Source organism: Silurus aristotelis (genome assembly GCF_946808225.1).
Source record: "Silurus aristotelis genome assembly, chromosome: 2".
Classification (NCBI taxonomy): Eukaryota; Metazoa; Chordata; class Actinopteri; order Siluriformes; family Siluridae; genus Silurus; species Silurus aristotelis.
The window spans coordinates 18,412,688-18,478,428 of record NC_139575.1 but is presented as its reverse complement, the minus strand read 5'-3'; the positions used below and the strand labels follow the sequence as shown (position 1 = coordinate 18,478,428).

Here is a 65,741-nt window from a genome sequence, read left to right as displayed (position 1 = left end):
TCCTTGAACACACACACACACACACACACACACACGCACACACACACACACACACACACAGAGAGAGAGAGAGAGAGAGAGAGAGAGAGAGAGAGAGAGAGAGAGAGAGAGAGAGAGAGAGAGAGAAGGTGCTCATGAAGGATTCCATTCTGATGACTTACAAACAAGTTTTTTAATTTTGATCCAGCATTTGTGCATGTCTGCCACATCAGTTTTATCTTAGCACACAGATACATTCAAGGCAGCTTTATATGTTTGGTTTAACGTTGTCCTTGTTGTATTGGCCAGCACCAATACATATTTATTATTAGGTACTATAATGCTAAATATTTTGGTACAGTAATTTTTTATTATGTAGATTAGAACCATCAGACCATGTCTGCGAAATGTCTAATTTATCAGAAGTGCTTCCCTGCCACACATGAACTATAAGTCCATAATCCAATACACACTAAAAAAACGTATATATTTTGCACAATGATTGGCAAAACCATATTTAAACCATAAAATAAAAAAGTTACAGACTGAGTTACGCTGCCACCATTTAAATACGATATTGGTGCGTCCTCTTGTGGTGAAAGCAGATATCAACACAACGAATATTATTTTTCTTCTTTCGGCTGCTCCCATTAGAGGTCGCCACAGCGGATCATCCATCTTCATACTGCTCTGTCCTCTACATCTTCCTCTTTCAAACCAACTACCTGCATGTCTTCCCTCACCACATCCATAAACCTTCTTCTTGGCCTATATCTTTTCCTCCTTCCTGGCGGTTCCATCCTCAGCATTCTCCTACCTACTCTGCACATGTCCAAACCATCTCAATCTTGCAGGTCACCTCAATTATTATATCATGTCACGGTTAATGAAGCTGGTCGGGACTCGGTGTGTGCACCCACTGCCCGGAGAAGTTTCCTCACTCATACACTCAGAAAGGAGAGGTGAATCTAAAAAAAAAATTATGGATGACAAAAAAGGTCTAAACCCTTAGGAGCCCAATTCAGGTTTGAAAAAGTGGAAAGAAGTAGGGGGGAAACATACAAAAGATAAAGGTGTGTATGCAGCTCTATCACTCATCTCGTTATGAGGATAGTATAAGCTAATGCATTTAATGAAATAGTCTAATAACTATAGCACTTAGGGTACGCTGTGTTGCCTGCTGTACTTTTATGCATAGAGCAACAATATTTCTTTCAGCCTGCATAACATTATAATTTATATTATGCAGTTTATAGTGTATAGTGTAGTTGGATGTGTTTAGTTTGTAACAATTACTGCCACCTAGTCTATTTGGATTGTAGTTAAACAGCACTTATTGCTTTCGGTTTCTTTAACTGAGGTGATGTCATAAATTGTGCACAATGATGTGTATATAATTGTGCAGTAAACACTTTAAGGGTGATATTTATATATGTATTCAGATTTGTAGACTGATCTGAGAATATTTCGTACTCATCCAGTGACAGAAGCTGAAGCAGAGGAGAGCTTTTCAAAGCTGAAACTAATCAATGGGGGAGATGTTGAGTTTTGGTGAGGTTCACCCAGGGTACCAGCTAGAACCGCCATTGCTGCTTAGTGGTTTCTACTTAGCACAAACATACAGTTCAGGGTGAGTTAAACCGCAAGAAGAACATTTTAAAAGGAATAAATGATGGAAAAACTCCTGAATTTAACTTGCCCAAAATCTGTGGCCTTACTTTTTTTTGACCGCACAATTTTTTAAGTTGTTGAAAAGGAGGTTTTGGGCTCATGATAATTTATTAGATATCAATCAGTGTTTAATTGATTAATAACATGCTTTTTATAGATTGTGTGCTAAGAGTAACATTAGAGTTTTTTTGACATAAACTGCATTAATTATGAGTTGATTATTTGATTATTATTAAGAATTAATTAAAATTAATATAATTATTAAAAATTAAAAATTATAATAGGAACATTATAGACATAATTATTCTTAGTATTAATACTTAAGTACATCTGAAGGCTAATACCCTTGTAGTGTAAAGGAAGCACTTTTACTTTTACTAGAGTAATATTTTACCTACTGTATCTCTACTTTTACTCAAGTACATGCTTTGGGAACTTTGTCCACCACTGGTCTTTACACAGTCAAACTGTTTCACACACAAATCACTTGCATGGCAAGAAAATAATAAATAAAATGTCGTATAAATTACACATACAATAAAATCAATAAAATAAAATGTAAATATTGATTACAGGATCAGATAAAAAATTTATTTCAATTAAAAAAAATAAAAAATTATACCAGTCTGATACAATTCTTGGTATACTTGCGGTTGTTTACACTGACAGTGATCAATTACCAGAGGGGGAATGAGTGACACACACGCACACACTCACACTCACACACACACACAGACACGCACACAATCACACACAATCACACAAACAACTTTCATTTCAACTCCTGAAAAGATGACTTGTACATGGAATAATGTTTGGAAATTTACAACAGGAGCACATGGCAACAGAAGGCATTTTATGAAATATGTTTTAAAATTAAAGTGTGAATAGACTCATTTCAGAAATACTTGCACATTTTTTTCTGAGTACTGGTGTACAGCTGAGTACAGCTCCCAGAGATTAATGTCAGGCACGTTAATAAGGCATTAAAGAATACATTAATCACAAAGCCCCAGCAAGTTGATGAGTCTTCAAACTATGCACTACTCTTATATATACCTTTCATAATTATAGCAATACTTTTTTACGAACATGGGGTTTGACAAGTTACTGACTCACTGAGTCATTGTTTACATACACAGTGGATCATTTGTCTCCATAACATTCTGTCCTGTAGATCCATCTCTTTCAAACCGACCACCTGCATGTCTTCCCTCACCACATACATAAACTCCACATACTTCTCCTTGGCCTTCCTCTTTTCCTTCTTCATGGCACTGCATTTCTTCACTTCTCTAACACACTCTTCATTAATTTGCACAGTTGATTTAAACAACAGGTATTTAAACTCGGATGAGTCTTTCTCCTACTGACTTTCATTCTCCTTCTCTTGCTTGTCCCAACCTGCTCCCTACTGCCACAAATTACAATATCATCCGCAAACATCATCCACAGAGACTCCCATCTGACCATGTCCGTCAAACTGTCCATCACCACTGCAGAGCTGATCCTTCATATTACACAGAACATTGATTACCAATTGAGTGATAAATTATTTCAGACCCCCTGTAATCTTGTTTAAATAAGAGCCTTGAGAACTCTGAGAATTTTGTTGTGATGTCCATTAATAGAAAGTATCTGCACTCTGTATCAGATAAAAAGTATGCAGATTTCTGTTTTATTAACAGCAAGAAACTGAAGTTAATTAAAAGTTGCTTATGAAGTGAGAAGCTGATGCCCTGTTCTGTGTGTCTCTGTAAACTAACACATACATACAGTTTTATTCACTTATCACAACACAATCTGTCTCTAACTAGCATCCTTTTAAAAAGATGAGATAAGACACTTCTTTTTTTCCTTTAGGCCAAAAGACTTGTACAGCAGTGTGTGTGTGACTTCAACAGAGCAAATCGTAAACTGCTCTAATCACAAAGACAGAGTTGATTATTTGATTATAGTCTTTCACTGTAGTGTTGCAGGCTCAGCAAACGTATACGCCTATATGGCTGTTGCTGCCAGATGAGCTAGTTTAAGTGTTTAAAAGTAGTTAAGTGTTACACAACAATCAGTTTGACTAGTGTTAAAAACAAAAAGCACTGTATTAAATGCCTTTGCTAGGAATTGATGCAATATATACAGTACAGACCAAAAGTTTGGACACACCTTCTCATTCAAAGAGTTTTCTTTATTTTCATGACTATGAAAATTGTAGAGTCACACTGAAGGCATCAAGGGCTATTTGACCAAGAAGGTGAGTGATTAGGGTGCTAATCATTGTTTACATCACACATACTGATGAATGTAAATGATGCCAGGAACGTGAGAGACACACTATTTCAAAATGCACCATAGCACTAAATACAAGCAGTCCATTCTCATCAAAACAATGATTGTTTTTCTGGCAGTCAAAGCAAAACACATTGCTGCAGTGTTAAAAGTTTAGGTATAGACCATTCCAACGCCGTCAAGTTCAACTTTTACGGTTAGCTAACACGCACATATAAAACATTAGTGGGAGACGGCTTATACACGTTGATATTGTGACAAATTATTTATTCTTGCGATTAAAAATAGGATCATGTTGTTCATGCTGTTCATGTTGTCAGACCAGGAACTAACTTGCTGTCGAAAAAGAAAATGAAATCAAGGATATCTACTTTCATCTAGGGCTAAAAAAGAGTCCTCGTGTAACTCGAGTAATTCATTCAAAAGTCATTGGAATTGATTTTTTTACTTTTTAGTTATGTTTTTTATTTATTTATATATTTGTATTTGCATTTTGATGTAATATGGCAATTAAATGGGTTTAGTTTTCACAGATATTCTTGTATGCAATTTTAGCTGCAGCTCTACTTCAATCTAAAACCAACACCACATGAATTAGAATGAAATATAACTTAAATAACAAAGACACGGTAGACAGCATTGAATTGGATGCACCTTCTTGATTATTCAGATGGAGCATTCAAACCCTCACACACTGTTCCACCTCATCAGGGATCACAACATGGCTACACACTTCACTTAACCTAACCACAAACATTTCAAAACATATTAAATAATGAAGTATGTGTAGTGTTATGATGGAACACAACAATTAATTTAGTAACGTGTGTGGTGTTAGACACTAGCTTCACTGTTCTTCACTACTGACTCAAATGACTCCAGGGACTCGGAAATGTTTACTGAGTGATTTAAAAGGATTTGAATCTGTAACAGATTCGGATTTCTCATCTCTAAACAGTGCATCTTATCTCTCTCTCTCTCTATCCACTCTCACAACTCTCGTACAGACTGTTATTTCCCACGATTTATGGTATTGAATCCAGATCATATTTAGTACTGTTTTAAAATAAAATAAGATATACCTTTATTCGTCCCACAGTGGGGAAATTTCTGTGTTACAGCAGCAAAGAAAAGAAATGCGCAAATATCCAAAAAAAAAAAAATACAAATAATACAAGTATATACATTACAGTGTATAAATACAAAAGAAAATGAAAAACAGACCACCAATAAGTAGTTGCGCTATCAAACATATGGCACATAGCTAATTTTGCACAGTTTTAAAATAGTGTTATTGTACATTTATTGCATAAAATACTACACCTTTAGTTCTACACATTTAGTATGTGTTAGTCATTTTGTTGAGCTCTGTGCTTTAAAAATGCCACCACCGGAAATGCTTTAGGACAAGACATGTGCAGTATCATCACAACGCTTTTGTAATTGTTTGCAACTTTAAAATGGTCTATTGCCTCACTGATTAATTTTACCAAGTTTTACTACATTTATCAAATCCAGTCTAATACAGTCTAGTACAGGTCTAATACAGTCTGATACAATCTATTGCAGTCTAATATATTCAAATACACTCTAAAACAGGTCTAATGCAGTCTGATATAGTCTAATACAGTCAACTACAGGTCTAATACAGTCTAATAAAGTCTAATACAGGTATAATGCAGTCTAATACAGTCTTATACAGGTCCAATACAGTCTAATAAAGTCTAATACAGGTATAATGCAGTCTAATACAGTCTTATACAGGTCCAATACAGTCTAATAAAGTCTAATACAGGTATAATGCAGTCTAATACAGTCTTATACAGGTCCAATACAGTCTAATAAAGTCTAATACAGGTCCAATATGGTCTAATATGGTCTAATGCAGGTATAATGCAGTCTAATATAGTCTAATCCTGTCTTATACAGGTCTAATACAGTCTAATATAGTCTAATATAGTCTAATACAGGTCCAATATGGTCTATTACAGGTCTAATACAGTCTATTATGGTCTAATACAGTATACTACAGTCTAATACAGGTATAATATGGTCTAATACAGTTATAATACAGTCTACATTAGTCTAATACAGTTATAATTTAGATTAGATTAGAATAGATTCAACTTTATTGTCATTGTGCAGGGTACATGTACAGAGCCAATGAAATGCAGTTAGCATCTAACCAGAAGTGCATTGATAGCTTATTTACAAGTGGCAGTGTAATAAATAAGGGTATGAGATTATACAGAAGGTGTAGTAATATGTACATATAACTGAATAAGGATAATAAATATGGATGGACATACAGAAGTGTTATGGGCTTTTGGGTGGTGCAAGGATGCATGATTTTAAAGTGGTGCAAAATAGTGCAAAACACAGAAGAAAAAAGTGACAGTGCAGTGGTGATTGTTAACACCATATCAGCTGTTCAGTGCAGAAACAACCACGGGAAAGAAGCTATAATCTAATAATAAAAGTCTAATTTAGTCTAATACAGGTATAATATGGTCTAATACAGTTCTAATACAGGTCTAAAACAGTCGACTGCAGATCTAATACAGGTCTAATAAATTCTAAAACTAATACTTTTATTTTTCCATCTCATTTCTTTACAAGCACCATTTGCCATTTTCTTTCCATTAACTAGTGCAATTTAAAAATTCTGATTTTGCAATTTAAATGTGGATACTAATTAAAAATTCTAATTTAATATTGATGACTTCTAGTTATCATTTGCTTATATGTAAAAATCCACAATATTTTTTTTTATTGATTAAAAACAGGCCAGAGGTTTACACAGTAAACAATCCTTCAAAAATACATTATTAGAATTGAAGGGGAAAAAAAACCATGGAGAAAATTGCAGAATAAGATGGGATTTAAAAGCTTCAGGGTTGCTGGGATCACAATGAAACCAAAAGATTTCAAGCCTTAACAGAAATTGAATTAATAATTTGTTGCATTTTTTATTAGAAAAATACAAAATGAAATGCATGTTACATTTTAGGTTTATAATAAAAAGCTTGCAAAAAATCAGATTGGTCAAGCAAAATACATCTGACATTTCTTTCTCATAAGTTTCATATTTAATAGAAGCATCAAGAATAATACCACAGGACAGTGGTCCCTAAACAATCTGATCAGACGTCCAAAATCTTAACCATTGACTGACCCCTACCCCAACCTACAAATAAGAGAAATTGCCAAAAGTTCTAATGAGGAGATAGTGAGAGTATAAAGTTCCAAACAAAATAGATATATAAGGCTTTGCACACTTACATTTACATTTGTGTAAGAAAAATATATCTTGAAAAATAAATAGGTTTTCAAAAAATATTGTTTCTTTTGGTTTATGTCAAAGTCGTAGCAACCAAACAGAACCTCTTTATATGACAAAGAGAAACATGAACAAAGTTCTGAAAATCCTCCAGAACAAAGCTGTTTGTGCACATTCCTAGATAAGATGAAGAATAGATTCATCCTTAGCTCCACTAATTAACCAGATTTTATTATTTGTTTAATGCCAAAAGGACAAGAGGTATTACATACTCATGTCAAATTCAAACTAAATTGAAGAGAAAAATAAATAAATAAATAAATAAATAAATAAATAAATACATTTTTTTTTTTTTTTTACTAAATTACATACATTTCAATCATTCCAGAGCATTACATGTTTTCAGTGCTTTTTTGTTTTTTGTTTCTTCCAAGAGATGTACATACAATTTAAAGTCATTAATAAAATGGGAAAAGTTTGGTCTACATTGAGCCCACTTTTTCTTATGAATATGGAATTTTCCTAATAAAATAAACAAATGTATAAAATCTTGTTGTACACAATTCAAATGTTCATGTTCTGTATAAAACAGCACATCAAATATACATATTTCTATCCCACATTATATGTTTCTATTAACATAGAATTCCATATCTTTCCGAAATAATCTTGAGTAAATACAATGAAAAAAATATGCAGAATGGTTTATTTTTCTAATTACCCAGTTAAAAACGGTTGCGTATTGGAAATGACGTCACAGCTAAGAGTTACATGTAGAGTTACATCATCAACGTGCGCCTCGCAGATGGTGCAGCATTTTCGTTTTTATGGCGCGTCAAAAGTCCTGAGTTGGTGTTGCGTTTTTGGTGCTTTCTCTCTTATTTGCATGGTACATGATCGCTTACCAGGAGTCGTGTTATTAAAAGGTTTGCATGCTACCAGTTATTATATCTTCTGTAATTTATTAGATTGACTAGGCTTCGGTTGAGCGGTTAAATTCTTACATAGTTACAATGTGCCTGGTAGCTAGCGGTCTTCCTAGCTAGCGTCTGCGATATAAACTTTTTTCCAGGCAGAATTAGTACCAAGACTACATGTAGTATATTTAGGTTTGCCGGGCCCCAATGGGTGATGGTAGCGTATGTTTGAGTGTTTTATACAGTTCGGGGTGGTGAAGCGAAGTGCTAGTTGCTAACTCCGTGTTAGCGGCGTCGGCGTCATTTTTGTCCTACAAACCCCCCTCCTTGGCTACCATTGGTTGGGATCGCGTTCTAATATTCGCTCGCGTCCAATCAGCGAGGTTCTTTTTAGTCCTGAATTGTGGAAGAGGCGTTTATTTCTGAATACGAGTGGGAGAAACGTCAAATGTCAGGTTCTGGTATTGCTTCAAAACGCAAAACTTTAAATTTGTTCTCTCCACAGTTCTCCATCTCAGTCTTTTACAATGAGCTTGTTCGGTTCAAGTGCTGGATTTGGACCTGGAGGTACAAGTGTGTTTGGCAACACCACAACAGACAGCCATAATCCAATGAAGGTATACACACTCAAACCCCACAATGCTGTGCATCTCAGCTTAGGTTTTGCAGGCCTTTTCCAGTCCTATCATTGTATTCTAAACTCCTGTACATTCTGTCGATGCAGGATGTTGAAGTCACGTCCCCACCCGATGACAGCATAAGCTGCTTGGCCTTTAGCCCTCCAACGTTGCCTGGAAACTTTTTGATTGGTGGCTCTTGGGCCAATGATGTAAGTCTAAAATGTATAGTACTCATTTTATGATTCATGATTGCTGCATGTGTACATTTGTTTACAATGCTCTTTGTTGTTAGGTGAGATGCTGGGAGGTGCAGGATAATGGTCAGACGGTCCCTAAAGCTCAGCAGATGCACACAGGCCCTGTGCTGGATGTCTGCTGGAGTGATGTAAGACATAATAATTGAGTTGAAGAGAACGTTAGTTTAAGTAATAATTGTGCTGCCCAGTGCATAATCTACAATTAGTGCTGTCATTATTTATTGTATGTGAAGCCTTGGTAAAAGATTATCGAAAATGTCTGAAGAATTTCTCTGATATATAAAATTAGCTTATAGATGTGTGTTACTGTCAGAATATGTTGTCTCAAGTATTTGCATTGAAAACATGAGACACAGGGTTGAACTACGGTTCATAACGCACAAAGGTTAGATTTGATGATTACACAACCTTTTTTTTTACATGTCTGCAGACCAGTGCCTTTCTGGTCATGACAAAAAGGTGTTTATGCATTGAAGCACTTAATATTTCTCTCTAAGTAGCTGTACACTGTATGCAAAAAAAATAGAATGTTTTTGTGCTCAAACCTATAAGTGACAAATAGAAGCCTCATACTGTAAGTGAATGGCATTTTTATTTAATTTCTTTGTCATGCACATGCTTCAGCCATTGAGTGAGCAAATACTCTGTATTATTCAGTAAATGTACTCATAGCTAACAATCCCAAGTGCAATCCTGTTTGCTAATGTCTGTCTCATAGAAACTCATTAAATTACTTGGCTATTTCCAACCATTAAAATGTAGTTAAATAATCATTGACTAAAACAAGTGTCTATAACTATATTGGGTTCTAATTATGTTCCAATAAGTGATTTCCAAAATGAGCTCAGTTCTAAAACAACTTGACTGATTTTCTGACTTTTAATGCAAATATATTTCCAAATATTGTTTCATATGGTCATAAAATTTTAAATATTGTTGAAAAAATCACTGTCAATTCAGTGCAGAAGCAATATATGTGGCTTTTACACTGCATATTTAGTGCAAGATATGAATAATTGTTTACTATCCAGGAAATATAAGATTTTAGGGATCACTACATTTATATGTATATATACTGTATCCCATAAGAAGTCAAAAATTCACCTGGTATTAAAAAGTATTTTGGCAAGGCATTTAATAATATTGCAAGAACAGATAACTACTGGAATCCTTTTTGTGCTGCGGTATGAAAATACTTCCTTATATGATGTTTTCCACTTTCTAAGGCTAATGTGTGACCTGTATTTCCAATTTTAACAGGATGGAAGTAAAGTCTTTACAGCCTCCTGTGACAAAACTGCCAAGATGTGGGATCTAAACAGCAACCAGGCAATGCAGATAGCACAAGTAAGCTTTTTTTCATCTCCCAACAGTGCAAGGCTTCTCAGCTTTTGGTGTTCAAGGTCTATTGCTCTACATTTTCAGGTTTTCCTGTTCCCAGCTCACCGGATCCTACTTAATGGATGATTTGCTCATGATTAATGCACTCTTGAAATGTTTTCACGCTTGGGTGTTTTTCTGATTCCCACCACCACCACCCCCACAAACACACACACACACACACACACACACACACACACACACACACACACACACACACACACACACACCAAACTTTCTACCCAGGAATGGAGCTCAGAATCCTTAAGAAGGCCCATGAGTGCAGGTGGAAAGAATGTAGTTGTAGTTGTAGAATTAGCAAAGGAAATACCTTTGTGATTAGTTTGTTCCAAATATATGCTAAAAGAATGTGAAGTTGTGAGATTATGAACAGTGCACCGAAATAAGGATTTTTAATAGGTGTACATACATGGATCTATATTCAAATATTTGGTTTGGGTTTTATGAAAGCACATCACAGTTATAATTCATTGATCATATAAACAAAACACTATTTGAACTCAATAAAATATGAAAGTTGGAAATCTTCACTGATATACGTTGTGTAGAAAAATTGCTGAGCACTAAGTAATGTGACAGTTGTCATTGAAAACCAAAATCATCTCTAAAATCACCCTGAAAATGGCAATAAAAAATTACAAGCTCATCCAACTTGCATGAATTTCATCATGGCAACTCATAGTGTTTGTCAGTGGTGTTGATGGCCCCATATCTGACATCTGCGCACGTTCCTGATTAGATTGTGGATGTCCTGGGGGAACTCCTCCCAGACCTGAATTGGGGTATCAGTGAGCTGCTGGACAGTCTGTGGCACTACTTGAAAGGGTTTGGCTAATACTTAGCATTCTCAGTTGGAGTCAGGTCTGAGGAACATGAGGTCCCTTCAGTGTCATCAACATCCAGAAACAGCCTTTACAATCTGTCCACATAAACCCAGGGTCCCCTGCACCAGCATTAAGCCTGACAAATGCTCTGAGGATTTTTTTCTGGTACCTAAGCGGAGTAAAGTTCCGTTGGCTATTCCTAGGATGTTCCTCCCCAGACCAGTCATTCTACATGTTGCAGGCAGCAAAACGTTCCCACTGAAGCAAATAATTTGTTTGTGTCGCATGTAGTCAATGTAAACTTGGTCCCATCCATGAAGAGAAATTGCCAATTCTGGTGTTCTTTGGCAAATGGCATTTGAGCTGCATGGTGCCTCTCTTCAAACAAATGAGCGGATTCCAGTCCTACCATCTCCTGGGATCTTTTATATACTTTTGAAACTGTGTTGGTAGATACACCCAACCTCCTATTTGGTGTTTCTTTGTTCCATCCTGTGGAAGCTGGACTACCTGTGCTCAGCCTTCAACAAAACTAGAAAAAAATCAGTCAGGAAAGATAAGGAGAGCGATTGTCTGTAGCAACCATCTGCAAAACCATTTCCTTTTTGAAGGTTTCTTGCTGTTGCCTCATGAGTACACTTGCCACTTTAATTTGCACCAAAACATGTGAACCTGATATACAATTAATTATGAGGTGTGCACGTAATGTTTGTACATGTATAATACTAATTCATATTTATTTTTTTATTTTTTTTTAGCATGAAGGTCCAATCAGGACAATCCACTGGATAAAAGCCCCAAACTACAGCTGTATCATGACTGGTAGTTGGGACAAAACACTGAAAGTATGTAATGTTGCAAACACTTCTAGTGTATTTCTGTTTTTCCCTATTTAAGCCTCTTACTTATTAGGAGAGCATTTTTTGTAAGGTGACTATAATATTTTGTTGACCATGGCCTGTTTGGTTTGGCTGGTTACTGTCTGCTCTGTGGTTTTAACACTGTTTTCTCTATGACTGACAGTTTTGGGACACTCGCAATCCAAACCCCATGATGTCCTTGCAGATGCCAGAGAGGTGTTACTGTGCTGACGTGGTAAGGCAGTGTTTGGGAAATTGTTCCTAATTTTTATGCTAAAGTTGACAAATAAACTGTATATACAACACAACGGTTGAATAGTTTTCAGTAAATATGCAAGAAGTTTTCAATCCTTTTTTTCCCCTTTACTTAATGTATAGATTAATTAATCAATTAATACATTATTATTCAAATACAATAATTTTAGCTATAGCTAAAAAAAAAAAACTATGAATATGGTTTTAAAACTCCTCATTCTTTTGTCTATGTGGTGGAATTTTTTTTTGTTATTATTATTCATATATTTTTTTTTTTATTCTTCCTTCAGTAGATATTTTTGAAACCCGGTTTGTCTAATAGCTTCAAAAGTATTGTGCTTTTCAGTTCCACTCAACAGCTGTTGACTCTTTCTAAAATGATTTTGGTAAACTGGCTTTGTGTCTCAGGTGTATCCCATGGCTGCGGTGGCCACTGCAGAACGAGGGCTAATAGTGTACCAGCTGGAGAATCAGCCATCTGAATTCCGGCGTATAGATTCACCCCTCAAACATCAGGTTGGTCTTAAGTTTTCTTTAATTTGTAGAAGTTCTGTAGAAGAAAATAAAATTATTATCTAGATAGTTTCATTTAAACATGTAAATATAGGTTTGGATGTGCTGATAGATTTAATTATTCTTTGAATTGGCTGTCTGCTATTTCTATAATATATTTTTAGACTTTATACAATAAAGGGTTAAATTGCCACTTCATTACTTCAATGCTCTGATCAACAACTATTGGAATTTCTCCCTTCCACTACAGCTTGGCCAAGCAGGTGTGAAATTAGTTTAAACTCCAACTTGAAATTTGTGGTCTTTGTTTTGTACAGCATCGTTGTGTGGCCATTTTTAAGGACAAACAAAATAAACCCACTGGATTTGCACTGGGCAGTATTGAGGGACGAGTGGCCATTCACTATATTAACCCACCCAATCCGTGAGTTTATAAAACAATCTGATCTTTACTTCACCCACCCGCTGCATCATGACAAATACAAACTGTAACATATTTTAATTTTTTCCATAGTGCCAAGGACAATTTTACCTTTAAGTGCCATAGATCTAATGGAACAAACACCGCCACACCACAGGATATTTATGCTGTATGTATAATCTGTTATTCTTATTTATCAAGTTATTATGGGGAAAATACAGCTTAATGGTGGTTTGAAGTTAGTCATCACAATTAACTGCTGATGTGTGCATGTAAAGAAAAGCTCCTCATGTTACAAAAGTGAGTTTTTTTTTTTGTTTTTTTTCTCCTCCTGTCCCAGGTCAATGCCATTGCTTTCCATCCAGTGCATGGCACATTGGCCACAGTGGGCTCTGATGGCCGCTTCAGTTTCTGGGACAAGGATGCTCGCACAAAGCTAAAAACCTCTGAGCAGCTTGATCAGCCAATCACAGCTTGCTGCTTCAACCACAATGGCAACATCTTTGCCTACAGTTCCAGCTATGATTGGTCTAAGGTACACTTATGTCAAAATGGTTTCCTATTTAAGCTCTTGTGGAAGCCTTTATTTCATGGTCAACAGTGAGTAAGGTTCCTTAATGTCTGATATCCTTCTTATAGGGACACGAGTACTACAACCCCCAGAAGAAAAACTACATTTTTCTGCGGAATGCCGCTGAGGAACTCAAGCCTCGGAACAAGAAATGGTGAGAGTGGGATTTCCGTTACCATGGAGACGGTGTCTGTCGTCAGGCTTCGTTGTGGTCTCCTCTCTGTGCTGTTTTAACAATTGTCTCCTTCAGGAAGATCCCAAGATGCTTTGCATGCAGGAAAAAATTTGAGATTTGATATTGTTTAGGGTTAGGAAATAGGAAATATTTCTCAGTCTGGATGTCTGTAAAATACTACAGAATTATTTATTTTTGTACATTGGAGGAATTGACTGCTGCAGTGCTTAGCTCTAAGAGATGCATGTACTGACTGAAACTACACCAGCAGTTCTTGGCACTTCATTTTCCTGAAACAGCTGTATTGAGAATGAAAGGTGATTTTAGTATGATGTCTGGTTTAAATGAAGAGTAGCAAACCTCTGTAATCTATATTAAGATTACCAAAGACGGGGGGAAAAAAAGAATATTTTTGTTGGAAATAAAAGCATGTACAATAAATGAGATAAAAAAAAAAAAAAGAATGCTGTTATGCCTTACGACTGACCTCTTGCCCTCCTGTCTTTAGATCCTGTAAAGCGGTTACACCTCAGAAGAGCTACGTTAGCATGTAAATATGGGAGAAAACAAGAGACCATCTTATGGCTAACATCTGGACAAATGACCTGGCTTTACATGCATTGTATGGACCAATCAGAATGGGCCAGCCACTCCTACACAATGGTGATGACAGCAAATTGCTTTTGCACTGCACGAGTGAAGCAATCCTGTGCTAGTGTTACTGGTGTATGTGATTTTGGTTTTTGCTGCATCTTTTCTTTCTTTTTTTTATACTGCTTTCCAAAGCAAAATGCCCTTTCCATCACTTATTTGCTGTCACAACATGGTGTAGATTATATACTTTGTTCTGTGAAATCAATAAATGTCTCAAGGAATCCACATTTTTACATTTTTGTTCTCATGGCATGGATGAAGTAAAGAGGAGGGTGGGTTTGTGTGGCTTTAGATCAAAAAAATAAAATAAAAAAAAGAATTAGTTAACCAGTATGTCTGATATGGTTTATTATACAGGGATTATATGGGGACAGGATTTTAACGGTTAAGGTTTTCGTTGTTTACTTTCATCATATCTAGGAACTTACAGAATGTAATTGCTGCCTCTAATTACATATAACATGTTACATTACCGCTGCAACTTAAATAAGCCATCGTGATAGCCCTAAAACATAGACATAAAATGCTGTATTGGTTCTCCCCAGCCACATCAACTTTGCATTTAAGATTAACATCCACTAGGAGGCAATGCTTTACCTCTCTGCTGTGTGTTAAAGCATGGCAGAATGAAAGCACACAGATTAAAGTGAGTGAGTGCATCAGGTGAGTACGTGGGAAAAAAAACAGCAGAGAAACTTTAGGAACTTATCAATAGGATATGAATAGCAGGTTTTGGGCGCTACAAAGGGTCAGAGTGAGAAGACTTGCATGACTTGAGTGTAAAGGTGTGAGAACTAGCACCTTACTGCAGCCATTAGAAAATCACCTTACTGTCAGCTGGGCTTTTTGGCACTTAACAGTCAGACTTCAATAGGACGTGGAAGGGAAACTACCGAGACCAGACAGTCTTCTGGTCTTCGGTGTGTGATTCTTTCAGAATTAGATATTCAGTAGTTTTTAAAGTGGAGTTTAGGGACCCCCGCCTCCCAGGATATACTTCTTCACATACAAGAAGCATGTTTTAGGGTTTTTTTTTTAACAATAGTAGTGTTCCACCACTATTATACATTATTAATTATATAGTTTTTACACCACTTAGCTTGATTTAATGTATTTACTGGATCTAATCCAAGCAGAACTAAAGCAAACTAGTAGACCTACATGTAGTCTGAACCTAATGCGTTCTGTCAGTTCAAAGTTGCTCTATTGCTCCAATAAAAAGTTAGAATATTACTGTACAAATTCAAACGATTCCTGTATTATTTGAGTTCTTGGATGAAGCTCGGAACCTAAATTGGGAGTTTACAATTAGATGGGTGCCAGACTGCCAATAGTTTGCAGACTTCCTGTATTAAATGACTCCTAACTCCATTTTATTAGTGAGGTAGACGACGACTGTTCCTCCTAATGCCATGAACCTATTTGTACAACATAGTAAAATAGTGGCTACAGCTGGCACAGTACGCAAGGGAAGAAGTGAATGGTTGTCAATGGTGATACAAGCCCTGGCCTGTTCTCCCTCTTGTCTGGAGGCTTGGCTGATTGATGCTGTTCTAAAAGGCCTTTGTGACCATGCATTTGGGTTAAAGGAGCTGAAAATCATAATCCAAGCTCATTGTCATGGATATATTAGGCTCAATGGGGCTACATCTTTATGATCTCACAATCTCTAAATGCTCGTTGTCTGCATTTATCTCGAATTCATAAAGCAAATGTTTCAGGGTTAAATGAGCTTAAATATGCACTGGGCGGAGAGTCTCTGGTGAATCATTTGTTGTCAGAGTAGATAGTATGATCTTGTTCCTGTTTCTGCTCCCCAACATGTACACAATCAGAATTATAATTGTTTTTAGGAATTAGAAATTTGGCTTATGACTGAATTTTATCTTCCGGAAAAATATTTGTGTCTGCTTATATGATTAATGGAAAGAAATACAGTGTTACTGCGTGTAACTGAGAATTGCTTTTTTTTTCACATTTACCAGCGCCAGTCACATAAGTACATTTCTGTCAGTGACATAACTTCATGTTTTTTCTCTTGAATTCTAAAATAAAAAGTTTATTAATCTAGGGAAATGAAACACTTTTGAGTAAGGGCACGTTGTCTGCTCTACAGTGGCCGTTTTTCTTTGTTTGGCGCAAGGACAAAAGCAGGTGCAAGTTTGCGCGAGAGCGGACGTAGGGGGAGGAGTCTGTGCGTCAGAACAAAGTTTTCTGATATTTTCTTCTTTTTTTTTTACAAAGAAGCTTCAAGCTATTGGCTGGAACGGATGATGGGCGTGGTTTGTATAAGACCGTATAAATTAACTGCGCCCGGAAGAAAGGAAAGGGGTGGGAACTTAGCACAGTTAAGTGCTTGTGGCGGTCGTGTACCAGGGAGCGCGCTCACTTACTACTACTACTGCGATGGTTTATATTGCCTAGGAACTTTACGGACTAAAGAATTCAAATTCCTGGACAATCGAGCCTTCTTGAATAGACAAATTTCAGATTTGTGCTCTTTGGCTCTTTTTTTATATGCAAAGATATTTTTTTAAACAACTGAACAGTTGTAAAAACGCTGCTTTTAGATTTCCGTTCCAGTTTAAAGAGTATCCAATGCTTTTACATCCGTTTATGAACAGCACACTCGAAGCTATGCACCCAACGGGAATCCAGAAAGACACTACTTTCACGAAGATCTTTGTCGGGGGTTTACCCTACCACACGAACGATGCGTCTTTGAGAAAATTCTTCGAGGCGTACGGAGAGATAGACGAGGCTGTGGTCATAACGGACAGACAGACCGGGAAGTCAAGAGGCTACGGCTTCGTAAGTAACTCCGATGTTACTGACAGCTCAATGTTAATGATTCGGAACTACTGTCTAATTCTGGTGCTTCTGTGCGGTTTGTAACACGGCGTTCATAACGCGTACTTAAAGCGGTTTGTCTTTGAGATCTCCAGATGTTGTGCGTAAACGCGGACGCCGCGCGTTTTGGTTTGACTTGTGTAGATACGCATTTAATCTTTATTTTTCATTGTTAACTGTAGTCAACAAAAGCAAGCAGGATAAAGTTAAAGATTAATTCCTATCGCACCCCCTCCCTCCCTCCCTCCCTCCACCCCTCCACGTGCACTTGCTGAATTCTTTGAGTCCAGACTTTGCCAAGTTGTTCCTCAAAGCTCCAAGCAGAAGTGCTGCTGTCCTCAGTTGGGCAGCGCGAGCGCCAGCAGCTGGACGGGCTTTATATGGTGAAGTTTCTGAATGATTGTCTGAAAGCCTCCTCCTTCTCCTCCTACTACTTATTCATGCTACATTAATGAAGCTCGGCAGCACCAGGCCGCCTAAAAAAATGTTTACAGGATCTTAACGGCTGTCAGGGTGCAGGTTTATTTTGGCCTGACAGCTTATTCCCCCACTGTTCCTTCTGCTCAGATCTTATTCTCGTAGACTTTTGTATTCCACTTTGTCTCCTTCCTGTTTCTGCTTGTTTTTTTTTTAAATATACTTTTAGAAAAAAAAAAGAATCACCTCCTTCTTTGCTCTCAAAGGTGCAGGGGGTGTATTTTTTCAAAGCATGCACTTAAAAACTTATTAAAAATGTAATGCTTAGTAGGTTTTTTTTATTTTTTATTTATAATTAATGCAAAAGACCCCCATCTGGATCCTGACCCCTATACATAGACACACGGACAGACACAGAAAGCTTGTTTTTATTTATCTATATAAATATATTTATGTATGTGTGTGTATATAATGTGTATACAGTATATGATAAAACCAGCTCGAAATACATCATATAGAGTTGAGAACATGCAGGCAGGTTGAGCTAGAGCGAGTCACACTGAGCATTTTTAGTCCCAACAGAAGCTTCTCAAATTAAATGGCACACATGAGCAAATATGGAAATATTTATATGATTCTACAGTAATAACTGAAATTTGACCCAACAATGGCGTGGAAGACTGTGCTTATATGGCAGCGTTCCGGTCTGCTGTTCTTAATGTAGCACATGTTGACTGTAGGTCAAAGAGGGTAGTGCCGCCGTGCTCCAACGGCTCTTCTTGGCTAAATGTGTGGTAGTGCAGGTTTGTCAGGATCAGGGAGATGAGGGCTTTTGCTTTAGAGAATTTGGTGGTCTAGGTGATGATGGCTTCATAAAAACCTGTTTTCCCTGAAAGCTTTATTTTTCCTGCTAACTGGATTAGCTTGTTATTCCTGTTTGTTTTTCGAAACTATGAAAAAAGGATTGTACACTATGCATGCTTACAATTTTACATCTAATAACAAATTATGTAAACGGGTATAATGTAGTACATTAAAACTACAGTACAGACAGGGATGTAAGCTTTAACCCAGGACTTTTTCTCTTTACTGTGTAGTTAATGTTTTAGTCTCTCAGCTTTAACGCTACGTTGTCGTTTACTGAAGGCATGTCTCAGTTGTTAATAACAATTATGTTTTTTAATAATGCCAGTTTTAAGCCTCAGTTAAAAGACCTGTTTTTTGTAGATATTCACAGCACTCTGTTATGTCCTCTAGGTGACAATGACGGACCGGTTAGCAGCAGAACGAGCCTGTAAAGACCCAAATCCCATCATTGATGGTCGTAAGGCCAATGTCAATCTGGCCTACCTCGGTGCCAAGCCACGCAGTCTTCAGACAGGTAAATATGATATGTACACACTAGGATCATTTAAACGAATATAAAATCCCTCAATTACATTTTCACTTTTCAACTTGACTTGTTTTTTTTCCCATGAAACATTTTGAATTATCAAATTGATAATCAAATGTTAAATGATCTTTATACAGTTTCTTGTGCTTTATAGGTCTATCGATTGGTGTGCAGCCAATTCATCCAGCACTTTTACAAAGGCAGTATGGGTAAGTTAAATGTGTGTGTGTGCCTGTGTGTTCTGATACATTCTGTAGTTAGATCGCAAAGACACATTCATTGTCTTAGAAACCCCAACGGACCTCAACAATGACTGTACATATAAAGAAAACTGAAGTTCCTTGTGCTTTTTGTCATGACTGTTCTATTCTTTTGTGTGGCAGTAAGATTCCTTATTTTTCTTAATTCAGTTTCTATGTTTTTGGCAGAAGTCAGTATTAGTGAGATTCAATGAGATGGTGTTAGAATTCTTTCTGTTTGCTGAATACTGTACATTTTTGTTTAAGTCTTTTGGTTGATGGTGCACATGTATACTTTGGATATCCTAAGACTACATGCTAGAAGCTTAACATAATATTTTGATGCTTGGTGCATACATTTGTATTAATCTAATCAGTTTTACATATCAGAGAAAGCTGCACCAGGAGTTTATTCCATAGTTCCAAGCCATTGTTGTGGACAAAGCAGTTAACGTCACTCTTTTATTTGTATAATTATAGTTGTAACACCAACTGTGTTTCTTAGCAACCTTTCACCTGATGCAAACTTTTATTGGCTTGCTAACAGTAATGGTATAGTTCTTTTGGTTTGCCATGGTGACACTGTTTTTTTGTTGTTGTTTTTTTTTAACAAATTTGTACCTACTTATTAACATGTTCATGTAAGACAGACCTAAAATGTTCGGTCTGGCAGTTAGTTGCCATAGAAACAAGGTGGAGCAGTGTTGAGGAGGGGGACCTGTGTTTCTGCCTGTATGACAGGTGCTGTCTCATATTTCCTCAATTATAGCCTTCATACCCATCTACCCACCCTTTTATGCACACTTGCACACCTGTCGCTTTCCCCCCATGGAGTTCTTTGTCTCCTTCTGCTCAAATTGGTATTGCTAGGATAGCTAAACGAGGCTCTCTCCTTCCATAATTATTTACATGATGTATTAAACCCTCAATTGTTTAAGCATCAAGACTATAAAGTGTACATAACAGTCACACATTCCAAGTCATTTAGTTGTGTGCATATTTCTAGATATCAAATGCTTCTGCAGTCATTGGCCATTTTGACAGTATTGTGTGACGTTTTCTAAGCAGGTGAAATCGGTCATGTTGTCAGCTTAGTGATTAGACTGGGGCCCCGAAAAGTGACACCACAGTGAGAGTGTGTTGGGGGAGGGGCGTGGAGTAAATGGAGGGAGTTTCAGGCCAGTGACTTGTGTATTGACTAAAGAGAAGAACAGAATAAAAAGTGATATAAGTAGAAAGCGAGGGAGATGGTCCAGTGTAGTTCTCTGTTTTTCAGTCACTAGATGTGTGAGCTGTTGCCTGGTAGCACTAAGAAATATCACTCCCTCGCTACAAGTTCAACACTTTCCCTCTATAATAAGAATGTATGCTTATGATAACCATGCACTATATTGCAAAGTGTCAGCGCACATTTTGCTTGATCTACCAATGTTATCTAGCTTTAGAGGGTAAGGTATAATATTTGGTGTGACTTGTTTTCTACCAGTATCTATTGTGTATTTAAAATTCAATACAAGCTATTCCACTGGAGTGTCTGGCTTTGGCAGTGGTAAGCAGCATGTGTCTGTTATTCAGTTAAAATCCATGTTTGACAAAGGTAAATGTGGTGTCAACCAGTCAACTAATGTACAGCGCAAGATACCAGTGTGTAAATGTGACCTGGCAACTGCCTAGTGACTACAGAGGTGTGTGTGTGTGTGTGTGTGTGTGTGTGTGTGTGTGTGTGTGTGTGTGTGTGTGTGTGTGTGTGTGTGTGTGTGTGTGTGTGTGTGTGTGTGTGTGTGTCCTTGACCAATGTATCAGCTAAGCCTGGTCTCTGGACTTTAAACAATGCTCCCAGTTACTTTACTCAGTGAGCACAGTTTGTGTGGACAGTACAGTAGGCAGTAGTCGAGGATCACAATGCCACCTTTTCTGTTTTGCTGTGTGTGTGTGTGTGTGTGTGTGTGTGTGTGTAAGAGGTCAAGAGCAAGTCTGTATTTGCTTGTATCCTCTAATACAAAAAATATATAATGAAATAATAACGTGTTCCTCTAACCTCCACCTTTCCATTTATGCTCTGTTATTTGGCCAGTTGATGGAGTACATTACTCACGGAAGAAGAAACACAAGCTCCTGGCTACGCTGGGTCTAGTGTGGCGGTCCAGATTGGGTGCTGCTCGCCCTGACCCCACCCTTAAGGTGCCAGTCATGGCTTGAGAGTGCAGTGTAGTGTGCTTTGACGGTTTGAAGTGCTGTGCGCATGTATGACAGTAAAGCTTATGCTGATGCGTCTTTCATTTTTGTGACCTTCGCATGGTTTTGGGTTTGCAGTGCTGACTGAAGTGATTTACAACTTGTGTGTGTGTGTGTGTGTGTGTGTGTGTGTGTGTGTGTGTGTGTGTGTGTGGGGGGGGGGGGGGGGGGGGGATGGGGGGCGTTATTGGATGTTTTGCACATGTTCTCCGCCCACACACCCTTTCCTGTGTTGTACCATGGTCTGTATAGTGTCTCTTTCTTTCATTTATGCACACAGAAGGTTTTCTAAACAAGTGTTATATAAATGAGTTTCTTTTAGTTTAATGTTGGGTTCACAATGTCTGTTTGTGTAATATATTCTTTAGACACATGTTCATTCATGAAACAACTACACTTTTAAATTTCATTTTTAATTTCGTTTAACTTCAACATTTCGAATAACCGGGTGTGTAATGCAATAATTGGTCACATGGTTTGCATAGTTTTTAGATAATTACTAGATAATAAATCCTGCGGTTACGAATCTAAAAGAGCACAGCAATTAAAATGCAATCAGTCCCTCGTCCTTGCTAATTATTCGCTATTAGGATGAGTTAAATCATAGGAAATGTCTCTTATATGTTTCGTCATATATTGACAGAACATGTCAGGAGTCTTGAGTGTGAACCAAGATGTTTTTCAGTTCCTTCTGTTGGAATAGGGGTCCCCTGGTGACATGGCTTGCCTATTCTCTTGGGGGGGTTGTTCTGTTTGTTTCCAGGTGTGACATCTTGAGACCCCCACCACACCTTCTTAAAACTCCCTACATTCTAAGAGGGTGATGCGGTGCAGTGTGTGTGAGTGTGTGTGTTTGTAATAAAACCGCCCTCCTACACAGACACTCTCCAGTGGATGGGACTCACAGAGGTATATTCGGACATTGTTAATAATAGCACCATCGTTTGTAAGTGAGAAGCGGTGACGCTGTCCTTTCTCCACACTGGTAATTCCCCATATATGGATAAAAGCTCACCTGAGAATATTTCTACACTTTCAACATTTTTTTTTTTATAAACATGTTACTAGTGCTTGCAAGTGGCCCATAGCATTGATCTCACTGTCAGTGTGAGTAATTCTTGTATGTTAGATAGAGACTCCGAGCTCTGAGTGAAAAGTAGCAGCTGTTAAAACACTTGTGGGTGTTGGTAGAAAGAAGCTGCCAGAAGCATCTGTCTCTAGCTTCTCTTGCTAAGAACCTGTTCCAGCTATCAAGGCAGTTGAATTTACACTGTGCAAATGTTGTTGTAGGTGGGATGCTCTATAAACCTGCAGAAGAAGCTTTTCTTTCGGTCTATTTCTGCTTTAAATTTAACATAAGACTTTGGTTGAAAGTTTACCCGTTGGCCTTCTCTGAGCAGGTAATACTTTGCCCATCTTATTGGTGGAAGTACAATAAGAATCTAAGCATATGGTCTAATCATTAGTAAGACAGATTCTTAGCAGCTTGGGGAAATGGCTACTAATTCTCACTTGATCCAAGTATGAAAAATAGGGTCATGTGTTTTATTTCTATTGACTCTTATCTCTGTGTGTGCAGGCTGACGCCGCAGTATGTATACCCACAAGCCTTTGTACAACCCAGCCTCGTGCTGCCTTCTCAAGTGGCCTCATCGCTCACTCCAACGTATGGGGACTACACTGCCGCTTATTCTTATGCCTCAGCAGCATTTGAGCATTACCCATATGCTTCATCCCCAGGTTTTGTGGGATATGGATATACCAACAGTCACATCGCTGGCCCAGCCTCCAGCACCAATTCACTGCACCAGGCCCTGACCAATGCGCCCACTGCTGCCACCCCTGCCTTCATCCAGTACCCACCACAGCAGCACCTGCAACCTGAGCGCATGCAGTGAGGGCCTGATGGTCTGGAGGGAAAAAAACATGAGGATAAAAACTATTGCACTGTCACATCAGGATTTGCTTCCGGCAGCTGAGTCAGGAGACAGTGAAACTGTGCAGTGGCTTTGAAAGAGCTTCCAGAAGCACTGATGCTTTTTAAAATACTTCTTTTACATTATTACTGTCATTACTATTATTCATGCTATTCATATCTTATGCTTAATTGTATTAATGTTTCTTTTTCATGCTCACATATTATTGTTAAGATCAATCAAAGTAAGGTGCCTCATTGTATAGAGTGGAAAACAATGTTAAGGAAGACTTTACAGTCAGACACTGAACATGAAGAGGAGTTTAGGTTTAATGGGGGTATTGCTGCTTACAGACACTGGGGAAAGCATTCAAGAGAATGGAAAGTCAAAATGTATGGTTCTAAACAGACCAGAAAACGAAATCATAAAGGTGGGGAAATGGAGATTCAACAGAACACCTGTACATGAGAAACCCAGGACACCAAGGAGAACTTCAAGCTACTGCTACTGCTTAAAAACACCCCCAGGACTACCTTTTTTTTTATATTGAAGAGGCCTTAAAACTAGAATCTTTCTTTAGATGTAAATGACCATTTTAGCATTTGTATATAGGGTGAACTGTGAATAAGCCATCACCTGCTTCCAAACAAAATAAACCCCAGTCTACAGACCTCAGACTTGTTTTAAGTCCAAAGACTTGTGAGATGGTATTTTAAAAGAAGGGTGCTGATTTAAGATTTTGATCAGGTTTTCTGTCCATGATGATGAATGTGACATTATGCCATAATGCAAAACTTTGAGACAGGTGCCCAGTTCAGGAAAAGCATTGAATGTGCCCCTTGTTCGGATTGTGGATGAATGGAGATAATCATTATATGATGCAATAAGCATTGGATTTTAACATGTACGGTAGCTGACACTGATACCTACAGTACATCAGTTTTGTATAACTGTTAAAACTAATTGTAAAACGTCTTTTTGAATTGAATATCTCTCTGACAGGGGTGTTCTTTATGTACAGCATTGTCACAATTGAAAGCATTTTGCAGTATTTATGTTAAGATATTTAAGTGATCTGTGGTACCATTAGGTTTTTTTTTTATGTATAGATTGGTCTCGTGAAAAACATACAATGTGTCAGGCTTCTGGTTGCCAAATACAAATGTGCACAGATAATTTAGCATTCTTCCTATACTAATAATTCACGTGCACCTAAAATTTTAAGTTTCTTTTTCTTTTAGCTTCAGCGTGCACCTGGCACATAATTGCTATATGAAGCATTTTTATGTCACATCATTTCACTATTTGCAAAGAAGCCATACCAAGAATAAGTCTTGGGGGGGGAAATAAAGACTTTATACTAAAAATAGGAATGCAGTTGATTGTTCTTACATTATTTTGTTTGTATCTATTTGCTTTTGTAGGGTGAAAATGCACGACTGTGTTCTTAAATTAAAGCTGTCCTTTAATTTGCTATCAAGATGGTACAAAACTGTTTGATGACACTTAAGGTAGAAGTTATTAGATGTTAAGAATCAAATTGAAATACAAAATCCGCAAAGGAAGAGGAGTTTTTCTTTAGAACCTGATTAGGATTGAACATTTTGCAGGTACACTGTTTATGGTGATTAAAAAAATGGTGTGTTTGACTGGCACTGTGTAAGGTAACGACAGTCTTGCATCATATCAGTATGCTCTGAGTGTGTGTAGAGTGTGTGTGATGTTTGGTTAGGTCATGGAAGGGAAGGGGCCCTGCTGGTTATCAGGTTTAAACATAAGCAGTGGCCTCAGGCACACTGTTCTCTACCAGGACACATGCACTGCCAGCTTTTCAAGGGAAGGCTGGTTATGAGTATGGCTTATATAAACAGCTGATTATTTTTTCAGTCATTGTTAGTTGCCAGGCTCAGTATAAATAGCAAGAAACATTTATATACAGCAAAACTGGCCACAATTCTTTTTTTTGTTTGTTTTTGTTTCAAAACATAAAAAAAAAAAAATCAGTCATTTTTTCCCCAAACAATTCGAGCTTTGTCTGGTAAATGTATATTTTAAATATTACTTCATTTTCAACCTTAGGGAGTCATGGTGTTGGCTTACATAAACAGCTCACTCATTCTGTGTACTTAGAATGAAGTTATGGCTGTTTGTGCAGCTATGGAATGAACATGCTTATCTCTTTTTGACACTGTTCTAAATGTTCGCAGGGTTTAACTCAAATGCTGAGATACTAGGGATATTGTGTTATGTTGAATATTTAGCAGTAGTGTTGTGTGCTTTATATCATCATCTTTGTTTCATAGTTCATACATGCATCACAAGTATATTTGAGGTCACTTCCTCTAATTAGAACGAATGTTATTTCTCTTCCTCACCTCTAACAACTCATCCTTATAGTCTTGACACTTCTCTATTTTCATTAACATGAATTGATTTTATAGCGCACTTCCTTCATTATGTCTAATTCTGACTGTTATGCTACTTCCCGTATTCTCTTTAATCACTTTTTTTCCATCTTCTTGCTATTCTAGCACACATTTAGAATTAAAGCGAATTCAGGGTTCGTGTGAATGCCAGTTTTGATAAACCACATTTAGAACTTAATGCTGAATCACTGACATGCACATGCCACTGTTCTGCATTATCTATCAGTCATACATTTTATTTATAATGCCACACTACCCACTACTACTAGTGTTTAGGAGCTCCTAACCTCCAATAATACCACAAACCTAGTTTATTTATATATATATATATATATATATATATATATATATATATATATATATATATATATATATATATATATATATATATATATATATATAGTACAGACCAAAAGTTTGGACACACCTTCTCATTCAAAGAGTTTTCTTTATTTTCATGACTATGAAAATTGTAGATTCACACTGAAGGCATCAAAACTATGAATTAACACATGTGGAATTATAAATGGAATTATATACATAACAAAAAAGTGTGAAACAACTGAAAAATGTCATATTCTAGGTTCTTCAAAGTAGCCACCTTTTGCTTTGATTACTGCTTTGCACACTCTTGGCATTCTCTTGATGAGCTTCAAGAGGTAGTCACCTGAAATGGTCTTCCAACAGTCTTGAAGGAGTTCCCCGAGAGATGCTTGGCACTTGTTGGCCCTTTTGCCTTCACTCTGCGGTCCAGCTCACCCCGAAACCATCTCGATTGGGTTCAGGTCCGGTGACTGTGGAGGCCAGGTCATCTGGCGCAGCACCCCATCACTCTCCTTCTTGGTCAAATAGCCCTTGATGCCTTCAGTGTGACTCTACAATTTTCATAGTCATGAAAATAAAGAAAACTCTTTGAATGAGAAGGTGTGTCCAAACTTTTGGTCTGTACTGTATATATTATTATTATTATTATTATTTTATTATTTATTTATTTTTTTACAGGGGAGAGCAATGAACCTTGACCACATTGTTTATTTGTATATTGATAAGTAGGGGATGTTAAAGTTTGTGTATAGTTTGTGTATAGTGTGTATCAGGGCTTGTGTAATCAAATTTTACTTTATCCTTGGTCATTGTAAAACAAATCCTGCTGTAGGGACCTTTGGATTAGATTTGGTCCGATCTGGCTAACGTCTGGAGACACTCAGCATGGTGTCGTGAGATAGCATAGACACTATATTTAGTGAACCACTCAAGGATGGCGACACCAGGCCACCGGTTTATTGCCTCTGCCTGTTGTCACTGGCTGTCCAAGTGAGATAAAGTTAAGTTTGGATTGGGTGGTGAGGGGAAGCTCAGAGGCACCCACTCACTGTGGTTCTAATGAAACTTTCACACAGACAGTCATTTCCTTATATGTCACACTCTCTTTGCTCTTTCCTTTTGTGCTTTAGCTTCTCTCGTTCACTCTCCCTTCCTAACTGGAGTTAATGGGGTGCAATGTGTATACCTTGAAAGATAAGATGAGCATTAGCAGTTGGCTGTTGAAAGCAGATAATTTAAACAACAAGCCATACCACTTTTTATATATATATATATGTATGTATGTGTGTGTCTAGAGTACATAGATTATAGATCGTTTTCTACTATTGTAGGGCAGAAGAAACTCAAAGAATGACAATATTTAGCTTCCTTGCATGAATCACATGGTTGTCCGTGACATCACATTGACATAAATAGTTTGTTGGTTTACTATATAACTACATCTCTGTTAAAACCTTTGCTCGTATCAGGTGTGTCAGTGGAACCAGACCTGTGTTTCCCAATGTGGTAAAACCACCAAGGTGGTTTGCTCATACCTTTCGATTTAGTTTCAGTTTAGTGCTAATTAATTGTTTCAGGAAATAATTTAATAATAATCTATGAATATGGATATATAGTCTGGATTTAGGATAGCAATAACACAGTATATAACCTATTTAAACAGAGCTGGAAATGGGTATTGTTATTATAATTTTATTCACACATTAAAAACTTTCTATGTGTCACTTCAGAATTTTAAATATACACATTGTAATTAGGCAATACACGGTACTATTCAAGTAATTTAGTTTTAGTTTCCTGTAAGTAGCTGTCTAGCTGGGTAAAAAAACATTGCTAATACGAGATATTTCATGTTGTAGTTTTGTGACTATTGACGTGAAAATCAACATAGTATCAACAATGTAAGTACATGAATTGTAATTTGTTAATATATTTTGTTTGTTTTTAACATCCATATGTAAAAGGCAAATTAGGATTTTGTAGCAATAATCAGGGTAGTGTATCTCGGATTTGATGCTTACTTTTGTGATTTATAAATTTACTATTGCTAGCAACTATTAGCAAACAATTGCATTTGACAGAAAAAGAATCTGATGCAGGATCAGATAAATTAAAGCTAGGACTGTGTGGGAAAAAAATGAGTAGCATTAATTTATCCATCAAAAATAATTTAGAGATATTCAGCACTTAAGTAGTCTACTGTGCCAGAAAAAAAGGCACAATGAGTCTTTTCAGTGATAACTCAGTTAAATAAGAATACAGGTTAATTTGTAGTAAATTAATGCCTAGTTGCTGTAACTGTAACCTATTTTGACTCTGTAGATATCATTTCTGGCTCACATTTTCTCACACATGCTTCAGTGGGGTTCAGCAGAGGTTTTTTGCTCTGCCCCATGTCCTTATCTGCGGTTAGCATGTGTGCAGGGCAAGTAGGGCCCCCTCTACACTCCCTCGATTAAACTTCCGCAGAGTCTAAAAGATGAGGACAGACAGGTGCAGAGCTCAAACACACCATCATCTGTCTGTCCATCCATCCATCCATCCATCCATCCATCCATCCATCTATCTATCTATCTATCTATCTATCTATCTATCTATCTATCTATCTATCTATCTATCTATCTATCTATCTATCTATCTATCTATCTATCTATCTAAACTTTTACTGCAAAATAAGTTAATCTGAATAAACTTATAACAAAAAAGGACGAGACGTTTAATTAAATAAATAAATAGTAAATAACTATGTTTCATTTACTGTTAAATGTCATTTGTGAATTCATATAAAAGTCTCTACAATTTGTCCTTTCAGATAACCCAAAACCTTTTTTTTGACCCAGAAAATAAGTATTTAAGTATTTACTGCTTTACATTTTTAAATAGACATTGAGGCACATTGGGCTTAGCATTTGCCTTTATGATTCACACTAACCACCAAATCTAGAATTTCTCAGACTTATTATTTATTTAACTTATTAAAAATTAGTTTTTAATTTCTTTGATATTACAAGTGGTTTCTCAGGAAAGAAGAACTGAGTCAACAAAAGTTTAGGGTTAGCGACTAAACTTACTCACCCTTTAATGTAGAGCTGCTGCAATGCTTATATCTATTCCAGTCAAGAACATCTTTCTGTATGTTAAATGTGTGCACATGTTTTGAGTTGTAGCACAACACCTGGTAAATGCATTATTCACTACAGAACACAACACACCTGATGCTACCAGTCAACGATTGTCCTCACAGTGCAGCAGCTGCCCACCATAACAGTTTAACTGCCTTACACATACAAGCACAAAAAGAAAAGAAAAGAATTATTTATAATACACAAAGTGGTTATATGCTAATTTGATGTGAACATCAAGCTCTAAGCTAAGTGTTGACTAGTTGATTATAAGAGTAAAGCTCTGACTGAAAGTCTGGTGAAAAAGAAGGCTTATGTTAATGCACTTGTACTGATACATTATAGTTTCTATAAAAAAACAGCACACTGCATTGGCACCACATCATTTTTAAAAAGAAAAATACATGATTATTGATGAAGTTGTCTTTAAGATGTTCATTTAATGTTTATTGACAGAAGCTTCAGTGTCAGTGCTTCTTGACAATGAGAAAGCTTTCCATTACAGAAAAGACTTTCAATTAATGAGGAAAAGAGATGCTGGTGAGGGTATGAGTGTAGCTTCTATATCATAAATGATAACCAGAATGTAGCTGTTTCACAGATATTAAATTAATTTCAACAGAATCAAGCGTAGACAGAAAAAGTATCATGTCGCCGATTAATTAAGTAAAAACTGTTATTGGTGTGCTATAATATGAATAAAACATTTAGAAATATCCGATTATACTATAGTGATTACTCCCCCTGGTGTGGATTATTCTCCTCTAACAGTAAAGACCATTGTATTTTAGTCTCTGCACATCCTCCTCCTTTTAGTTAACATAGACAATACATATTAATCAACATAATTGTTGATTATGAACAAGTGACAGATTTGATCTTTTATCTGTTTATCTGTATTAATAGGACAAAGAGAAATAAATCCACAAAACAACATTAAAATAGGATTGTTATACAGCATGTAGAAATAACACACAACTGCTAACATACTACAATTGCATTACACTATTCATGCTACAGCCCTGACACAAATGTATGCAAGCATTAAACTTCATGATGCCACCCCTGACTTTCCAACAACCACATTTTATTAGGTTTTTTTAATATATATATTTATTACATCAAAAGAACATTTGTTCTTTTTTGTAAGCCTTTTTGAGAGAGAGAGAGAGAGAGAGAGAGAGAGAGAGAGAGAGAGAGAGAGAGAGAGAGAGAGCGAGAGAGAGAGAGAGAGAGAGAGAGAGAGAGAGAGAGAGAGAGAGAGAGAGACCTCCCTGTGGAAGGACAAAGCAACAGGTGAATGGAGGATTTCATACTTCTGTGTTGTCACTGCTGTCTTTTAACAGCTGTGTCAAATGCCTCCTGTCACTACTAATCACCTGGAAATGGCAGTTGCACAGAGCAGGTGGTTACATTAGGAGGGTCATCAAGGAATGGCTAAAGGAGGTGTGTGTTCCCCTTGTGTATGTATTGTATTATATTCTAAATCTTTCAGCCTGTAAATAAAATGTATTTATTCAGAATTTCAAACATTTTACATTATATGCTTAACAACAGTGAACTGTTGAAGAAAAATGTTGACAAAGAGCCAATTTCAGTTACTCCAAAAAACTCTTCATAACTATAGCTGGTATAATCTCCTTCAGGCAGCAAGGACAACCCCTTTTGGGCTAAGATACAATTTAAAGAGCATGAACATGACAGAGTTTTATAAACAAAGACAACAAAAGAATCCCCTGAAGGAAGCCATGTTGCTGCGTTACAGCATAACTGCTCTTTCATTTTCTCTATATCTCACTCCTCCCCCTTTTTTGTTCCTGCCAACCCCTCTCTTGGTTATTCCCTATTTTAGTCTGCCCCTTGTTATATTCTTTGCTTCTGTAAATTCAAAGTAAATCTGCTGCCAGTGCATTTTCCAAAAGTCCTTGTTCAAACAGACCATTGCAGTGTTTCCTCTTTGACAAGGACCAGTGAAGCTGTGGATACTGATACTCCTCTTACTTACATGCTTACACACACACACACACACACACACACACACACACACACACACACACACACACACACACACACACACACACACTCACACACACACACACACACACACACAATTCCTTCACAAAGCTTTATAAGGACAGGGAGAAAAAAGACCAGTCGGCACTAAATTTAGAACACTTCTGCTTCGCCTCTCTTCCCTCTCTCCCCTTCTCCTCCTTATCTGTCTTTTTTCCTTCTTTCCCTCTTTCTCTCCTTCTCTTCCTTTCTGTGGGTGGCAGGGAAGAGAGCACGTAACTGATGATGATAATAATAATAATCCACAAGATAATAGCCAGGCTAGTAGAAGGCATCTCAGGATTCCTCTGGTCTACACAGCATGGGAGCATCACTAGCATCAGCATTATCTCTACACAGGAAGACTTGCAGGAAACTGAGGCTTGTGTTTGGACTAAATATAAGAAATAAGATTTCCATTACTGATCACTTCTTTTCATGTGTTTTGACAGCCATGGCTTTATATGCTCCTGAAATCAACATAGATCAACACATTGCTAATGTATTGCTTGAAAAAAGAGAAAACAGTTTAGGAATCGTTGAGACTATAATCTTAACTACAGACTGGAGTCTCGCATTCCTTATACTACGATGGCTATCTGCCTGTCAAGGTGACATGACCCATATAAGCCAAATAAACTGCAAAACAAATGAATGATTTAACAAAGTGGCACCACCTCGGCTGGAGCAAACCTTTAAGTTTCCTTTATCTCTGGCTCATTACCCTGGTGACACTAACAAACCACAGTTGTGTGTTGGTTGGAAACGGTAGCTGGTCAACTGCTGTCAGCTCTGTGCTCAGTCCTCTCTCTCTCTCTCTCTCTCTCTCTCTCTCTCTCTCTCTCTCTCTCTCTCTCTCACACACACACACACACACACACACACACACACACACACACACACACACACACACACACACACACACACTGATAATGTAAGCGGTTTTTAAGAAGCTGGGGAATTTAAGGACAATTGTGTAATAGAGAACTAGAGACACGTGTTAGGTAGATGCATTAATTTCCAAAAGGAGGAATGACTGTGACGTTCTTTATTTTATTGTACTCAAGGCAAAACAAAAGAAGAAAATGACAAGTAACTAAAGGGGTTATAAATCAGGCACTTACTGGATCCCAGCTGACTCAATTAGATGGTTTTTGCGGTTTGATTTGGTTGCCATAGAAACCTTAGTGTAAAGTGGGTTGGGTATTAAAATGACAAAGCACTGCTTATATTTGTCATTTTGAAACTTAATTTTGAAATCAGTAATTTGCAGTGTTTTACATTATGCATGAGAAAATATGGTGCCTGAACAAAACACAATCATAACATAAGCTCAGAATGTTATCACTCAGTGCATGTGCAACATGTTTTTTGGGTGTTGTGTTTTCCCTTGTTTTCATGAAGGAAATAATTTATATACAAGAGATATTGTGATCATATAATTATGTGGTTCTAAACTATCATGCAAGCACCAACACCTGCATACTTCTCCTGGCTCATCAAAATACTGTAAACACATTACATTCTCCCTACATTCACCTTCCATTATCAGCCTCATATACTTCATAGTTCAGCACTGACTTTGTAAGAATAAGGCTCTCACATACACCGCTTCATGTTGTCGCTTGCACACAAAGTATTTGCCTTAAAATTAATGCAGTTCCATCCTCACCCTAAAAATATGATGGGCTACAGAAACCTTTACTATTAAAAAAAAGACTTTGCTATTTGCATGCCTTGTCAAATTAACTGGGAAGCACACAAACCTTTCAACTGCCATTCAAATTGCATACAAATTATATTCAAATGCGTCCAATGAGGAGAGGGTTCAAGGGTGTGGCCTACAAACCACCTCTGGGTAGATTACTCATTATTCCTACAATACAAAACAAAGAAAAGCCCCAAGGAAGGGGAACACAGACTAAATATTAAGTTGAGCAAGAAGAGGGTGAGTTTACTTTCTAAAAAAAAAAAAAAAAAAGGAAAAAGTTTGACGGAAACAAATGTGTTTCTCAATGGCTTTTGTGGTTGCTGTCTATTTAAATGTTCATACAGAAACACACACACACACACATACACACAGCTCCAGTTTATTCCCCAGTACAACCCAGCTCTGGGAATGACAAACTATGACATCACGATTGTTTGAAACATTCAATTTCAGACAATAGAGCTCTGTGATTACAAGACATGGGGAGTGACCTTCGTTACACAGAGGGCTCTCTCTCTCTCTCTCTCTCTCTCTCTCTCTCTCTCTCTCTCTCTCTCTCTCTCTCTCTCTCTCTCTCTCTCTTTCTATGTTTCTCTCTCCCTCCCTGGAATGCAGAGATGTAGGTGGAGTAGGAAGAAAACTGGAGATGTTTCTCTCAAGCTCTTATACAAAGGTCCAATACACTGTCTTATCACCATAAATTAACACTTGTATGTTAATACCGAGTCGGCTACATAGTGTGCATACTGTACGTTATGTTGTCATGAATATAGCACATACGGGCACACACTGATCAGACCATCCATGCAATCTTAAATTATGCAATAATTGTCTTGTAATAAGTAACAGTTCTCTCTACAAACTGTGAAACCTGAAGTATTATTCAACCAACATTTTTATCTCGTTCATCATCAGCTCTTCAAATGTTCCTCCCCTGAAAGAACCATAAACGTCCCATCAATATCTAGACGCTAAAACAACAGACTAAAGTGAAACCCACACACATACACAGAAAACAAACATACTAGCTTTTGGTTAGAAGGAGTGTGGTGAGTCTTGAGGTGGCAAAAAAAAGCATCTCTCTGTTGAAACACCTGTGCAGTAAAGCAGGTGAGTGGACGAGTATGTGATAGAGTCAACAAACTCCTCCTTATGATACCATCACTCCAAAAAAAAGGAGCTCAGACTCAATGGGAAATCATTTTACATTTAAAGACAGCAAACAATACATAGGCAAAGCAAAGCACTAATGACTGGGCCCCAGGCTTTAAACAACCTTTTCAACTCCTCTGCTGGTTTTAAACAGCAGGTGAATATAGTCTTTTCAGTATAATCCATCAAATAAACCCTACTTTGTAGTTATGCTTCTCTTCACATCTTTTCATTCTCATCTACTGATCAACAACAAGTCTAAGCCTACTTTCTCTGACATTCCAGGGTTTAATGCCCAGTCACATCCCTCCTGTGGTTTTATTTTGGTGCTGCAGTGAACTGCATGTGAAGCTCCACCATATCTTGTTCATTATGACCTCTGAAATAAATATCACTTGCTACCTTACACAATCCTTAATAGCCAATGGAGTTTTTATGTTTACTCTTTGTCCATATTTTGAATGTATCTGGCAAGTCCATGTTCCTTAGAATAGACCCAAACATAAATCCTAATATGGAATATGAGACTTGACTTTATTTATGTATTATGGTTTACTCATCTGTGAGAGTCGGGTTCTCTCATTCGTTTGGAAAGTACCTAGCAGTGGCACGTTTTTGTTCATTAATTTATTTATTTATTTTTGCTGTTGTATATGCTATGAATCAAATTCTGACTTCAGTAGGAATCAACCCTAATTTAAACAAAATACACACTATTACATTATCTCAAACATTACTAACCTAATACATAACAGTTTTTGTTAGCCCGTCTACTGTACAGCTAGATTACAACCATTGTACTGTTGTCGCACTAATTGGCAAACGGCGCCACCTTACGGACATAAACATATTGCACAAGGAAGCAATAAATATTGTTCTTGCTGGTTACAAATGTTTTTTTTGTTTGTTTGTTTGCTTGCTTTCAATTTCCTTTTTTTTCTATCAGCGGTGGACGAAGTACACAAACTTTGTATTTGAATTAAAGTCAAAATACAAAATACAAAAAAAGTACAGAAGTATTTGCCTTCAAATGTACCTTTTGTCACAAGACACTTACTTAATCAACTCAGTTTATGTGAAAAGACTCTGTTACTCTTAGCAAACCTATTGATACAATCATATTAATTATTCAAACACTAACTGATATCTATTAAAATTATCAATAACCCAAAACCATGAAGCTAAATCATTTACTTTAAAACCAAATGCAATAACAGGATTTGAGAGCAGGTAGTTTTGTTTTAAGGTTTATTTGTATTATTACTCTCAATATAATTGAACTGATGCTGAACTGTATGTTCGTGCTAAGTAGATTTTTCCATGCTGGGAAATGTTTTGGCTAATCCTCTTAGGGAATTTTTGTGCTATAGCATACAATAATATTCTAGAAAATAACGTGCATCCAAATTTGTGGCAACAGTTTGGGGTCTTCATTTAAATGTGATTGTCAGGTGTCTATAAATGGTTGGAATATATTGTCTATGTTTCACTCATACATTCAAGTTGTTAATTGTATAAAAGAAACACACACACACACACACACAAAAGACAAGTACACCGCAAAGACAATTTGTAAAAAATAAAAAATAAAGGTCAATCTATCTCACGTTAAGTGAAAACTCTTCTCATAAGCTCTTGCTAGCTTTGAAGATACCACTTTTACCAACAGCATAATTACTTTTATTTACTTACTAGTTTCTCACTGATGGTATCGACACTGGAGACTGTAACTCAGAAAATTGTGTCAATACCACTACATTTTAAATAAAAAAAATTACTAGTAATTGGTAAAAGCTTTGCTCAAAGTAAGTGGTGATGAATATAACCATGATTTTCCTACAATTTGGCCCTCATCCCAGATACCACAGATAAATAAAATGACAAACAGTTTGTGTGCAGAGGTGTTACTAATAAAGTGAACAGTTATTCTAAAGAGGTGTTCCTAATAAAGTAAATGGCTATTAGAACACCTCTATACATTACACTGATCAGGTATAATATTATGAAATTAAAACATTACGATAGGTCAAGTAAATAACACTGATTATCTCTTCATCATGACACCTGTTAGTGGGTGGTATATATTAGGCAGCTAGTAAATATTTTGTTTTTAAAGTTGATGTGTTAGAAGCAGGAAAGATTGAGTTTGAGTTTGCCAAGGGCCAACTTGTGATGGCTAGATGGCTGGGTCAGAGCATCTCCAAAACTGCAGTTTAAAAGTCTGCAGTAAAAAAAATCAGTATCTATCAAAAGTGGTCCAAGGAAGCAACATTAATGAACTGGCATCAGGGTCATGGGTGGCCAAGGCTCTCAGGTGGGCAAATGTAGCTCAAATTGCTGCAGAAGTTCTGAAAGAAAGGTGTCAGAATACACAGTGCATTGCAGTTGCGTATATAGCTGCGTACCCACAGACAACTCAATATATGGTCAAAATGTTATGCCTGATGGGTGTATACCCCTTCACTTAAACCCCTAAACATCTGGCGGTACTGCAAATTAATTAAAGGGGATCCACAAATAATTTATTTTTTTTAAATAAACATGGGTAAAACCATCAAAGATAAAATATAAAAAATTTTAAATATTACAATAATTACATTAAAGTTCTATTATACATAAAGCTGATGTTCATGTAAATGTATAATAGTCCACCTGATAAAAGGAAAATGTATGAAACTGCAAATCTATTTAAATAAAAGACAACTATCAACAAATTAATTGCGAAATATATGTTATGATGCATAAATCTTTTTCAAAGATTTGAAAATATTTTATTATATACAGACAATGATGTGTGTACAACAACATAGTTCTAATTGTCAACATAATATAACTAGTGTAATAATGACTGGTTTCTATTAATATCAGTTTTTATGTTTGACCCATTTGGTATCATTTGCACTGTCTTGTGTTGTCTTTGCACTGTCTTGTGTTGTCTTTGCACTGTTTGCACCAGGTTGCACATATGCATTTTATGTGGCGAGGACATTTACTAGTCCTCAGCCCTGTGTTTTCTGTTTCCGTGATTGTTCTTGTATGTAGCATCAGGGTTCTGAAGGAACATTGTTTCATTTTACTGTGTACTGCGTCAGCTATGTATGGTTGAAATGACAAAAAAGGTTCTTGACTTGACTTGAGAAGAAACAATTCCCTACAGAAAATCAATCTTGATCCAACCAGCAACCAGCAGCCTAATCAGAGATGAGTGCTTATTAATGCTGAAAAACACAAAAAACAGAGAGAAATAAGAAAAAATATATATATGTTTGAACTCAGTGTAATCTAGTGGTGAGAATCATGCAGTAGGTACATATGGTTGACCAGCTTAGTGTAGTTTATTGTAGAGGTAATTCCTGCTCCATAGAAATGTATGAAAAGGAAGAAACTGAATCTAATTAAGAATCAAATCCATTGCATTGTAATGTTGCAGGAGCTAATTTGCGGGTAATATACTTATTATATGATTAGGTTTGGTAAAAGAAAAATAATAATGTCACTGTTCGGGCAGAGGCACCCATCAGCTTGCGTCAGGTCGCGGCCTTGACGTGTGTAGCGAGCACGCGCGTTTCAGTCCTCTCAGTCCGCCGACAGGGGTAAAAGATGGCCGCGTCCGTGTGCAGATTTGGTGGAGCTATGGGCCAAGCTCTGGCTAAAGCCAGAAGTGTAAGTAAATTGTGTGTTTGGTTCTTTTAAAACGTTTTATACGCTTTCGACAAACCATTTGCAGCTAAAAGCGGAGTTTTCCGCCTCTAAAGTAGACGTTTGTCATTCATATGACTTCCGTTGGTCCTCGGCTACGTGTGAAAGCCATACTAACTAGACAAATAGTAGGTCAAGAAGTATGAAACCGCTCAGCATAAACTATAGTGCGATACAGTGTTGTGAAATACTGTTTAGTACGTTAGTGTGTGTAGATTTTGAAAGCCAAAGAACAATGGACATGTTAGCATAGTGGCTAGCTGCTCCGTGAAGCTAATGCTAGCTAGCCAGCCAACATTATTTAGAAGGTCAACAGAATCCTCCGGAGTGATCAAGAGGCGGGTTGTTGTTGTCGACGTTAATGAGCACAATAAATTGTGATAATTAACAGCTACATATTTGCGTTTGGAATAAAGATTATGGTTAAGTGTGTGGAATACATACTGTTGACAAGGTCATATAACACGACCTGGTTGTCTCGGCTATACTGGAGCTGCTGCACCAGCTAGTGGATTTTAAACGCTACAGGAACACACAAGATCATTACAGAACACGAAACTGGACAAAGTACACAAAACGTGTACTTGAGTAAAAAAAAAAAAAAAGTAGGTGAAATATTACTCTAGTAAAAGTTAAAGTGCGCCCTTCAAACTTTCACTTGAGCAAAAGTATTTCGCTTGAGATGTACGTAAGTATCCAAGTACTAAGCTTTATTATGGGTATAATGTAAAAATAATTTTTAGCACAACACTCTTACTTAATCAACTCAGTTTATGTAAAAAGACTCTATTACTCTTAGTCAATCTTTAAATAGAATGATATGAATGAGTAAAACACTGATATCTAATAAATTACCATGAGGCCACAGATTTTGGGCAAGTTAAATTCAGGAGTTTTTCCATCATTTATTCCTTTTAAAATGTTCTTCTTGCGGTTTAACTCACCCTGAACTGTATGTTTGTGCTAAGTAGAAACCACTAAGCAGCAATGGCGGTTCTAGCTGGTACCCTGGGTGAACCTCACCAAAACTCAACATCTCCCCCATTGATTAGTTTCAGCTTTGAAAAGCTCTCCTCTGCTTCAGCTTCTGTCACTGGATGAGTACGAAATATTCTCAGATCAGTCTACAAATCTGAATACATATATAAATATCACCCTTAAAGTGTTTACTGCACAATTATATACACATCATTGTGCACAATTTATGACATCACCTCAGTTAAAGAAACCGAAAGCAATAAGTGCTGTTTAACTACAATCCAAATAGACTAGGTGGCGGTAAATGCTGCAATAAATTATAATGTTATGCAGGCTGAAAGAAATATTGTTGCTCTATGCATAAAAGTACAGCAGGCAACACAGCGTACCCTAAGTGCTATATAGTTATTAGACTATTTCATTAAATGCATTAGCTTATACTATCCTCATAACGAGATGAGTGATAGAGCTGCATACACACCTTTATCTTTTGTATGTTTCCCCCCTACTTCTTTCCACTTTTTTCAACCTGATTCCGGCTCCTGAGGGTTTAGACCTTTTTTGTCATCCATAATTTTAATTTGGATTCAGCTCTTCTTACTGATATAACGTCACCCCACCTCTCCTTTCTGAGTGTATTAGTGAGGGATCTTCTCCCCTGCTGCCTATGTCACCTGAATCTGCCACTGCCAAGCGGCAATCAAATCATGTCTTGGTAATAATTAAGCTGGGGCAAGTACCAAAAAGTACAGGCTAGTGTTATTCCTAGATTAATTTTGTTGTATCAATTCTCCAAACTACAGTCCAAAAACTGAGATTATATAAAAAAAAAAGTGTTTATTTGCCAGTCTTAGGACTATGAAGATAATTTCGATCACGTTTCATTGTTTGGTTTCCTGTCTTTGTGTCTCTAGCCTGTTCTGCTTTCTCTAAGACGGGGACAAGCAACTGTGTCCTATGCCCAAAGCCTGCTGAGTGTTCCAGAGACGCGGGTCACAACACTGGAGAATGGACTGAGAGTGGCTTCGGAGACTACAGGTCATGGCACATGCACGGTGAGAAATCCGTTTAACAGCTACTATACAAAAATTATTCATTTCAGGAACCTGAGAATCAAAGACTGCTCAACAGATTGTTATAACAGTAATAATAATATCAATTAAATGTAAAAAGTGAACAAAGTCTGTTCTTTACATTGGTTTTGCACCTTTGCTTTTCTCCTAGGTTGGCCTGTGGATCAATGCCGGGAGTAGATATGAGTCTGAGAAGAACAACGGTGCTGGGTTTTTCCTGGAGCACTTAGCTTTTAAGGTATAAATATTTAGTTTGATTCATTTTGGTATACATGTTATTTTGTCCACATTCTTTTAGTGACAAACAATTTCCATCAATTTTAGGGCACAAAGAAGAACACCCAGTCTGCAATTGAACAAGCAGTAGAGTCAATGGGAGCTCATCTTAGCGGATATACTTCTCGTGAACACACTGCGTATTACATAAAGGCCCTTGCAAAGGACCTACCAAAAGGTGGGCCGTGCATACAGAATCTGTTATAGATATCTATTTATTTATATTCCTACAAAGAATAGTGTAGCTTGCAAAAATGGCAGTGCAATTCCTGATTTCTTGTGGATGTCATAAATTACTTTGTCAGGAACTTGATTTTGGCATGTTCATAATGAAGTCATTTTGTGTCAGCAAACTGGATTACTGACTTAGTAGTATTCAGGCTAAGAATTTGTACTTTTGTGAAACTGAACAGTGACTTCTTTGTAATAGCTGTACACTGATAATTTGGAGTTAATTTCAATCTCTCTTACTCTCATTGACCGAGTTTTTTTTGTGTGTAGCGGTGGAGCTCTTGTCTGAGATGGTTCAGAACGCATCTTTAAGCGAGGCTGAGATAGAGCAGCAGAGGGGAGTGGTGCTCAGAGAGTTGGAGGAGGTGGAGGCCAGCCTGCAGGATGTCTGCATGGATCTGCTTCACGCCACTGCATTCCAAGGCACGCCTCTAAGCCAGAGTATACTGGGACCCTCTCAGAATGCCAGGTACATGTGTGTGCACATTCATATTCAAACCAAGTTTTGTGTGTTGCTTGTTTAGTTCACTGACAAGTTCTACCTTGATCTTTAAGGACTTTGACACGGCAGGATCTGGTGGAGTACATCAGTAGCCACTACAAGGCTCCTCGCATGGTGCTGGCTGCTGCTGGAGGTAATGTACAAGCCTTTGCATTTTATTGATAAGTCTACCTATTAAGAGCTATCCTTCTACGGAAAGGCATTGTTCTTTGCATAAATAAAAATCACCACCGGAGCCAGTTGAGAGCATCACAATGACCATATAAAAAGAGACCTTTAAATGCATCCACTGATGCATTAAATCAAGTATGAGCACCGTGCATTTATTAATGTTGTTCCATTTTAACTACAGTGAAATTACTGATGGGGGGGGGGTAAAAATCCCCTATAACTAAATTATAAATTAAATTGAATTAAAAAATTTAATTTAATGTGAACCAAATTTAAATCAACATTTTTAGGGTAATTCGTCACTAAAAAGGCAACTTGTAGGGAAATTGCCATAATACAGTGGACACGATGAACATCAGTTCTGGCCCCACTAATCCATTTTTGACCATGTTTGTAATCATTGCCATTTAAGGGTGGCTATTTATTAAATTTTTTTTTTTTTTTACAAAATAAAAATGAACATATATAATAATTGCATTAAAATGCTTTTTTTTTATGCAGGTTAGAATATAAAGCAGCACTGTTAAATAAAAGCTTTCCAGATTGGTATCAGAGTATTGCAACTGTAAATTGTAAGAGATCAGTGACTTTGCTCTGCTGTAGGTGTGAACCATGAGGAGTTGGTGGGGCTGGCGAAGCAGCACTTAAGTGGTGTTTCATTTGAGTATCAGGATGATGCTGTGCCCTTGCTGTCTCCTTGCCGTTTTACTGGCAGCGAGGTGAGGCTTGTGTATATATGTGAAAGAAAATGCTTCTATTTGTAAAAATAAATTAGGATGCCTCCGCAAAAATTGGTGTTGTATGTGTCTAAACTATCATGATTGAATGTATATTTTAAGTCTGCTCGTGTATTATGTTTTTGTTACTTTAAGGTTCGAATGCGTGATGATGCCATGCCATTGGCACATGTTGCTATTGCAGTAGAGGGTGCTGGGGCTGGCAGTCCTGACATTGTGCCACTCATGGTTGCTAATTCCATCATCGGCAGCTATGATGTTACATTTGGCGGTGGCTTGGTTAGTTGTAGTACATTATTCTGACAAGGGTGCTTGAGCATGTTTTTGTATTGTCCATGTAGACAATGTTTGGTTACATTTTAAATGATCTCTTTGTCCATATATCTAGTATTTTATTAGCTTGAAGTGCTAAGTGTTATTTAAGCAGGTGTAGAAAATTTTTTAAATATTCTTGCACTAAATAAAATTTTATTCTTGCACTGTAAAAATCTTGTGTGTACAGCACCTGAGCAGTCGTTTGGCACGTCTGGCTGTAGAGGGCAACCTTTGCAATAGTTTTCAGTCTTTTCACTCCACCTACTATGACACTGGTCTGATGGGCATCCACTTTGTCACAGACAAGCACAAGATTGAGGACATGATGCACTGGGCTCAGAATGCATGGTAAGGTAACGCTTAGGCTGCATTCGAAAGGAAATTTGCAATTCTCAGCCTACAACCAAATTCCCTAAAGTGAAATTTAAGCTTGTAAACTTCGGAAAATAGTTCGTTCTTGTTTATGCAGTTACTTCAAATCGTCATACCACGCACACTGATAAGTTTTTATTATTATTATTATTACTAATACACACAATGTGGCTAAATCTAAAATATGAATTACATACACATTGCTGTAGTGCTTTGCAAATGATTTTTGCTTGTTTTATAAACTGCACAAATAGATTATTGAACCAACTATTTCTCTATTGCTCTGTGGCAGTGCTGAAAGTTATTGTTTTGTCTCTTAACCATAGGATGAACTTGTGCACCACAGTGACCGAGAGTGATGTAGCCAGAGGAAAGAATGCCCTGAAGGCCAGTTTGGTAGGACAGCTGAATGGTAAGACAGATACAATTATAGTTTCATCCATATATACCTTCAGTTAAATTGGTGGTACAAATAAAATTTTAATTTGGCAGTTTAATTGCTTGCTATTTATGTAATATACGAAGCTGATAGTGTTGTCATATAAACCATGATATAATTGTTAATATTATAGAATACTATGATCCACTACCTAAACGTGATTTGTGGTAGGCATGCACAATTAAATTAAACTCTCCCAAGTTGCAAGTGTTTACTCTATCATGCAGAGAAATACCGACAATATACCAGCCAACTGTGACTGGGAGGCCAAACATTTCGTGAAATACTCCCACAATTTTTCTTTGTCTTTTTATTTTTATTTCTGTTTGCCTCTCACTTTCTTACATTCTTACTTTTCAGGCACCACACCAATCTGTGATGACATTGGCAGGCACATTCTAAACTATGGCCGTCGCATCTCATTGGCCGAATGGGATTCCAAAATTGATGTAGGTTTACTATTTTGACAAACACTAGTAATATTGGTGGTGTTCTATTATTATAATTAAATTGTTGTTGTTTTAGGCTGTGACACCCAAGACAGTGCGTGACATTTGCTCCAAATACATCTATGACAAATGCCCTGCTGTGGCTGCTGTTGGTGAGTTGTTTCTTTCTCTCAGACAATTGACAGTACTCATTTGAAACATTCTGAATTTGGTTTTGGAAACTGTGCTTAGTTTTAATGGCTACACTATTATGCTTTCTCTTGTTCAGGTCCAATTGAGCAGCTTCCTGACTACAACAGAATGCGCAGTGCAATGTACTGGCTTCGGTTCTAAATCCTCATATGGGTTTATCGGTTTTCCTGTTATCTCTTTATATTCTGCTCCCCACTTTGCAAACAGCCTGCACTTAGAGCAAAACTGATTTCAATTTGCAGTGGACAATCAAAACTGGAATGCACATCAAAATTGAATATATGATGTTAATGAGCTACTTTAGCCTTTTACCGAGGAGGAAAGTCCAATGGCTGCATTACATAATTAATTAAGGAAAGCGTAAATGTAAGGCTGAGGAAATTGGTGAATGGGGTAGAATATATTTAAACAGAAGATGCAGGAAAATTCAATCTCACATGTCAGGTAACATCAGAAGTATTTATGAAATAATGTGATGTTTTGTTTCTGTCCTTTATTGTACATAACAGAAGCTCCCATTCTGAATCCAATTAAATAAGGTTAACACCAATGTATGGCTAATTTGTGTTCTTGCTTTCTTTCTTGTAATTCATCTCGTCATTTCATCTGAGAGGTAAAAAAAATGACTAATATCAACATTTTAGTGCAGTAAGGTTAATAAGCAATAATGCCCAATACAGGGAATAAAAATAAACATGCAGAATTGGATATTATCCGTCATCTAATTAAACATCCTCCATTTTCCAAAATGTAACGGTCATAGAATTAAAATAGTGTGGGAGTACAATGTAGTGAGTAAGAGAGCTTCACTGCAGCCACGTCTACTCATGCAAGTCGTTCTTTTCAATAGCATTCACAAATACAGTGGGGCTTGATTAAACAGAACTATTTTCAATGCTAGAAAGGATTTTTTTTTCAGGGTTATTCCCAGTTTCTTCCATCATTTGATCACATGATCCCTGCTAAACCTCTGAAATTTCCCTTTATGGCTGGTGTTTTTGAAATTTTTTTATTAATATTTTCTTATGCATTATGTATAAAGGTATATTGACTATTTTCTGCTAAGCATCATCTCTGATATAAAAGCTAAAAGGTTGCCTGGTTATTGTACAATTATTTTTGTTCTTGCCCAGACACTCTTTCATCTTTTTCCATGTCTGACATGCTGCCATATCTGCAAACACGTTGCCTTCATTAGCTTGATTTGTTGAACACAATCCAACCATATCTTGGCAGAACATCATTTGTGAAGATACCCAATGTGTTGTGATGTTTTTGGATCACGATCTTCCAGTTGTCATCATTTGCAAATCTGTTTCCTCTGAAATAGAAGGAGTGTTTGAACATAGAATTTTGGTGCCTATAAAAGAACAATATTGCGCTACCTATATTGTGTACTACAACACCAAATCAGAAAAGGTTGGGACAGTATGGAAAACGCAAATAATCAAAGAAAGTAGTGATTTCTAAATTTACTTTGACTTGTATTTCATTGCAGACCATATGAACATATATGAAAATATTTCATGTTTTGTTTGGTCAGCTTCATGTCATTTGTAAATATACCTCCTTTCCTGTCATTCAGACCTGCAACACATTCCAAATAAAGTTGGGACAGGAGCAATTTAAGGCTAGTAATGAGGTAAATTGGTTAAATAATGATGTGATTTGAAACAGGTGATGTCAACAGGTGATTGTTATTATGATTTGGTACAAAAGCAGCATCCAAGAAAGGTCTAGTCCTTTAGGAGCACAGATGTTCTCGGAGGCATCTGGGATGGACCATCACACAGTAAAAACGTGTACTGTTGTCAGATGAATCAGTATTTCAGGTATTTTTTGAAAGGAATGGACGCTGTGTGCTCCGGGCCAAAGAAGAAAAGGATCATCCAGACTGTTACCAGCAACAAGTCCAAAAGCCAGGGTCTGTCATGGTATGGGGTTGTGTCAGTGCCCTTGGCAAAGGTAACTTGCACTTCTGTGATGGCACCATTAATGCTGAAAAGTACATGGAGATTTTGGAGCACAATATGTTGCCTTCAAGAAGACATCTTTTCCAGAGACGTCCATACATATTTCAACAAGACAATGCAAAATCACATTCTGCACACATTACAAAGTCCTGGCTGCGGAGGAAGAGGGTACGGGTACTTGACTGGCCTGCCTGCAGTCCCGACCTGTCTCCAATAGAGAATGTGTGGTGCATTTTGAAGCGCAAAATGCGACAACGAAGACCCCGTACTGTTGCCCACTTTAAAACTTGTTTGCAGGGAAAATGGGACGAAATTACACCTGAAACACTTCATCACTTGGTGTCTTCAGTCCCTAGATGTCTTTTAAGTGTTGTGAAAAGGAATGGCAACATTACAAAGTGGTAAATTCTTTACTGTCCCAACTTTTTTTGGAATGTGTTGCAGGTCTGAATGAAAGGAAAGAATGTATATTTACAAATGACATGAAGCTGACCAAACAAAACATGAAATATTTTGTGTTCATATTGTCTGCAATGAAATGCAAGTCAAAGTAAATTTAGAAATCACTACTTTCTTTTTATATTTGCGTTTTCCATACTGTCCCAACTTTTTCTGTTTTGGGGTTGTACATTATTTGCCATGTTTGCCTTTTAAATACAGTTAAATTAAATAAAAGTAATAATAAGAAAAAAAATCTTAAAAATAAAAGTGGTATTCAGATCATTTTCACCACCCTGACATTTACATATTGAGTTTGTTAATTTTCATACACTTTGTCTTTCAAAATCATATGGTTTCTGTTGCAGATGTGTGAAATGATATGCAACATAAAGACCACACGTATTCTTTAATAGTGTACATTAAATGGAGATTAAGATTTGAGAAGACTTTTTAATGCGTGTAAAGCAGAATTTTGTTATGCACTTTCAAATCCAGTCTATGCCAATCCGAGATTACTGTTCACAATATATGAAGCCAATTTACCAGGTATATCAAAAGTGCTTTTAAAATTAGCAAGTTCAATCCAGTTACGTTACACTATAAAAGTAATTTGAATGTTTACATTACTGAATATTTAGGGATTTAGAAGTTATTTAGTAATAGATTCCATTTTATCATTAATTTACCACATGCTGTCATTATGCTGATTGAATAGGAATTAAAAAGTGTTGAGTCACATCAAGCCACTGTGTTTTGGGTTGTGAACACAGTGGCTTGATGTGACGATGGGTATAACGATAGGAGGATGTAAATCACAGATGAGCTAAAATAAATCTACCTCTTCTGTGATTTACATCCACCTATCGTTATACCCATCGTAGACTGTGTTAAAAAATATTCGGACACCTGCCAATTACACCTTAGTGAGTCTTAATACTATTACCATAAAGATGGAAGCTCACAGTTGTGTAGAATGTCTTTGTATGAGGTAGAATGAAGATTTCCTTCTAACTAACTACTTTGAACTAAGGGTCATGTACAGTACCTGTCATCATCACCAAAAATATTTGCAACCAAAACAAGTGGCCTGCAAAGGACCCTGACCTCAACCCCAATGATGATCTTTTGGGATAAACCCTGACCGCATCCCAGACGTCTTCAGTTTACATCAGTGCCTGACCTCATAATTGCTCTTGCAGCAGAATGAGCAAAAATCCCCATAGCCATGCTCCATGGAAAATGGTAACCCTAGTGGAAAACCTTTCCAGAAGAATGGTGGCTATTATAAATGGATAGGAGATGGGGTTTGTGGTTTTCGGAAGGGGTCCAGGTTTATTGGAATAGGCACATATGGGCGCAATGGTCAAATGCCAACAAACCTTAGATTATACAGCAGAGTGTCTTATTCACAGAGTTTTGTAAAATAAAATATGATTATGGCTGCTCAGCATGAGTAACAGTGAAACAACAAATTTCCTTTTAACTAATGAACATTTTCTTCCAGTGCAGTTGGTGTATCAATTTAACACCTGCTGCTTTCAAACCAAATGTGCCAAAAAATCAGCATATACAGATATTTGACAAATGAAAGGAAAACTATGAAGGCACAACAGAGAAGCATTCACCATATAGTCCAGTAATTGTGACTTTGTACACATATGGGCTGAGGTCAGGATTAGGGCCACTGGAGTTTTCCGACACCAAATTTATCAAAAGATTTTTTAATGGGGCTCGCTTTGTGTACAGCAGCTGGAACAGGAAATAAAAGGGGAAGGAAATAAAAGGGAAACTTTTTGCTACAGCATACAAAAAACATTCAATGTGCACTTTATTTTTTTTTTACATATTTATAACAAATGTTTGAGAAAGAACCTCAAGCTGTCCACAAGCTTAGTCAGGTAGTGTCCTTTCAACACACTGATCACACTGATTAATATTTTATAGGTAAAAAGTGTTTGATTTTTGAATGAACATAAGCAGTAACAGTATCATTTCTATTCTATAGCTGAAGGATAAGGCTACAAATATATATAATTTAGATAGATAGATAGATAGATAGATAGATAGATAGATAGATAGATAGATAGATAGATAGATAGATAGATAGATAGATAGATAGATGGCAGAGATTTGTGGTTTGACAACAGCTAAAACAATAAAACCACAACAATCTTTTCACACAAACAAAATTGGCTATAGATTTTTTTTTTTTTATTAAAAAACAAAAATCTTCCAATCCTATTTTGAGGTTCATCAGGGATCTCAGTGTGATCTCACAGAAGTTGGAAAAAGCTTTTAGAGTCAGTTCATAAAATCTACAGTATCATTAGTGCAGTAGTGTTACAGTGAAACCATCTCAGCAGAACAACCCTGATGGCAGCAGTGTGTAATTGCAAAGCCTATCAACAAGTCCAAAAATTGAGGTGAGAAGAAAAGAGAAAGTGGCTATACTTTGTTTTAGTCTCATATCTACCTATCTTGAGTTTTAGGGGGAAAAAAACCAAAAACCAAAATAATGTTACTGAAAGGCAAAGCTTTTACTCTCATTGTGGCCTACTGACGTCAGTACATCTCTTACAAAGAATAGTCACACACTGCATTTACTCCGAGCCAAAGATCGATAGACAGCTTCACAAAAAAAGGTTCAAAGCTTATAAAGTGGATATAATACTAATTATACAGAGCCATTTAAAAGGACTCAGGTGATGCCAGTCTTATTCTTTCAACATTTCACAAACAGCAGATGAATAAGCCCCTTCAATGGAAACGTCAGCAGATGTTTATGTAGTAAGTGGATGCTGCAGGTTTGGGTAACTGCACTCTACAGGTTGCTGTTTAAGCAAAAAGAAAAGAGGGCAGCTTGCCCCTTTCATTAAATGCACCCAAGAAACAAAACAAAATATCTTTAATCACTTTAATATGTATTTTTAAACAAACAATGCGATGGAGATGAGGGAGGGGGAAATGAAAAGAAGGTAGGGAGCATGAAGAGGAAAGATAGAACAGATAAACAAAGTGTGTGTGTGTGGGGGGGGGGGAGGGGAGGTAAAGAACGGGGTGATGCATTGGTGGGCGGAAAGACGTAGGCAGCAAGAAAGGGAATAAGGGTGGGAGTGGGGGTGACTGGCAAAGGGTGAAGAACTCCACATGAAGATTTGTCATTTTGTGGTGCAGGTCTGGTCTTTAGCAAGCTGTTCGGAGAAGAAGAAGAAGAAGGCACCCTACACTGAAAGAAGGAGACTATTAAAGTAAATGTGGCAGAAGTGACAGAAACCGGCCCTTTATAGCATCATACAAAAAGGCAAGGAAAGGCAAAAGTTGACACTGCATTGCAACAATTCAGGTAAGGCACTGGGGTAAGTAGATAATAGAGCTACCGATGCAATGATCTGTGTAGTTCCTTATTACTTTGGCTGCAGCTAAGTTTTTTGTCATGAAAATCTTGTAATTTAAGCAAAATAAGTGATTCTATAACTAAATAAATCTGTAACTTAAGTCTTGTTAATGCATGCGACAGTCATGATAGAAATGATGATGTAAAATTTGACCCAGTAAAATACCTAAATTAATTTGCATAATAAGAAAGTACATAATTTAGGAAATACTCCATACCACTCAGTACCAAACCAATTGAGATGAAAATTCGATGAGATGATGGTGGCAGGTAGATATTTAAATGTCACATATCTTCTTATCTCTTTATACAAGTGGAAACAAAGTAAGCATTTGCCTATACTTTTTATTTTATATATATATATATATATATATATATATATATATATATATATATATATATATATATATATATATATATATATATATATATATAAATAATATTTTTTCTCTTTTGGTGTGTTCTTTCGTTCATCATTTTGACTCACTGTATATCTCTCATCCCATCGTTTAAGGTGCGTGTGGATTGACTCTGCTGAGAGGTGACCATGCATAGAACATTGATGGGTTTCTATCTGTTGCTCCTGCTCCTTCTGCCCTACATGTCGTTCACTCAGAGAGAGAGCTACAACGCAGTAACTGACGTGAATGAGGAGCAGCGCAATAAGATGTTTGTTGACGTTCTGAGTCGCTTTGGAATTGAAAGCGATCGATTCTCACCTAAACAGCACCTTGAGCCTCCGAGGGTGCGCACCATGTACCCTATGCCATCAAATCCTAAACGAGCAATGCAGGGCTCACGTTTTGCTCTGTCCCTTGATGTACCAACCACGATTTTAAGTGTCCTGATAGACATGGCCAAAGAGCATGACATGCGGGCTAAAGCTGCAGCCAATGCTGAGCTCATGGCACGCATTGGTAAAAGAAAATAGACAAATAGATGTTATGATTGTGGACTTGACTTACAAATAAGCATGAAAGCAGCTGGGTGATGTTATGTACCAATTGTACTATACATGAACTCTATGGAACCTTAATTAAAAAAACTCTACAAAATGTGTTTGTCTAATCAGCCAAGTCAGAACAGTGTGTTAGTCTAAATAGTATAACAGCCAAAGAGAGGACACCAGCCAAATAAAAATGAAGGCATGCTATTTAGATCTCTTCATTTGTCATGTGTACACTTGCATAATAAATTGTGCTAATTGGGCTCTGTTTGTGTCTTCTTGTAATGTTACTCATGTCATGTTCATGGTATTAATGACAAAAATGATACATGGAGATGATTGAATGGTTGACATGGGGGGGTGATGTGTGACGGATAAGAGAACAATGGAGGGACGGATATTGTCTCCACAGTGTTATGATATGTTGTTTTTATTACAGTAATTAAACTCATAAATATGAATGTCCACAAACAGTACATGGAATAGAGTGTGATTCAGCAATAAATGTGTTTTGGGGTATTATATGCAAAATGTAAAAATAATTAGTTCTCAAAGCAAGTACATTTTATCTATATTTTAGTCAGAGGCTAATATTAATCATCTGCCACATGGAATTAGAGGGACATCTGTGTACAACACAGGGTTTCTACTGACTAATGTGCAACACACAATGTGCAGCAACATTTTTATGAGCCTATTTTAAACACTGGATTTGGCAACACATAAATATTATATGCAAAAATATTCTATACTGCTCCACTTATATTAATTTTATTAAGTTGGAAACATGGTTATTTGTCATTTGTCATTAATTTTTCTTTTCATTTATCTGGTCTGCTATACAAACAGTAGTTTATGCTGTTGCACAATATTTATTTACTCTCTACTTCTTCTATCAGCTGCTCCCGTTAGGGGTCACCACAGCGGATCATCCGTCTCCATACTACTCTGTCCTCTAACATCTGCCTTATTCAAACCAACTACCTGCATGTCTTCCCTCACCACAACCTTCTCCTTGGCCTTTCTCTTTTCCTCCTTCCTGGTGGCTCCATACTCAGCATTCTTCTGTCGATATACCCCATGTCCCTCCTCTGCACATGGTTAACCACCACAGTCAGTCCTCTCTCACTTTGTCTCCAAAAGATCCTACATGCACGGTCCCTCTAATAAACTTGTTTCTAATCCTGTCCATCTTTGTCACTCCCAATGAAAATCTTAGCATCTTCAGCTCTGCTACCTACAGCTCCGCCTCCTGTCTTTTACTTAATGCCACTGTCTCTAAACCATACAACATAGCAGGACTCACCACAGTCCTATTAACTTTCCCTTTCACTCTTGCAGATATCCTTCAATCACAAATATCCTGCCACTCTTCACCACCTACTCCACCCTGCCTGCACTCTTTTCTTCACTTCTCTAACACACTCTCCATTACTTTGCACTGTTGACCCCAGGAACCTAAACTCATCCACCTTCACCACCTCTTTTCCCTGCAACGTACCTCCACCCCTCCCTTCTCAACCTGCTCCCTACTCTTACCACAATATCATCCGCAAATATCATAGTCAATGAAGACTCCTGTCTGACCTCGTCCATCAACCTGTCCATCACCACTGCAAACAGGAAAGGGTTTAGAGCCGATCCTTGATGCAGTCCCACCTCCACCTTGAACCAGTCTGTCATTCCTACTGCACACTTCACTGTGTCACACTCTCCTCATACATGTCCTGCACCACCATCACATACTTCTTAGCCACACCTGACTTCCTCATACAATACCACAACTCCTCTCTCGGCACCCTGTTGTTCACTTTCTCTAGATCCACAAACACACAATGCAACTCCTTCTGACCTTCTTCACTTCCTCCTTATTAATCCTATCCACTTCCTGCTTCACCATCTCCACATCATCCAACCCTTTCTCTCTCATCTTCCTCAATCATCAGCTGCTCAAAATACTCTCTCCATCTTCTCAACACACCCTTCTTACTTTTTCCATCTGCATCCTTTATTGCTCTAACCTGCAGCACATCCTTCCCAGCTCGGTCCCTCTGCCTCACCAATCGGTACAAATCATTTCCTTCTTCCTTAGTGTCCAACTTCTCATACAGCTCCTCATATGCCACATCCCTCTTCACCTGCCACATTTACTTGTCCTACTTTTCTCATCTCTCCACTGATCCCCATTCTGTTTTGCTAACCTATAAAAATAATAGGCTTAATGCTTTTTAAGAATAATAGGCTTAATGCTTTCCTGCATTTCCTCATTCCACCACTATGTCTCTTTGTCTTCCTTTCTCTTTACAGATGTCACACCAAGTACCTTCCTAGCTGTCTCCATTATCACTTCTGCAGTAGTTGCCCAATCATCCAACACCTCTTCACCACCACCGAGCCCCTGTCTAACCTCTTCCCTGAATCTCACACTACAGTCTTCCTCCTTCAGTTTCCACCATCTTACTCTTCTTTCAGTCCTCACTTTCCTCCTCTTATTCTTCACCTCCAAAGCCATCCTACAGACCACCATCCGATGCTGTCTTGCTACACTGTTCCCTGCCAACACCTTACAGTCTCCAATCTACTTCAGGTTGCATCTCCTGCATAGCATATAGTCCACCTGTGTGCACCTTCATCCACTTTTATAACTCACCCTATGATCCTCCTTCTTCTTAATTTAAGTATTTACCACTGCCATTTCTATCATTTAGCAAAATCTACCCCCATATGCCCTTCCACCTTCCTCTCATCAAAACCATACTTTCCCATTACCTCCTCATCACCTCTGATCTCTTCACCAACATGCCCATTGAAGACCACCCCAATTTCCAATCTTTCATTCCTGGTTACCCTCTCCACCACTTCATCTAACTTACTCCAGAATTATTTATTTTCCTCAATTTCACAACCCATTCGCAGACATTTATCATCACCCCTTCAACTTTCATCATTACGTTTATCACCCTATCAAAAACTCTCTTCACCTCCATTACACTCTTACTCTTCCTTCAGGATCATCCCTACACCATATCTCTTTCCATCCACACTATGGTAGAGCAGTTTAAACCCACCATTACACTTGGTCTCCTGAATACACAAAATAATCTACCTTTCTCTGCTCCATCATATCAGCTATCTCTCTCCCTTTACCAGTTATAGTACCAACATTTAAAGTGCCAACCCGAACCTTCACTCTCCTACATTTCTCCTTTCCATGGCATCTCTTAGATGCATTCCCCCTCTCCTTCTCCTTTGGCCAGCAGTGGCCCAATTTCCACCGGTACACTGTTGGCTCACAATACTTGTCGTTGGTAACCCGGGCCTTGAGCGATCCGGTATGAAATTCTGGTTTGTGATCCGCATACTTGATTTGGCACGTTTTACGCCCTTCCTAATGCAACCTTTCCCATTTATCCAGGTTTGGGACCAGCACTAAGAGTGCACTGGCTTGTGCAACCCTAATGGATGGGTATATATTTTTACACTCTACACAGTGTCAAAATGTAAACAAAACCATAACAGTACAGGTTATATTTAGATCTGCTTTTGCTACAGGATGTAAAAACTATTTAATAAAGTAGCATCACTGTGATTAAATGGTTAATGTAACAGTTCACATATAGGATTATTTGCTCTGTAAGGGAATGATTTAAAGTATGCTACTTGCTTAACTAATCAGGGTTCCATTTAATGTAAGGGTAGGATGGCATTTGTCAGCACGGGGAGAAGGGCCAGAAAAACACTTCATAAGTGGTAGGTAGTAGCTTCACGTCATTTTAAAACACAAAAATGCACTTGGAAAGTTTAAAACGATTAGATTTGTTTTCATTTGATTTCATTTGTTTCGATACAATTCAATTCAATTCAATTCATTTTAATTTAATTCAATTGTACCTTCCCAGATCTGTCTTGTATAAACTGCTGTATATGAGCTCTTCAGGCAGTTGACCACATGGATTGGGTTTTCCCTGCTGTGTATTTTCAGCTGTTAAGACTATAAAAGTATTTGCCTCATGTCCAGTCAATTTAATCTGCCACAGGTGTGCTCCAATAATAGTACAGAAACATTTTCTAAAATGATCAAAAGAAATTGGAGGCAAATTTCAAAATATTGTAGCAAAAGGTCATGCCATACAGTGGACAAAATAGTTAACAAGGTAGCAGTCCTCCATGTTAACCTTTTGTTAGCAATAATTAGTGAAGTGAAGTCAAGTTTATTTCTATAGCGCTTTTTCACAACAGACATTGTCTCAAAGCAGCTTTACAGAAATCAACAGTAAAGGTGAATGATGTGTATTCACCCCTGATGAGCAGCCGTGGCGACTGTGGCAAGGAAAAACTCCCTTAGATGTAATGAGGAAGAAACCTCGAGAGGAACCAGACTCAAAAGGGGAACCCATCCTTATTTGTTTGACATCAAGAGTGTGATCATAAATCGTTCAACAATACAGAACACTGGAGAGAGAGAACTAACATAAATACTAGAGTATAAGATTATAAGTAATGTTGTTTCTACAGTCTTATACAGTCTTTATGGTTATAAAACTAGGAGCTACTGAGCTAATTAGCCAAATAACTGAGATAAACATTTTTTTAGACTACACAGAAAACTGTATAATTGGTGTTATATATTTTACAAGCAAATATCTGTATATATGGTAATGAGTTTGTTAAATCATGGAAATTATTTTATTTGCTACCTTGTCTATTACAGTTACAATGAAAGATTGTTGGGTCAGGATTAAAGAAAGCTACAAATTAAACAAACTAAACATTTTTTTTTTTTTTTTTGGGATTTTGGTTTTTAAGTTTTATTTATTTTTTTATTCTTCTTTAATTTTAATCTAAATTGCAAGCAAAATTATAATTGCCACCCGTACTCTAATGAAATTCCTTGGATAGAGAAGTAGTGAAGTGCTTTTTACTCTCCACATGGTGTCATTAGTTCCACTCGATCTGAAGCAGGTGGTTGCTCTCTTGCTGCAGAGCCTGTTGTCAATGACAGACGTTATCAAGGATCCTCTGACCTGCAGCTCATCATAATCACTATTCCTGGTATTGCTCATCAGTGTCTCCAGATGTTAAAAGTTGCTAGCACTTAGCTTGATTTGACTATTTTTGGTCATGGGCTGGCTGGCTTGCTTCTAATGCTATTTCCGAACTGCTCAATCGAATGCGTCGATCTGGAACTAATTTTTTGGTTCATTATTGAATGTTACTAGAGATTTGCTGAAGTACAAAATAATATTTGCAAAAATACAGCTGTTCTCAATGGTGTTTGCTAATGTATGTGTAATGTGTTTAACAGAGTGACACTGTCACCTAAATGTACCATCTTCTCCCAAAGTCCCCAACGATGCTCTCATTATCAATGCACATTATCAATGCAAGACCACAAAATATAAATTTTAATTAGTGTAATATTTGAAAACCTTGCAAAAATAGTAAGGGGATCAATAACATGCAGCCAGAAGTAAATCTGTTTTCTATACTGAAATAATATAGGTTATAATGATATGAACCTAGGTATAATATAGACACAATCTGCATTTGGACATAGATCATTTGAAAACCTTCACACAGTAAGTCTGTGTCTGTGTATATCCATATGACTTTTTAAACATTTTCCCTGGTTACAGATTGTGTTAAAAGTCCTGGCAGAAGAGAGCATGTTGAGAAAGAAACACTATACTAGGCCAAAGTGTTGCCTGAGGCACGAAACTGTCAGCCAGAACTGGCCCTGACGTAAGAGGTCATCTGCAAGAAGATGAAGAAATGATAATGTGCCTTTATAAACTGTAATATGATATGCTCCTCATTGCCCCAAAAATTGATCTCTATCCATAATTTCTTAACCTGATCTATCATTTATGGGTCTGACACACAACTTAAATTCATTATTCAAACTAATATTGAAGAATAAGTTTCATAAAAAATTGAGTACTGGCATTAAATTGCAGTCTGTCTTTTTTGTTTCAGACAACCTCTAAAATCACACAACATTGGTTCTGTGTTAAAATAATACCACATCTTTAGTGTCATTCTCTACGTAATAGTGGTCACATGACAGTGGTTAGATCAGGACCTATCTTTACAGATAAGAGACTCATCTTAGAGACTTAAAAGGAATCAGGATTACAACCGGTACCTTTTGTTCCCTGTTTAATGATATCATCATTGGACTTTAGGCTTACACGTAATGTTCAGTTTATGGGCAGGTTTATGTTTGTAGTCCACTTTTATCACCTATAATACATCACTCTTCGATGCAGATTGTTAAATACATTTATTCCTACTTCTAACTATGAATTTGTTAGCACAGTTTCACATTTTGTTTTTTGATGTTGTGTGCTAAAGAATACATGCCCTTTGTACCTTTTTAACCTTTCTTAACCTTTCCTTTATATATATGTATACCAGAACCAGTACCAGTAAACTTTGTTACTGTACTGTAAGTATCAGTACTTTACTTACTTTTTTTGTTTACTTTTTACTTGCGCTTATTAAATTTTTACATTCGTATACATTTGTACTTTCTACTTCTTACATTTTTCAAACCAGGCTCATTAATTTAGTTTTCTTTTTTTTAATGCCGATCAATATTTTTCCTTCTTATTGCATGCTGTTTTCAGTCCATTAACCTATTTCTTAAAATTTGCGTGGCTTTTTCAATCTACCACTGGTGTATAAATTTTCTGGCTGTCACACACCACAGATGTAGGCTAGTTTATAAAGCTAACAATGAGTAAGGCCGAAGCTTAAGGCAACAAGAAGTTTAGTGTTCTTCCCGTGGGCTCACCACCTGCAGGAGGGGCCGTAAGGGACCGGTGCTGAGAGGATTGGGCAGCAGTTGAAGGCGGGGCCCTTGACAGCCCGATCCCTGGACACAAAGAAGTGTCTGGGGAATCTGCTTGGACTGCTGCCCCCGCGACCCGAATTACGGATAAGCGGGAGAAGATGAAATGAAATGAAATGAAGTTTAGTGTTAACATGGGTGAGACAGAGGGAGTCAGTGATGTAAACATGACTGAGAACAGAGACATTTCTGATCACCTGATCATCATCATCATCTTAGCTCTGATTATGTTCTATATGATGGTTGTTCAGTCTGCATACATTTATTAGGTAACAAAAATTGACATACTTTTTGTATTAATAGATTAATTAGGGCTGTCATAATTAACATGTCAATAATATGCATTATAATGCAAAATCATTTTAATGGGATTAATTTTATTAACGTGCAATTAATGCACAACGCATTTCTGTTTGACCAATTTTATTCAAAAGATAAATAAATAAATATAGAAGTAAAATTAAAACCTTCAGCGCAACAAACATTTATTCAAGACATCCTTTCTTTACTCAGATATATAAAAATAAACACTGAAAAATGATTTTAATCACTAAACATTTGTTTTACTGATGCGCCGAGTCTCAAATCAGCACCAAAATCCTCCATGATGCACACAATTAACCCTTTTGGTTCGACAAACGCGTGTAGCATTTTTTCCTCATAACTGTGAAACGAACTTAAATTACTTGATCGTACAGATAAGAGCAATACATCATTCGAATCTGTAAAGGGTCTACTTTTATTTGTATACACTCATAATAATGCTGTGCTTTTGTAAAATAAAAAAAGCAGACAGCAGGTGCTCTCTGCCGTCTCAATCATCTCTCTTCACATAAATAAAACAACATGAATCCCAGTGAATTCTTGTCTCACAGACATAATAAATATATGTTTAGAAAGCTCCAAATGTCTACCCTTAAATAAACCAGTTCACTTTGAAAACAAATATGCTTTGATAATGCAATGTGTGTGTATATATATATATATATATATATGTGTGTGTGTGTGTGTGTGTGTGTGGGTGTGGGTGTGTGTATGTGTATGTGTATAAAATCTAAAGCATTTGCATTAACACCATTTACATTACTGTTTCAATTTATTTACATCTTATGAAGACATGAATTTTCATGTCTTTGCTTTTTTTGTTTTTGTTTTATATATATATATATATATATATATATATATATATATATATATATATATATATTCAATTAATTTTTATTTGTATAGCGCTTTTAACAATGAACATTTACTCAAAGCAGCGTTACACAGATAATGTGGTGATTAAAAGTTAATTTGTTCTTTGTGAGTAAGTTTGTCCCTGATGAGCAACTGTGGTAAGGAAAAACTCCCCGAGATAGCATAAGGAAGAAACCTTGAGAGGAACCAGACATATATATATATATATATATATATATATATATATATATATATATATATATATATATATATATATATATGTGTGTGTGTGTGTGTGTGTGTGTGTGTGTGTGTGTGTGTGTGTGTGTGTGTGTGTGTGTTTGTGCGTTCCTTTAAACTTAAGTTACACCAGTGCTTCTTAATGTCAAATTTTTTTAATATAACCTCACTGACCATAAGAGGCACACAATATATATTACATATATAGTGAAAAAAACAAAAGATGATTTCTCAAGGTTCTATATTAGTGGGAAGCAAAGGTGCAATTTAGTGCCTCTGAATCAAATCTTTTCCATGTCATCGGAAATAAGTGACAGGCGAATAAGGTGCTTCTGGTAGAGCTCATAATATGTTTGGTGTGTCTGAGATGCTGCTACAGAGCATGACTTTACACAGCTGTAACCCATATCCTCCCTGCTGTCAGACTGGAGCAAAGGTCAAAACATTAGTGACGCAAGGACACCACAGGACTAGAAAGAGAGCAGACACACAGAACGCAGAATACACTGACATTTCGGCACCACAGTGATCTGACTTACCAACACGATAGAAATCTCAGAAGATACTGATACCGATACTGATACTTATACAAAAAGAGAGACCAGGGATCTAAGTACATCAAGGTAAAATGAGTTCTCTACACATTTATTTACATACTTTTAGTAACTGTTTTAACCTGGTTATGGGCACAGCCTATCAAGAATGCTGGGCATGAGGCTGTATAGATAAATCACCTTACATTTTCTATCTAAAGAGAAAAAATATTCCATACATTTCTGTTCAGTATGCAGTTTATTGTGTAGTCTTTTAATTGGGTTGTGTGTTTATGATTAAAAAGCTAAAACAAAGGTGTACTTTTAAAATGAGTACAACTCAGTTAAAAAAGAATAACAAACTAACATTTTATTATGATGTTTGAGCTTTAAAATCTTTTATAATGAGAAATTGCTATATTATTTTTCTCTCATTTTGTATGAGTTGAGTTATTCAGGGTATTGAAGCTTCTCCTTCACTTTTAACCTACTTATTGCACTGATTAGATAAGCAATGATACATGAAATACTGTTTGAGGAATGTTGTTTGTTAACGGTGTTAACTCGAAAAGGCAACACATTTAATTTCTTGATGAATTCATGCATTTATTTCCACCTTTTTGTTTATCGTTTACTCCTTTTTTCTTTGTCTTTTGCTATTTTGGTTTTGTCATTTTTCCAAAATCTGACTCTGCTGGTTAAATAGAATGGATTACGCCAAGAAGTCTCTCAATCTGTTCTCACCTTCTCTTTCCAAGTGAGTGTCTTGCCAATGTTTTTACTGTATTTCCACTTTTCATGATCATTTTGGTTAGAGGACTGTGTATTGCCTTATCTCCTAAAAAAAAACTCTTTATGCTTTGTGTGTATGTGTTGACAGTATATCTAACAAATGTGTGGCAGCCAGCGCATCTGTCCTGCCCAGTTTTAACCCACGCCCCAGACCGTTTCGGGTCATCAACTCAGACCGCTCTGTAAAAAAAGGCATTATGGCAGATGGACTAAAAGACTTGCTGAACAAGGTGAGGAGAGGAGGAGAGGAGAAGGAGGGGAGAGAGACTGGGGGATGAGAGTGAGGGAGGAAGGCAGTGGAAGGACAATTCAATAGTCAGTTTTTGACAGCTCCTCCAAATCACATTCAACTGTGAGCCATATAAATATAAAAGAATAAAGGAGCAATTAATGACTCAGATTCAGATACAGAAAGGCAATGAGCAACAAAAAATAAAGAGTGAAAGAAAGCAAGTGGGAAATACTTAAAGTTTGTTACTGACATTGTCCTGATTCATCGATGATTTATATATGCTGCAGTGCAACTTTGACATGCCTGATCACAAGTGTTCAAGAAGATCACCAAATAAGTGAACAAATTAAGTTTACTGTAGGTAGAAAATATGTTAAAAGTCAATGCTGCTGTTTACAAGTTAAACGCTAGAATTTCATGACACACCTTTACATGGTATCTTGTAAAATGTTAACTTGTTAAACTATATGTAAACTTTGATAGTTTATTAATCACGCTGAATGCTTGCTGTTTTTAAAAGATATGCTAGGATACTGTAGCAGATTTTACTGATGATATTAAGCTAAGATGGTCCCAATAAGTAGATAAAAATGGTATTTAATGTATCTAGTTCCAGGCTCATAGAACTTAAATACCTCCTCAGTTTTTCTTTCCTACTGCTGTCAATGACTGTGTTTATATAGTTTTAACTACACCTAAACGTATCATTACCATATTAAATCTTTTTAAGCATTCTTTGCTTCACATTCTCTGCTTTACATTCTCTGACAAGAGACTCTTTTGTATTTTGACCTTTAGACGATGGAGATGTTCAGTGTGTCCTGCGTGGCAGGCCTGGTGCTGGATGAAGATGGGACAGGAGTTGACACAGAAGACTTCTTCCAGACTCTCAAGGACAGCACTGCGCTAATGGTTTTGGAGAAAGGACAGAAGTGGACACCTCAACAGGTAATAATCCCACATATTCAGATGCTAAAAAGAAAACTTCAGAAACATGATTTTCTATAGAAAATGACATAAAATAGCTTAAGAATTTGTATATATATTAACAAAGTGATTTCCATGTGAGGTGGTGGAATATTTTATTTTATAATTTAATACAATTTTTTTATAGAATTATGAAGCTGAGCATAAAACAATGTACCAAAGTTGGTTTCATAGTCTGTAATGATTGATTCCATGAGCACATTGTAATTTTATTCACTATACTATGTCACACTACTGAAATATAACCAAGCAACAAGCCCAACGGCAACACAGGTACACACTAGCGAATTCATTTCCTCTGCTTTAGTCAGCCAGCAAGTCACAATGAAAGCACCATTTAGGCAGCACACTAATTTGAATAGTGTTTGTCCAATGCAGGTAATTTACATACGCACTTAATTATGTGTGTAATGATTTGCAGGTACCTGAATACGATTAACCTTCGTGTTTACCTAGTTCTTTTCATGCTGGGCCGTATGCTTTTCCGGCCTCTGTCTGTTTTCCATAATTCACCATCACCCATTATTTTAAATGCATTAATCTGTATTTGAATGCACATCAGATTAATTTTCAAGGCACTAAACCAAAAGACTAGAGGACAGGAGAGGAGAAGGAAGTCAATGGGGCAAATTTCACTTTGTTCTTGCATTCATCCATGACATTTTGACAGACACTTACAAAAGTTAAATACGAACACATCTCTAGAGCAGGATTTTTTACTCCATGCCTTGCCCTAGGCTTTTTTATTTTTTCATTTCTGATGTGTTGCACATCAGTCATTGTGTTGAAATCTATGATGGTTTTGAAAGTCTGTCCTTCAAGCACAACTTCTTCATTGTTTTTGACTGTAGAATACACAGTACCGCTCTGAAATATTAATGCCAAATGGCACGCTGAAATCCGTGATGTATTTACAGAGTAGTCAATTATGGGGTCCAGCTGCAGATCGCAAGACACAGCATAGGAAGGACCTGGCTAAACTGACCCTCGATTTTTACAAAAACCACCCAAAGGAATTCATCGGATGCCTGAATGTACAGATGACTCTCTATGGGATGTACTCTCTGTCATATGATCTGCAGTGTTACCATGCAAAGCGAATGTTTAGGTAAGCAAATCTATTCCATGTCACAGACGTGTAAGCATATCAAGGCCAATACTGTAGTAAGAGATCATGCATAGTATATAAAGCAATGCTCAATTACAGCACAGTTATCAATTAATGTGAATGAATTTTTGCAGACAAATTACTGAAAAGTCAAACTCTACTTCAATTTATTTATTTTTTTATATTATATGCTGCCACATATTTTAGTGAATCAACATAAAGACAAACTAAATAGACAGACACACAGTCACTGAAGCCAGTAATCAACAACGGTTGTTTTCTTGTCTCTATGTCTACAGGGAGGCTCTAAGATGGACTCTGTTCAGCATGCAAACCACTGGCCATGTTTTACTGGGTACTTCATACTATATGCAACACCTAATTGATGAGGATGAGAAAGCTGAGGCACAACTGACTGTTTCCAAACACATAAACAAACCATTACAGGCCATTCAGTGGAAGAAAACAGCAGCTGACCACAGAAGCTAAAAACCTGGGAGTTTAAATAGCTTGGTTTTTGCCCAGACAAATGTCTTGGAAACCACTATGGCATCAGGTTACTTATGTTACAGGAGTATAATTGCAGACACATAGATACCACACTCTCTGACAAAGCAAAGGCTTTTACAAAAAGGAGTGATCAAAAAAAGACTGTATCGGTTATATTTTGCTATTTGCACATACTAGTTTTAGATATATCAGTGTGTCTGCTTAACAATGAAGTTATTAATATTTATTAATATATTTAACTGCTATGAAATACTTACATTTTGTATTGATAGTGATCGTTGTGCTTGTTGTATTACAACCATGATCTTGAATAAAAAAAAGAGAATCATCTGAGATTCTCACCCAGCCTTCTGATCTGAGTATAGTTTTGTGTGTGTGTGTGTGTGTGTGTGTGTGTGTGTGTGTGTGTGTGTGTGTGTGTGTGTGTGTGTGTGTGTGTGCATGGAGAGGGTAGGATGAGGAGAGAAGGGGATGACATGCTTGTCTAACTGGCCTGGCCTGTAATTGGCCAACAAATGGGTGTTTTCCCTAATCCCACATCAGCCTGTAATTGTCTCTGAGAGAAGGCACAAGAAAAAGGCCTGGCGGGATAGAGGCAAGCAGAAACAGAGAGAGACAGGCATACAGAGAGAGAGAAAACATGAGAGTATTACCAGATTTAGGTAGGGAGAATGGGAAGAGGGAAGGCATGCGAAATAGAGATAAATGAGGGGAGAAGAAATATTGAAATAAGAAGGAGAAATGGAGATAGAGAAAAAGAAAGAGAGAGAGAGAGAGAAAGAGAGGATGAGGGAGAGAGAGGGAGAGAGAGTGAGGGAGAGAGTAGAAAGGCACAGCTGGAGGGAGGAAAGTGGAGGGGACGGAAATGATCCCTTTCACAGAGAGGAGAGTGGATGACGCATTTGGATCCTGCACCCACCACTCCATACCACTCAGTGTCCTTTCCAAATCATGCCCATTCACTCGCACAACCCTCCAACCACAACTTCATCATCAACTGGTCAGTTTGTTCACTGATGAACAGATAAATAAGTGAGATCAAAAGACTGTGAAACATTTCACAATTTAATGACTGTTCCTGTATCCTAGAGCTGATCCATTTAAAGCGGATAACAATAAGTTAATGCTTGTGCTGTCCCAGTGCTCACCCTTACTAATGGAAGCTTTTTCTCTTGTTCAGGCAGCTGCTCTACCACATTGGGTCCCAAACACCCTGTAGCACATGAGCCAGCTAATCAAGGTCTAAAATCACCGAAATTTCCAAGCCAGGTGTATAGTAGAATATGAGTGCTCCAGGAGCAGGCATGAGCTTTTTTTAACTGTATAATTTTATCCCTGCACATGTGAGTGATGTGTTCAGGTTTTTAGACATTTAGACATTGATTAGAAATAGAATCTAATTATATTTTGACAGTACTGCATTTACAGAATATTTGATTTGTTTCTCTGTGCAAAATAATTTTCCAAAAATATACTATCACTGTATAGGTTTCATAGTTGGGATTTTTCTATTTCACATATGCTTCAATTATTATTCAAAAGCTGTGTGTGAGATACTGTATGTTGCATTTAGTCTGCATGAATTGCATAAGAATAATGAATCTCATAGAGGTTCTCTCAATTCCTCATAGGGAATTAAGGTCAGAATTGGAGTGGCTGTTAAGGTGGCAAGCTCATTTCAAGGTTGGCAGCTAGTCAAGTCAAGTCAAGTTTATTTCTATAGCGCTTTTTACAATGAACATTGTCTTAAAGCAGCTTTACAGAATTTAAAACTCAAGCTACCATTCACAATCACGTGATTTTCAAAAACTATAATATATGAACATCCTTTTTTTAAATGTATAAATTATCTTTTTTTTTTTTTTTTATCCGAAACACTACAAAGTATATGATAAAAAAGAAAGCTGAAAAACAAAAGAAAATCATTGGACTTCATATTGTTATTTTATTGTTGTCATTGCCATTTAGTCTTGCTAAATGCACCCAATTAACCTTTTTCATTTTAATATTATTTTCTCATGATTATATTGCTCAGATTGCAATCCTAAATAAACCAGAGATTCTACTCATCAAATATGTGATTAAATTAACTATGGATGTGTACATGTACATGTGTACCAAGACTTTTCAATGCAAAGCAACCAGGTTCTGTGCTGAAATAGCCTGCCAATTAGCAGAATTCATGATGCCATCAATCTTCACAAGAGCCCAGGAACCACCAGCCATAAAACAGCCTTAAACCATAATTGATCCACCTCCATATTTTACAGCATTTGTAGCAAGAATCAGGTGCTTTTTTTCCCACCAAAAGTTGAATTTTTGAGTTATCTGACTATGATACAGGGGGCTAATTTTGACACTCAGTGAGGCACAGGAGTGGCATTTTGAGAGATGCTCCCCGGTAATGCTTCTAACTAGCTTGCTTTAATAAAAGTGTAAACAAATATTCCAACTATTTCAGACCTACAACATTTATAAAATAGCCCTAATTGAAAATCATTTTTGAATGGTTATATATTTTTATATCCAGTATCTAATTTAAGTAGTTCAATAACCATTTGTCTATTTTGTGTTGGAATTAGTGCTTCTTTCATATTA

At 37.0% G+C, this 65,741-nt stretch overlaps 4 protein-coding genes across 5 annotated transcripts; all 4 read left to right on the top strand.

Moving 5' to 3' along the window:
* Window positions 1-7,980: 7,980 nt before the first annotated feature.
* On the top strand, window positions 7,981-14,909 carry rae1 (ribonucleic acid export 1; the record flags this gene model as incomplete). Of its 2 annotated transcripts, XM_083521385.1 has the most annotated exons (13): window positions 7,981-8,142; window positions 8,639-8,750; window positions 8,858-8,962; window positions 9,046-9,138; window positions 10,271-10,357; window positions 11,994-12,080; window positions 12,259-12,330; window positions 12,759-12,866; window positions 13,181-13,287; window positions 13,378-13,453; window positions 13,625-13,819; window positions 13,924-14,009; window positions 14,539-14,909. In XM_083521385.1, coding segments are annotated over exons 2-13 (1,107 nt in total). In that variant the 5' UTR covers window positions 7,981-8,142; window positions 8,639-8,660. The 2 variants fall into 2 exon arrangements, with proteins under 2 accessions (XP_083377511.1, XP_083377510.1); XM_083521384.1 differs by lacking the exon at window positions 14,539-14,909 and having other exon boundaries at window positions 13,924-14,013.
* Window positions 14,910-16,872: 1,963 nt separating this feature from the next.
* On the top strand, window positions 16,873-25,101 carry LOC310715273 (RNA-binding protein 38-like). Its single transcript, XM_083521607.1, has 4 exons — window positions 16,873-17,495; window positions 19,209-19,332; window positions 19,499-19,553; window positions 23,398-25,101. The coding sequence occupies exons 1-4, from the start codon at window positions 17,202-17,204 to the stop codon at window positions 23,714-23,716; spliced, it is 792 nt and encodes a 263-aa protein (XP_083377733.1). The 5' UTR covers window positions 16,873-17,201; the 3' UTR covers window positions 23,717-25,101.
* A 12,923-nt stretch (window positions 25,102-38,024) lies between these two features.
* On the top strand, window positions 38,025-44,505 carry uqcrc1 (ubiquinol-cytochrome c reductase core protein 1). The gene is made up of 13 exons (XM_083521768.1): window positions 38,025-38,184; window positions 40,113-40,253; window positions 40,423-40,509; window positions 40,596-40,725; window positions 41,049-41,247; window positions 41,334-41,413; window positions 42,055-42,170; window positions 42,324-42,467; window positions 42,691-42,851; window positions 43,202-43,287; window positions 43,675-43,763; window positions 43,840-43,915; window positions 44,032-44,505. The coding sequence occupies exons 1-13, from the start codon at window positions 38,122-38,124 to the stop codon at window positions 44,094-44,096; spliced, it is 1,437 nt and encodes a 478-aa protein (XP_083377894.1). The 5' UTR covers window positions 38,025-38,121; the 3' UTR covers window positions 44,097-44,505.
* A 14,953-nt stretch (window positions 44,506-59,458) lies between these two features.
* Window positions 59,459-63,484, top strand: cidec (cell death inducing DFFA like effector c). Its single transcript, XM_083561317.1, has 6 exons — window positions 59,459-59,604; window positions 60,221-60,271; window positions 60,395-60,536; window positions 61,337-61,486; window positions 62,443-62,633; window positions 62,933-63,484. The coding sequence occupies exons 2-6, from the start codon at window positions 60,222-60,224 to the stop codon at window positions 63,120-63,122; spliced, it is 723 nt and encodes a 240-aa protein (XP_083417443.1). The 5' UTR covers window positions 59,459-59,604; window position 60,221; the 3' UTR covers window positions 63,123-63,484.
* Window positions 63,485-65,741: the final 2,257 nt, after the last annotated feature.

Bases quoted from the DNA above. Each gene is read 5' to 3' on its own strand.
- LOC310715273 (XM_083521607.1), top strand. From the start codon at position 17,202: ATGCAAAGATATTTTTTTAAACAACTGAACAGTTGTAAAAACGCTGCT. The intron at 17,496-19,208 runs GTAAGTAACTCC...TATGTCCTCTAG, and splicing joins AGTCAAGAGGCTACGGCTTC to GTGACAATGACGGACCGGTT. The intron at 19,333-19,498 runs GTAAATATGATA...TGTGCTTTATAG, and splicing joins GCCACGCAGTCTTCAGACAG to GTCTATCGATTGGTGTGCAG.
- uqcrc1 (XM_083521768.1), top strand. From the start codon at position 38,122: ATGGCCGCGTCCGTGTGCAGATTTGGTGGAGCTATGGGCCAAGCTCTG. The intron at 40,510-40,595 runs GTATAAATATTT...CATCAATTTTAG, and splicing joins TGGAGCACTTAGCTTTTAAG to GGCACAAAGAAGAACACCCA. The intron at 41,248-41,333 runs GTACATGTGTGT...TTGATCTTTAAG, and splicing joins GGACCCTCTCAGAATGCCAG to GACTTTGACACGGCAGGATC.
- cidec (XM_083561317.1), top strand. From the start codon at position 60,222: ATGGATTACGCCAAGAAGTCTCTCAATCTGTTCTCACCTTCTCTTTCC. The intron at 60,537-61,336 runs GTGAGGAGAGGA...TTTGACCTTTAG, and splicing joins TAAAAGACTTGCTGAACAAG to ACGATGGAGATGTTCAGTGT. The intron at 61,487-62,442 runs GTAATAATCCCA...ATGTATTTACAG, and splicing joins AGAAGTGGACACCTCAACAG to AGTAGTCAATTATGGGGTCC.